Raw genomic sequence first — 60,948 nt, forward strand, 5'->3', positions numbered from 1 at the left:
ATGGAGCGCATTACTTCCAGGTTTCGCTGCTCACGCACACGCAGACACTCGAAATGATGACACGCGCATGCGCGGAAGCGGCGAATCGCGACTCGCGCATACACAGACGTGCAGGCGCGGGTTGCGTTCGCTTCAGGATCCCGTTCACATCCAGAGGTACCACTGTATATTGCCATGAGACAATTATGCAGAAGGCAATTAATAAAAGAATTTTTTCTGGAGACACTCATCTGCTGTCTTTACCTGCTGCTCCCAGGGTGGATCTACACATGGGGGGGGGGACCTCTATAAATAAGTTAGAAATTAAATCGTTATAACAAAAGATGTAGAAAAAACGCTATGTAAAAATCACATAGAAAATTAATTTGCTCTCTGGCACCATCTGGTGTTGCATTTTACAACACATTCAAAGCATTGTGGTGTTTTTTTTATTAAAGTAGCCGAGTCCCCAGTGGCTCCCAGTATCCTAGTTTTGGATATAATGTTTCTATGTATGGTATCATAAGGGGAAATGGCAGCCAGTGCAAGGGGCATTGGAGGGGGAGACAGGAGGAAGGAACTAGTACAGGCAATTCCACCTTCCTACAGGGCTTGTATGAAAAGGCAGGGGATGAGGACTGCCTGGGGGGCAGACAGAACTTTGTGGGGCCCTGCCCGATTTGCTCCAATGGAGTAGACTCCACTGTACTAGATGCAACCTATTGTTTCAATGCTCCATTTCGAAACTCAGTGAGGTGTGGGGCAAAGATTCAGTTTCAAAAAGGCCAAATGGAAATTGCAAGAAAGGGAGGAGAACTGAAAGCCAGGAAGAAGTCGTAACCTGTGCCTGTGTGAAAGAAGTCTAAGAGAAGGATGAGCAGAGGATGGAAGAGAGATGCAGGTCAGGAAGAGATTTTGCCCTCCCCCCCCCCACCCCATCTGTCTTATGTACAGACATTGACTTCTTCCTTGGACACATCAACCAGGCTGGAACAGAAGCAAAGGAAAGATGGTTGCATCCCTGCCAACAAAAGAGGCCCGTAGGCCTCACAGAGACCTGACCATGACCTGGAAAATGGCTGCAACGTGTAATGCTGGAAACCTTGACTCATCTCTGAATTACATTTCATAAAAAGCCCATTAAGGTTTGAACTTTGCAAAGCAGTGCATGTCTATATATGTGTGTGTGATGATGATGTTGGGGAGACTGAAAAGTACCTTTCATAAAGAGCTTATCTGGCCAAGAGATACACGGCTTTAGAACTGTCCGGCAGAAGCCTTGAGAAGCAAAACGGCTGTAATAGGAAACATGCAAACACAATTAGGATCCAAATCTGGGGACGGGGGGGGGGCGCTGCTGCCACTGTTGGCTCTTTGATCAGATAAGGGGAGAAAAGTGCAGGCAGTTGCTTCGGCTCACCCTTTAAATAAAATGATGAATGCTGTCCAACCAAAAAATTATAAGCAATTTCCCATTACATTACAGGCCACTGTGTTAACTTCTTTGCGTAACTGTCAACATTTCTTATCGATGGATTTTGCCCAGTGCTATTACTACTCAGAGGAGACCCAATTAAATCAATTGACAAGTTACTCATGCTTGTTGATTTCAACCCAATCAAGTTTTACTTCAAGCAGATCCATCTGAGTGGGCCGAACTTAGGCTCCATCTCCACTATACATTTAAAGTGCTATGATACTACTTTAAATAGCTGTGACTCCCCAAAGAATTGTTTAGTTTGTTCAGAGTGCAGTTTGTTTAGGAGCTCCTTCCAAACCCTGCTCCATAGCATCCATTTACCTGGAGATGCCAAGGACCTTCTGTATGTAAGAAATGTATTCCTATCCCTGAGCTACAGTCCTTTCATTTTCTGTATGAATTCTGTACATTTTCTATATGTGGTTTTTTTCTGAAACTGAAGGACAACCCCCTCCAAATCTGAAATCACCCCAATGTAAAAATCCCAAACGTAAAGAAGCTCAGTGTCCGTGTAACATATTCCCAACCCCCTTGTCACTGATATCACTAATTTCCCGTTCATTGTATGATTTTTCATCATCGATCCTACATTGGGCAAAATTAGATTTACTGTCTTGGTTTCTTACAGAATTACATGGAAAGTGCTGTTTTCATTCCTCTCCAGGACAGTAAAAAGCAATAAAATTCTTGCAGATTTCGACAGCAGGCAATTCAATAAAAAGCTATGTATATTTTATAAGGAACAATAAAAATAAGTCTATAGCTGTATCATAAAGGGGTTGTGGAGAAGCAGCTCCCCCCCCCCCCCCCGTTGTATTTTTCTACTTGGGTCATCTTTGGCGTTCTTGGCTTGTGAATTTGGCAGGCAAGAGTCAGACCAATATCCAATTCAGGGTCACATTGCTGAGACTGAAAGAAGGGTCTGCCCTCTTCACCAGCAAAATATAGTACAGCATTTATAGTATTTAGATTCAAGGCCTGTCCAATCCAGATCCTGCATACAGAGAGGCTGATGCTCCCTGGACACCCTACCCGAATGCTATAGTTCTTGGTGACCTAACCATCAGCGCAGGTTACTTATCTTTTATACACCCAGTAGATCGCTGCGGTCTGATGGAGAGTTTCTCCTGCAAGTTCCAAAAATCTCAAGAATCTCTCACTACAGAAATTCAGAGCAGGGCTTTCTCTGTGGCTGCCCCTGCTCTGTGGGATAGCATTCTTGTTAAGATACTACAGGAACTCACAACCTGCACTATCCAGGAATAAAATAAATATATTTTTGTTCTGAAAGGCTTTCCCACCCAGTTGGCTAAAATGGGCCTTTACCATGAGTGCCTATTTTGTTCAGGTTCTAGTCTTGTTTTAAATGCATTTGTTGTTTTTAACTCTTTTTTAACATTTCAGTTCTTTATTGCGGTTATTATATTTATTATATGTAAATCGCTTTGAGACAGTGGTTTAAACGGCAATTAATAAATCAATGATGATGATAATCAATAACCATGCTATGCAATGGAGCGCTCTTGTCACATTTCCCCATGGAAGAGTAACATGTAGGCAAGCAGGGAATGTGTTTTACGTGGTCGCCACTGGTCCACCTCGCTCACAATGAGTCTCCACCATTGTTATTTGACCTTGGGTCCCTAAATATACTTGGATTGCAACTCCCTATCACCCCATTAGCCAAACTGCTAATGGGAGTTGCAGCCCGACAATATCTGGGGACCCAAGTCTGAAGATCCTGGCCAGCATCCTGTCCCCAGTGTCCAGGCAGATGCCTTGCTGGGAAGCCACAAAGCGGGACCTGAGTGCAACAGAACTCTCCCCTCTTGTGGTTTCCAGCAACTGGTTTTCAGACAGTGCACAAGCCACCAGGGTAAGGAGCCGTTGACATAGTAAATTCATTGAATCTTTTAAAACCTTGCACAACTCAGAACCTCAAGGACTACCTCTCTCCATACTAACCGACCTGGACTCCTGTGCTTGTCATCTGAAACCTTCCTATGTCTCCCTATCCCAAGAGGTTCAGAGGGTGGCAAAACAAGAATGAGCCTTTTCGGTGGTGGCAGCTCCCCATCAGTGGAATATTCTCCCCAGAGAGGCTTGCTTGGCACCACTATTACATGTCTTTAGGTGCCAGGCAAACCAGGTGGTGGTTTCACTTGTGATATACCGCCGAGTGAAGCGGCCATCGCAGTCTGCCCTCATGCCAGTCCTGGGCGATGTATCAATACATCACCCAGGCCTATTTAGTTGTGGGAAGCTATGTGGGTGGGAGAAAAAGATGTGCGGCAGAATCCTAATTAATTAAAACGTTGGTTGTTCCTATTGGGTAATCAGCAAGAATAAAAACCTCACTCCAAATCAGTACTGTATATAAGTAATTACCATGTACCATATCAGATTAGAAGTAAGGAATAGCATGTTTGAATATTCTCTCATATAAAAAGTCTTCTGCATATAGAGCAATTGCAAGTTAGCTACACAATTACTTTTCTTTCTTTCTTTAGTTGTAGTGGAGCAATGGAGACAAGTTTTTCCTACAGTCTGGGGATAGGCAATTTGTGATAATATCACAAATTTTATGGTCTGGTGTGTGTGTTTTTTAGTATACCCAAAATCCTTTGCTTATTAGGGGCTACCTGACATTTTCTTCAAAAAATTGCTTTGCACAGGTAACAACCATAGAGTTATCAAAATTTTCAAAAGTAGGGGGTCCGTGGCTTGGCTGGGGGTCCTCAGTAATTAGCTAATTGGGAACCACTGCTTTATACCATGTTTTTATTATTATGCTTTGTAAAATACATTCTTAATGTTGTGCACTGCCCTAGGATCTCTTGATAAAGAGTGGTATATAAATTAAATAAATAAATATTACAGCCACCTACTTTGATAATAATAATAAAGTCTACCATGTCTGGTAGTAGCTCCCCAGAATTTCAGACAAAGGCTCTCTACAAGCCTTAACTGGAAAAGCCAGAGATTGAACATGGGACTTTCTGCATGCAAAACTAGGCCTAACCCTTGACTGAAATGGATCTAGAAAATCAGTTTTTCTGATGTATGGTGTGAATGTGGCCCTAGTGTTGCCCTGAAACAAAGAGGAAGATGCTCAGAAAAAGGCTTAGGTTGGTATTTCTTCTGATTCCCACTTGCCCCATAGTGACAGCTCCATCCTATTGGTACTTTAGGGCAGATATCGAGTTCCTTATTCAGCAAAGTGAGCAGGAGGAGCCCCCCCCCCCCGCCCGACACCCTTTGAACTACTGTGTGTTATTGCAACCTTAAGTAATAAGGGTATGGCTTCCAATATATACAAAATTTTACTTAGTAAAGTATCAGGCTCTTCTCAGGGACTATGATCAGTGTGGGTGAGTGATTTGAGCCTCTGGATAGATGAAGAAATATGGGAAGAAATATGGTCTAAACCTCCACTTAAAGCTACCTCTGTAAGAATACAGGAAGCCACATTGAAAACAATGGCTTCCTCTATTTTGAAGTTTGCAAAGTCATACACATTATGCCAGCTAAAGAAGAGGGAGGGAATAAGACCATTAAATCCAGTTTTTACATTGCTTAACAGAACCAAGACAAATCTATCCATTTCAGTTTTCCTCTGTTTCTTTTTTCCTGGTGTTAAGCTCAATTATTCTATATTTCTGCATCGTTTTGCAAATTTCAGTAGTGCTATAGTGCAAATTTTCTCTTAAGATGCACATTGTTGAATGTGATACTGCCTAATATGCACAATTCTGCAAAAAATTCTACCAGCAATTTAGTGCAGAAATTTCTCCTAAAGTATCTTTGTATGCAATTGTACCTGATATACACAGCTTTTTAAGCAATTTCTCCAATATAATGCATTTTACATGTTATTTTCACTAAGACATGCATTTTATACATATGTTCACCTAATAAGCACATTTTCTTGAGTTGCCCTGGTATCAGAAATCTCAACAAAAAAGTGGGTGGCCATGAACAGATACAGCTCCAAGTAGCTCTCATGCTGACATTCTAGCTCATGATCAGTAAGATTTCTGGTTCAAGTTCTGGAATCCCTCAGTTAAACAGACTTCAAATTCTATCTGTACAATATTAAGTATAAGTTTAGCCCAAGAGATTTGGTGCACTTAGATTTGCCTTCAATATTTAAAGGGATTGTACTGTCAATCGTGTGTGTGTGTGTGTGTGTGTGTGTGTGAACTTGGTTGAATAATAAAATGTTTCTATCGGATCATGTAGTTATACCCTTCTTTTACGAGGCTGAGAATAAATTTTTGCTATGTAGATAATCTGATAGGAGGCACTATATCAACCCCAGGTTCCAAGTTGACTCTTTTATATATTCTCCCCATATAATACACTTATTTTATTCCATATGATTAGTCAGTGTTTTTATATAATAATAAAAAAATACAATGTATGAGTGGCATTAAGCGGGTGCTGGATGCAGAAGGTGGACCATTACGGGCAATGATTGAGTTGAAACCACCAAATTCCATGTATAATTCTGTTTAATATGGATTCCTCCTAGGAACATAGGAAGCTGCCTTATACTGAGTCAGACCATTAGTCCATCCAGTTCAGTGTACTTTATGCAACTGGTGCTGCCTACACTAACCAGAAATGGCCAATGGCTCTCCAGGCTTTCAGACAGAGATCTCTCCCAGGCCTACCTGAACCTGGCACTTCCTGTGTGTCAGGCAGATACTCCGAGCCTTGACTCAGTGAGATAAACAACAAGTGGTGCCCTCCAATTCCTCATGCAGAAGCCAACTAGACCAGCCATTGAATCTCACTGGTGACAGGATGTCTTCCAGAGCACATGAGGACAGCAGGCTAGTTGATGTGGTATGGGGTAGCCCATGTACCACACACATTTTTGTCTACGAAGAGAGAGGAATGCTGCCCTCCAGCATCTGCCACCTGAAGCACTGGCCTCAATTTGCCATATGGTAGGGCCAGGCCTGCTCAGGATCCTGTTCCTCCCTGGAACCTATTGCTAGCCTTACACAGACACAGACACAGACACAGACAGACACACACACACACACACACACACACACACACACACACACCAGGAGGTGCCTCCACCCACAGTTTGAGAACTGCACAGACATAGCAACGAAGCTGCATGAGCCTGAGAAGTGCAGGCCTAGCTATAAGCTCTGCATTCAAGCATCTGGAGCTCATGGACTCCCCGCTCCCCCCCCCCCGCCCATGGGTACCACATTCTTGACCTGCTTTGTCCCTGGGGATTTGGGATGTTTACACATCTCACGGTCAAACATTGCAACCAGAAGCGCCTCGAGTCAACCGGCATCCTGCTTTAGCCTTTTGTCATCTGGGTTCAAGAAGCTCCACCGTGCCCCACCCGGGATGTAAGCAGGATGCGGCGTCTGTTTCCTATTGGGAGAATCTCTCTCTCTCTCTTTAATGCCCTCCTTTGATATCTTCTTTAAAGTTTGTTCCCCTTTTTGTCAGTGGGTGGCTGTTATGAGGTGTTAACATGCATCGAGCAGAGGCGGCGGCGGCAGCAGCACAGATCCCACCAGCCTTTTCCCTTTTCCGGCTATTTATCTTAATTGTGTTGGCTCGTCCTTGAGTATCGTCCTGCTCTTTTTCTCTGCGGTTTTTATTTTCCGCCCAGCCACCCCGCCCCTTACCCCGCCCTACTCATCTCCCTGACCCACCCCAACCCCCAGCTTCTTCTGTGTTTTCTTCTAGGAGTGGGAAGCTTTTAGGGATCCTTTGATGTATGAGTTAACAGCCACACTCAGCTTGCTTTGCACCATCCTCTGCTTCTTACAAAAAGAGCAAAGGTGCGGAATGAGATGGGCACAACTGCACAAAAGCCTCGTTTGTCAAGGCAGAGTCTAGGTAGAGTCACAGGGCAAAGGGTGGCAAGACAAGGCTCAAAGCTTCCATCCTCTCTTCCATCCAAGTTTGGAACAAATGGAGCAAGGCTGCCTTTTTAAGCCTCAGAAGGATCTCTGGCTAAGTGTCTGATTCAGTTACTGAGCATGAGAATAATAATACATCCAGCAAATATATTGTGGTATGAACCACACTCAACTTGAGCAATACATTGCTTGAGAAAGGGGTGGAAAATAGACCTGGGCTGGATCTAGACACATAAAAAAAGCAATTCAGTTAAACGCGTTGTAACCTTCATACAGGGAAATCCCGTTGGTGAAAAACGGGACTCAACAGTGCCATCTGGTGTCACTGTATAAAGTGCTTTATCTTCATGAATGTAGCTGAGTCCCTGGTCTACACAGGAGACAAAATGAAGATGTAGACCAAGGATGCAGGGATGCTTTTGCGCTCCCCCCACACTCCTCTTCCTCCGCCAGTGCTGTGGACTAGGCTCATTTAAAATGAAAACAGCATAGAATCCCTGAGTTGTTTAATCTCACAATGGATATGCTTGTATTCAGTACAAAATTGCTGCTGCAACTCAAATAGGTTCAGTAGGGATGTAAGAAGGCAACCATTTCTATCCTGACTTGTATTAATCAGAATTAGCCCTGCTTCCGTTCTGCTGCAGTTCAGTTCCTGCCAATTGCTATATTATTGGTCTCGTTACATGCCTTATGTAAGTTACATAAATATTTACATAACACAGTCATTCCAACGCAAAGGAAATGTCAAATCAATGTACAAAAGAAGCCATCGATTATGTATTGTTTGTGGACTTAAAAAACAACCCAGCGACAATGTGAACGAATACCAGTCATATTTGCTTGAATGATTTCTATTGCTGATGTCAGACAAACATGCAAACTGCAACAATTTCCACTTCCTTTTAGGCTTTTCACTAAGGTTCAGTAATGTTTATTATTTGGAGGGATAGAAAGAATGCTAGAATGCACCTGTGTGTGTTCAATTAACAAGAACAGAAAATAATGTAAGAGATCCCAAAATTCTGCACAAAGCAAAATAGGAGCATGATACACTAGGGACTTGTGCAAGGAATAGCTAATGATCATAAAATTAATGTATCACATCATGGCTATTTAAGAACATAAGAGCATAAGAAGAACCTCACTGGATCAGGCCAATGGCCAACGAATCCAGTAGTTGTTCCCTCAGGGGCCAACCAGATGCCTGTGGGAAACCAGCATGCAGGACCTGAGCACAACAGCACTCTGCCCTCCTGTGTTTTCCAGCAACTGGTATTCAGAAGCGTTACTGCCTCTGACTGTGGTGGTGGAGCATCGCAATTGTGGCTAGTAGTGATGACAGCCTTATTGTCCACGAATGTGTCCAGCCCGCTTTCAAAGCCATCCAAGCTGGTGGCCATCACTGCCTCCTGTAGGACCAAGTTCCATAGTTTAACAATGTGCTTGCTATGTGAAAAAGTACTTTCTTTTATCTGCCCCAAATCTTTGAACATTCAGCTTCAGAATTTGTGTTTATGTACTACATTTCAAGGGACACGGGTGGCGCTGTGGGTTAAACCACAGAGCCTAGGGCTTGCTGATCAGAAGGTTGGCGGTTCAAATCCCCACGACAGGGTGAGCTCCCGTTGCTCGGTCCCTGCTCCTGCCCACCTAGCAGTTCGAAAGCATGTCAAAGTGCAAGTAGATAAATAGGTACCGCTCTGGTGGGAAGGTAAACGGCGTTTCCGTGCACTGCTCTGGTACGCCAGAAGCGGCTTAGTCATGCTGGCCGCATGACCCGGAAGCTGTATGCTGGCTCGCTCGGCCAATAAAGCAAGATGAGCGCCACAACCCCAGAGTCAGCCACAACTGGACCTAACAGTCAGAGGTCCCTTTACCTTTTACTATATTTAAATCCCTCCCTCCAAGGTGCTTGGGGTGCTGTACATGGTTCTGCTTCTCCCTGATGTCCCCCACTCCCATTTTATCCTCATGACCACCCAATGAGGTTGACAAGATTGAGAAATAGTGTCACCCAATAAGCTTCACAGATGACTTAAACCCGAGTCTCTGCAGTCCTAGCCTAACACTCCAATCTAGAGGCAGACAACATGGTGCCTTTCAGATGTAGACCACAACACCCATCATCTCCCAACATGGCCAGTGATCAGGGTGTAGTGGTCCAGAGTCATGGGGGCATCGAAGACACATTACTAGTTCTGCAGCAGGGTCACTGTCTTCAGCATCCGAGAACCACCCAACCAGCATACAAGGGGAGCCTTTTTTTGCCACTGTACACTCAAAAGCCAAGACTTTAGGAACAACAAAAACACAAGGTGATTCCATTTCAGGAGAATAGTGTGCAAGTTTTGTTCATGGAAAACACGATTCAAGTCACTTCGGAGGAAGATATTGGAGCACTCCAAAACTTTCCCCCCATGTACATACAAATAAAATTGTGGATCTAGCTGAAAGGCCAGGTCTGGACTGATTGTTGCAATGCATTTATTTGTTTGTTTGTTTGTTTGTTTATAATTATATTATTTTATTGTCTTAAAAGGGGCATGGCTGTGAGGGGCACGGCTGTGGCTATCATGAAGGGACCCTGTACTTCTGAATTTGCCACTACACTACTGGCAGCCCCTATTATCTGAAAGGCACTGCATTGGCTACCCCAGATGTCACTTCTACACCACACTGTCAGCAATGTGTGTAGTGAAGGCACCACGTGGCATCCTCATTCAAACCCAGAGAAAACCTTCACAGTCTTCTACATGGATTCCAGTTTTTCAACTTCCTGTCCCAGTCATCCTTCCAGGTGTGTTTACCTTTCTGATTCTTATTTTGCAGCCACTCCACAATGCTCTTAATCCTTCACATTTCTTTCCTACTTTCTTTATATAAAGAGAATCTAACAGAAGTGAAATCGTGGCATCAGCCTGGCCGTAATCATACAGATGCTGAGGGACAGGAGAAATGCCCATTGCTGGGCAGTAAATGTGTACCAAGGTTTACAGAGCAGTATGGGACTCATTCCAGCTCCAAAGTGCCTCTATTTCAAGCAGTCGCCCCTGGATACCAGTCATTTCAGAAGCTGATGGGAAATTGCATCTGTACCATTTCTTAGTATATATAAAAAGCCACCACAATTCTCATCGTGACCACTACCCCCAGGCTCACCCTCATTGCAAGTGACATTCTGTGAACCCTTCTGAAGTTAATAGGGAGGGAGAGAAGAATTCAAAGAACTGCTTTACATGGAGTAGTCAAATTGCTCCTTCCTTCCTTCCTTCCTTCCTTCCTTCCTTCCTTCCTTCCTTCCTTCCTTTCTTTTTCTTTCTTTCTTGTAACATCAAATGAAGCTATTTTGTCAGTGGGTGTTCATCCTCTCCAATAGGGATCAGAGAGATATTTGATTCAGTTCTCATTTGAAAAGAAGATATTACCGAATTTGTACTTTCCGAAACAACACGAAGGCCACCCTTTGAAATTCGCACTTCTCCAAATTTTGCAACTGCTTCGCCAGCCAAGTAATGTATACAAAAAGGTATGCACACAGGGTAAGGTGTGCATATATTCGTGAAAACAGCACACAGAAATGCATTGCTTTGGAAAGATGTGTGTATGAGGCACAATTGCATACAAAAGAGTGCATACTAGAAGAAATTCACATGAAAATGCTGGGGGGGGGGTTCATGAGGACTTAAAAAAAACGCAGACATGGAAATGTGGGAGAACTGTTAAAATGAAAAAAATGAGAGAAAACAAAAACTGACATATCCCCCCTCCCTGCTCTAGTAGTACGCATGCATGTTGGTGCACACGGACGCAAAGGCCCTGTGAAGCAAAAACCCAGAGCCCCTTTAGCATCATGGCTCCAGCTGCAGAGTCCATGGGATTCTGGCCAAATCTATAGTGCCGGAGAGACCGCTAGCATGGGCAGACCCTCTTTTGCTAAAGTGTTTGGAGCACATCATCCTGAGGAATACGCCAGCCATTGGCCTCACTGAATTTTGCTTTTATTCTCATTGCCTCCCTGCAAAGTCATTCCACATAAAACAATGGCCGCACTCCAAACTGGCTGAAATTGACAGAACAGTTCTGCTCCTGCCAGTGACGCAGGCCAATAAAGTGTCTGAAAAGAGTTTTCTCAAAGGTTTCCCTGCTGGGTCGGCTTAAGTGCTGCTTTCATATCCTTCTCACCTAAGTCCTTTTTTCTTCCATTAGTTGTAAGGGATACATCTCAACAACCAGACGGTGTAATGAGCCTACCTGAATGGGAACATTTCCTTGGAAGCACACCCAGCCCAAGGAGGACAAAGGGACAGTAGTTTTAAGTCTATTGACAAAGCGCGTACTTACAGTAGCTCCTAAAGCACACAGAAGACACACACACACGCTTCTGGCGAGTAAGTACTGTATTTTTCACTCTGTAGGATGCACTTTTCCCCCTCCAAAAATTAAGGGGAAATGTGTGTGCATCCTATGGAGCGGATGCAGGCTCCTTGGCTTCAGCGATAGCAACATGAAGTCTCCGAAGCGCAGAGGGAGCACTCCCTCCGTGCTCCAGAGGCTTCGCGTTGCTTTCGCTGAAGCCTGGAGAGCGAGAGGGGTCGGTGCACTGGGTTATCTCCAGGCTTCAGGGATAGCCGCCTGAAGCCTCCGGAGCGTGGCAGGAACTCGCGCTGCGTTCCGAAGGCTTCGGGTTCCTTTTGCTGAAGCAAGACTCTCCTGGCTTCAGCAGAGAGGGAGAGCTGCGCAGCGCCCCTTCAGCCAAGCAGGAGGAGAAATGGAAGGGGCTCCGTTTCTCCTGCCGCTAAACTGAAGGGGCGCTGAGCAGAGAGCGGGAGAAGTTTTTTTTCTTGTTCTCCCCCTCTAAAACAAGGTGTGTCCTATGGTCAGGTGCGTCCTATAGAGCGAAAAATACGGTACCTAGCATCCCCTCTCCAGGCTTCTCCTCCGAGCTGGACAGTTGGAGCAACAGTACAACTGCACCTCCACCCAGACTTAAGTGCCCTCACCTGAAGGGGCACATGCAAGCAATTTCTCCTGCACAGCGACTTCTACACAGAAGCTGCTGCTGTGGCTGCCTTTTCAATCCATCCTGGTCCTTGGGCATAGCAGGGAAAGGGGTGGAAGGGCTTCTACTGACCTGGCTCACTCTTCCTCCATTTCTGATGACCCTGACACCTCCTGCCCTGTCTTCAACTGCTCAGAGTGACTCTTCAGCCCTGGCTCCTGCCTCGCAGGACTGGATCAGCCTCATAGACTAGATCAGCCTCTGCCACATGCACCTTGGAGCCCTGCCAGTCCCTGGCATTGCCACACCGCAAGAAAACAGAATGCACTGAGCATTTTTGGCTGCAGATATTGTGGGGCTCATCCTTCAAAACCATTTCCTCCGCTGCTGTTTCCCAGCAGTTTAAAAATTAAATAAAAATCAACATTGTACACACCTCCTCTCCTGTCCATTGATTAAAACTCAAGGCAATGAAAAAGGGAAATCCTCCAGCATTTTAATTCTATAGGCTTGGGGTGGTGCATTGAAAGGACAACTTAGCCAGGAGTTCAAACTTTACTTGGTCTTGAATCAGAACAGAACTTGAACCATCATTAGAAAGTCCCTGCTAAATGTGATACAAGAACAGAGTTGTTTTATGTTGTTTATGCAAATGTCCAGAGATGAGAAGGACCAGTTTGAAAGGCTAACAATCCAATCCACTGAAATTAAAGAGATTTCAGGAGAAGTTTGATTGGCTTCATAATGCAGCAACCGGACGGTTTCCTAGAAGGAGACATTCTGAACATATCACCCCAGTGTTATTCCAGTAACTAGTTAGGCCCATGGGGCAGAGATTGCCAACCACTGTCTGAGTCACACAGGTTGCCAATTTGCTTCTTGCGACTCTTAAGTTAAACTTAAAAGAAAGGGGTATCTGTAATTGGGAGACTGATAGGGTGGTGCTTTTGGAGAAGCCATGTGAACTCTCAGGCACGACTGCAAAGTGGGATGATGAGGAACGGAGAGACTCCTTCGTGGGGATGGCTGAACCTGTTGATTTCATTTCTCCATTTCTCACTTTTTTGCTCTTAGGTTCAGTTCAAGACATTTCCAGATGAGCTTCCAATTTTTTATGTCCTTACAAAAATTCAGCAGCAAATTTCCCCTGATATATACATGTCTACATGCAATTCTGCCCAGTACACAAAGCAATTTTTGTAAAGCAAATTCCCCTGATAACAATGCATTTTTGTATGGTATTTTTGAAATTACAGTCGTACCTCAGGTTAAGAACTTAATTTGTTCTGGAGGTCCGTTCTTAACCTGAAACTGTTCTTAACCTGAGGTACCACTTTAGCTAATGGGGCCTCCCACTGCTGCTGCACCGCCGTTGCCCGATTTCTGTTCTCATCCTGAAGCAAACTTCTTAACCCGAGGTACTATTTCTGGGTTAGCGGAGTCTGTGACCTGAAGTGTCTGTAACCTGAAGCATCTGTAACCTGAGGCACCACTGTATATGCATTTTTATGCACACTTTACCCTAGTGTGTGCATTATTGTATGGCTTGGGATGCCAACAACTAACTTCTACTCAAAGCAGATCCAAGGAAATGAATGGGCCTAAGTTGATCATGCTCATCAATTTCAATGCGCCTACTCTGACTGGGACTAAAATTGAATGCAACCCATGACACAGCTGGATAACTGCACTGTGAAATTCACAGAGCTGCCAGTTTCAAAGGATGGGTGTGTTTTGGTCCATGTATTGTTTTGGAAAGTGAAGGGTAAGTTCATTCCTGCATTGCACAAGGTTGGACTAGATTGCCCTTGGACTCCCTTCCAACCCTACAATTTTATAATTTTATAGGCAAACAGAATTTATTTTCTCCACCACCCCTAGTCCTGGGGTAAACTGATGAAGTTAAGCAGGTCTTAGTGCTGTTGGTGGCTGGATGGGAAACTGCCTAAGACATGTAGGCCAGCTTAGGTTCCCTAATGGAAGGAAAGTGGGGTATTAATGCAATAAATTAAGTAAAAACAATGAGAACACTGCAGTTGCTCATGCAAACTCAGTGACAGAGCATCTGGCTTGCCTGCAGAAGGTCCAAAATTCAACCCCTGGCGTCTCCAGATTACAACAGGATCTAGTTTAAGGAAAAGGGTACAGTCATACTTCATGTTGCGTTTCTCTCTTCTTACGGACTTTCAGCTTACGAACGCGGCAAACCTGGAAGTGTTTACTTCCGGGTTCACCGCCCATGCATGTGCAGAAGCGATCTGCGCACTTCACTCATGCGCAGAAGCACTCAATCGTGCCATGCATATGCGCAGAAGAGGCGCTCTAGTTGCGGACTTTTCGGGGTGCAAACGGCACCCCGAAACAGATTAAATCCGCAACTAGAGGTACCACTGTATCTTGACTTGAAACTCTTGAAGAGCAGCTGCCAATCAGTGGCCCATGCTGAGCGGATGCACAAGCAGCATTAAGCAGCTTTCTGCATTTCCCAGGGCAAATATATAACCGAATTTTCTACCCAGCAGGTTAAATTGGAGAGATACAACCTTGCAATAACAATAATGATGATGTTGATAATAAAATCAAAGGACTGATACATGTTTGAATGAACAAATAACCTCTGTTTTGGAACATTTCACTATCAAGATCATTTTGTGGGGAGGGGTCTTTGCAGGTGGTTGAGCAAAGCTCTCGGGACCCAAAGGGGAAACTGTCAGCACCTCTGAAGCTCCGTCTTTTCCCCCCCTTGCTTTCAAATTAAGTCCATTCTTCAAATGACAAAGAGAGATAAGCCCTCTGAACCACCTGCCTGCCTCCTCTGCAGCAGCAGGACCCAAGGCCTAATCATCTCCTAGTCCTAGGCCAGATATTTTATGCTCACGAAAGGCAAGATCCTAGATAAGGGCCGAGGAGAGGCCAGCTGGCTTTCCAGGAAGCGTTTTCTAAGGACACTGCCCATTTCTTTCAGCCTTTGTATCTGCTTTCCGCATGTGACAGAGTCACAAAGAAAATAAATATCCAAAATGACCATCCCCAAATCCTGTGTTTATTTGTTTATGCCCTGCCTTTAAGAACAGAAACGCTTCCAAGGCAATTTACAAAGAAATAAAAGGAACAATATTTTAAGGTAAAAATGCAGCAGCAGAAATGTATATGGACCTAATGTAAGATCAGTCCAGAAACAGCTTTGCCGACAAATCCATGGAGGATACACTTAACAATGACTAACTAATCATAATTCCTGTGTTTCCTCCAGTATGCCCTTCTGAAAACCAGTTGCCGGGAATACCAAGTGGGGAGAGCGCTGTTGTGCTCAGGTCCTGCTTGTGAGCTGAACTGGATAACATAACCCAGCAAAGCTCTTCTCAGGTTCTTATTATCAAAGCATGCTTAATTCCATACCTAAATGCCACATGGCTCGATGTTAAGCTGTTAGGGGAGGGAATTCCACAGCTGTGGAGCCACTACTAATAAGACCCTATCCCCGGTACTGATGAACCTAAATTCTGCTAATGACAGAGCAGAGAAAAGGGACTCTGAAGGCCTGAGTAGGTCCTTATGAGCCCGGACTATCCTCTGAATTATCTGATCTTAGACCATTCAGAGCAGAGGTGGCCAATGTGCTGGACTCTAGATATTTTTGGACTCCAAAGTCCATCATCCTCAACTATTGGCCTGTTGAGCTGGGCACTGGAGTCCAAAATTTGTAGGTCACCACATGGGTTATTTCTGATTTAGAACTCTAAAGGTTCACCAGAAGTTTAAACTGAGCCCAGAAACAAGCTGACTTGCTAGCTTTCTGTGGTAGCTGCATTTTGAATCAATTGACGTTTCCGGCTGTCTTCTCCCGATGCAAGAGTGAAGAGTGCCTCTCATAACACACATCCTGAAAGGCAATAAAAATGAGGCATAAAACAGCACAGAATTTTTTAAAATGAACAAACACAGATTACCAGGGAGCCACCAATTAAAAGACTAAGACAGGATTTTTTTGATTTTTTTATTTTTTAAAAAAGGCTGGGGGGGGGGGAATAAAGCACTACATCTTTGGGGAAGTCATTCTATAATTAGTCTGCTAGCCCAATAGGTTCTTTCCATGGTAGTCACCTATTGCAGCTATCTTTGGAGAGGCACCCAGAGAAGGTTTTCTGGCTTAGTAGGTATGGGAAGAGGCAAACCTTAAGGTAGCCTTGTCCCAAACCACAAGGAGGCTTAAAGGTAGAAAAGCAGTATTATGAACTGCTCTTAGAAACAGACCGGAAATAGGTAGTGGCAATGAAGCACTGGCATAATGATTTGTATCCAATGTTAGTCATACTCAGAGTAGACCCATTGAAATTGATGGACATGACTAACTTGGCACCATTGATTTTAATGGCTCTACTCCAGCTAAATTCTACTAGTAGAAATTAGTTGGAGACAACCCAATATGTTCAAATTGTCCAGTCCCAGTGAATAATCTTGCAACTATATTCCGGATTAACTGAAGGTTTCAAAGACAAATGGTGGATGTTTCAGTTCAAGTTAAGGATGAACCTACTAAAGCTTGAGGGTGGAGCAGCCACATTACCTTCAGAAAAGTCTACGGTTCAGTTTCCAACTACAAGGATCAATTCAGCTAGCAGATGACAAGAAAGACTTGGGAAGCCAATTTATGCTGCGTCAGATCCATTGGTCCATCTAGCACAATATTGTATACATCAGAGGTGGGCAAGGTTTACCTCACCTGGGCTGGTTCACTCCAGCGGAGATCCCTCCGTGGGCCGGATCGCCCGCAATTTCCAGCATCTGCACAGACACAATTTTCGATGCCGCGGAAGCAAGTCCCCGCGCCACACTGCATCGGTTTAGTGCAGCACGCGGGGACTCGTCGAGTGGACGGCTCGGTTCAGGGGCGGCTTGTGGACCAGTTAAATGACCCCCGTGGGCTGCTTGTGGCCCATGGGCCTTAGGTTGCCAACCCCTGGTTTACATTGTATGGCAGGGACTCTCTAGGATTTCAGTCAGAGGAGTCTTTTGCAGCGCAACCTGGAAGTGTCAGGGATTGAATCTGGGATTTCTGTATGCAAGCCAACTGCTCTACCACTGAGCTATGCCCTGCATAGCAACACAGGAAGTTGCCTTACATCCCATCCAATATTTCTGGATGGGCAAATGAGACAAACACACACAGCCCAAACTCCTCGCTCTTTCTCCCAACCCTCGCATCTGAATTTGCATTCTTTCCCGCCTTCCCCCCGCCTGAATTCCTTACTCTTACTACCATCCATCCTGCCTGAAGTTGTGCTCTTTCTTGCCCCCACCTGTCCAATCTTCATGAAGCAACCACCCCTTCCCTGCCGCTTTACCTTCACTGGCTGTCTTGCCACCGCTGTGGCTGCTGTGACTAGGCCTCAGCTGTAGGCCTTCTTTTGGCCTTCTTGTGGCCTATTCTGCCTTGCCACAGCCGGCAGAAGTGGTGCGCCCGCTTCCAGAAGAGTGCTATGCCCGCTTCCGGGTATACTGTGGTGGTAGCAGAGGCCATGGTGACAGTGGAAGAGGTCATGGCAGAGGTTGCTCCGGCCACCCCAGAAGAGGTGGCAGAGGCGAGGAGGGAGAAGTGGGACCCACTGGAATTCAAGCAGAAGCAGGAGCGGCTTCTGTTAATCTGTTACTGTTAAGTTGTGGGTGAACATATCAGATGACACAGCGATTCTTCAAACAGCTCTTGTTTATTCACAGGCCAGAACAGAACTGAACTGAAGGGTTCAGCCAGCCTGCTTATATAGAGCTCCAGTACAACGCAACTGTAACCACTTTCTGTAACTATCCAATCACTGAACGTCACTTTCAATCCCTTATTTGCATAAGTGAACCTGAGTGAAAACTATCTACAGTATCCACCTGCTGGCCCAAGGTGAGAACTTCAGTACATAACAGTTACATCCCACTCAGTTCAGATGGACTGGATACTAGGACCATAGTGTACACTGACCCGCAGCAGCTCTCCAGGATTTTAGACAAGGGATCTTCTCATCCAGTCTAGAGATGCTGGGAACTGAACCTGGGACCTTCTGCATGCAAGTAAGATGCTCCCCCACTATGCTATGGCCCTTCTCCATGGAATGTCTCTCCCTGAGAAGCCACTGGCAGCTGGAGTACCCAATACTGGGTTAGATGCATCTGGTATAAGGCATATTTCCAAGTTCCTGATGCCTTCTAAAATAAAGGGCTGAGGGGTACACCAAAGAATTTCTGTGCTAAGCATTCATTCAACTTACGTAACAGTAATTTATTTCAGAGAGAGAGAGAAGCCACCTATTTCTAAAACAACAACAAATGGAATATGACCTTAATCTGGTGTGACACTAATAGTTTGCAGGTTGCACTCAGCAAGTAGGCTCTAAATATCTCACTGGCTCAATGCAAAATATCTGAATGACTCCTGGGCACACCAGCAGTGGTGTGTGCGCTCCCAGCACCAGCAAATTGCACAGAATGCCTGGAGAAAGAACACAGCCTGCTTTCGGATAGGCCAGCCAGAAAAAGCCGATCTGCTCTGGCCGATGAGCTGCTCCCTTCTCAGCTGAAAATTCCCCTCCTGAAAAATGAGGTGTGGCCCAGTTTTTGCAGGGGGAAATCACATGATACGGGCATGAACCCCTTCGCTAGCCAAAAACAGAGTCTCAGCACAGCTGTTTGCCATTTTGTCTCTCATGTACATGCCGCTCTGCCCTCCATCTGAGCATTTCCCTATGTTCCCTTTAATATTCCTCTCTTGCTTTCAAACACCTCCCTGTGCCAACTTCCTTCAAAACCCTTTTATGGAGTCACAATTTTGTATAAATAGCCTTTGCAGCTAGCCGGGTGCTCTACAGCCATCTGAAACCTTGAAGCTGGGAGCCTTGGACTTGGTTATTTTAACACATTTGCAAATACGTGCCTATTTTATAGTTTTGTTTTTCATCTTTGCCTATTGTTATAATTGTTCTCTCCATTTTATAGACATTATAAAATATAATAATAACAACAACAATAGCAATAGCAATAATAATAATAATAACAACTTCACAAAAAAGAATAAGAATAAGCTAGTGTAGTGGAGAAAGCCAAAGCCTCCTAGAGCCGACTGCATGTCACCTAAGCAGGCCTTTGCAATCTGCAGAAACGTTTTGTCCCAAGCCCCGGAAAAGCCCCAGCACATTTTCTATTGGCTGTCCCAAGACAATCAACCGCATTAATTTATCAGAAAGGGACCTGCTTTTTCACTTGTAAAGCCAACAGCCACTCAACAAGCAACAAAGGCCACCTTCAAAAAAAAGTCGCAAGCGACAACAGATAGGCCTTTGATTAGAAAGCTGTTTGAAATATTTCTCAATATCTTGAATCACCTGCCGAAGGTCAAGGGAGCTCTCTGCCACTTCACTCAAACTCTCCTTTCAACCTGGGCACTGCCCTTTTGCAGCAAGTTCTCAATCCAACATCTAGAAGGAGCTGCCAAATGAATCAGACCTGGACATCAGGGAAATGTGAAGGTGAAATCCTGCCTGCCTTTTGGACCCGACTGCCTACCTGTCTTTTCAGGTGAATGCCGATATTCCATACGGCTTGCCAGCTTGTCAGCTGCAAGGCAGGTGACCTTCCAGCCTGTGATGTGACAAGTTAATTAAAAAGACCAACCCTATGAAAAATGAAAGGGACCATAAGAGCACAAGCCTACAAACTAGATTGGGCTGGAAGGATCTGCTCTGCACAGCGATGGGGCTTTTGAAGTCACTTAACTCACCTGTTAATTTGCTTTTACCTTCTTCTAAGAGGGATTGAAGGTTGCTTCAATAGGATAAAGATGGCAAACATCAGTGGAAGCTTTGTTTAACTAAAATAGTGTAAGATGAGCCCTGCTGGATCTGGCCAAATTGTTTTACTTGCTTTATTCATAAAAATGTCTCAAAGCAACTTACCAACACAATAGAAATACAGTGGTGCCTTGGGTTACAGACGCTTCAGGTTACAGACGTTTCAGGTTACAGACTCCGCTAACCCAGAAATAGTACCTCGGGTTAAGAACTTTGCTTCAGGATGAGAACAGAAATCGTGCGGCGGCACAGCAGCAGCGGGAGGCCCCATTAGCTAAAGTGGTACCTCAGGTTAAGAACAGTTTCAGGTTAAGAATGGACCTCCAGAACGAATTAAGTTCTTAACCCGATGTACCACTGTACTCTAATCAATCACATAAACACAAAAACATAAAAACAACTCTTGGCACCTTAACATACTGCAGCTCCCATAATTCTTTGGGGCATTCAATGTTGGGCAGGGAGGATGCGGTACTCCAGAGCAAATCTCTGTCTCAAATAAGGTAGAAGCACCCCATATGTAATCAGAGTTTATCATTTTTCTATAAGCCACTTTCTTGATGGATGGGATAGAAATTAAGTAAGCAAAGGAACCAACAAACATAGGACATACCCAGCCAGACTATTATCGTTGGGGATCTGCTGCAAACAAGCAAATGTTGTGCCCCAAAAAAGAAAAAGTCAATTTCCAAAGGAATCCATCATTGGCCCAGCCTCTGTGCCCATAAACACTGCTCTACAAAGTCTGAGCACACTAATTTTTACAGTCATTTAAGGCGAAAAAACATCCAAGTGGCAGTATTCCACAGCATGCTTTTGACTTAATTTGCAGGAAATGAAACAATATCACTCAAGGGAGCCGCATCTCGACAGCACCCTGCGCAAGGTAACCAAATTCTCTTGAATTGTATTCTTGTATTGTCACTGATGATCCCATAGGGTAATAGGAAAATCAAACACAGCCAGTCGCCAGAGTGACACAGTGGAGATTAATGTCAACTTTTATCTGTCAGTTTGACGAGCTCTCCCGCACTGGCATGAAATTTTAAAGGTGCGGTGTCAAAACAAAATGAAAAAGCCGTAATGTTCTCAATCTACTGTTCTCAGAGGGATAGGAGCAAAGGAGAGGAATAGAGAGAAATCAATTTAACGATCAAGAGCACGGATACTTGACTTTCTCTATTGCCTTGCTAGCTTGCTAGCTTTCCCCCTCCCACTCCCAGCCTGGAAATGGTTGTGCGTTTTATTTCTTGAAGCTAAATCACGAAACGATGCAAGGAAGAAAGGACAAATAATGTGGAAAAAGAAGTACACTCCGGATTTCAAATGCAACAGTTCGATTGTATTTTCCTTCATGTCTTTTTAAGGACAGGGGCACACAACTACTGCCATGTCATTCTCCTCCACTCTATCCCACCACCCCTGTGACAAAACCAAATGCACTCCATTAAACTGGCCACTGCTTCTAAAGATGGAGAAGGATGGAGAGCAATCATATCTCATCACCCTTTGTTGCTGTTTTAACATTCCGAGGAGAGGAGAAGAGAGGAGCTCACGACTGACATGCTTCACTCAGAGAAGGGCAAATCTGTCAATTTTGTTTTCCCTCAGTTTTTCATTGTTCCAATCTGAAGTTTCTTGTTGTTTCCAATTTTCCACATTTCCACATCAGTTTGCAATGTTTGTAAAACTCCTCATGAAAATTAGAACCAGCATTTTAGTGCAAATTTCTCTTAATATGCACATTCTGAATGCAGTTTTGACGTGCATGCACATTTTTGCACATTTTGCATTTTTTGCAATTATTCTTCCAGTTTTGTATGTTATTTTGCATTTTTGTATGTTATCCATGCATTCATATGCACACTTTCCCCTAGTATATGTATTTTTTTCCACATTACTTGGCAAGAGAACTGCATTGCAAAATTCAGAGAAGCGTGCATTTCAATGATTTGCATATTTTTTAAGGAAGTATGAATCAGTTATGTTCACCTTGAAATGCAAAGTGAATTTCTTCCCCCAGCTCTAATCACTCATATAGTTTAATACAGCCCTTCCGCTTTGAATGAATGAATGAATTTTTATTTGCGTCAGACATTGGCTTCCGTCCGCTTCCAATAGCAGTACATGCCACTATCTACCTGTCCCCATTCTCACAGTGGTCACCTAGATGCTTCTACGGGAAGCCCACAAGGAGAACTTGAGCACAATAGCTCTCTCACCATCTGCAGTTTCCAGAAACTGGTATTCAGAAGCAATACTTCCTTTGACTGTGGAGGCGGAGCATAGCTATCATGGCTGATATCTAGTAGCCATTGATAGTTCTGGAGATCTTAAAAGAAACACACACTATTTTCGTTGGACTAATAAAGGTATTGTCCCACCATGGATTTGGGGTTTTCTTCTTCTTTATGAGTCAACACAGCTATCTCTACTTTTGATTACGTTGGCCAGAACACTGGAAATAGAAAGAAAACTGGTGGTTTTCATGAGTCCCCTGGAGAAGTTATGGAGAGGATGGTCAGGTTCTGAGTGGGAATGGAAAGAGCTCAGGGAGTGGGAGGACCTTGGAGAGGGTTCTAGAGGGATGGAGAAGTGACTGCTGGACCCTAAGAAGGGTCTGAGCATACGGAGGGGGCCAGAGATTCAGGAAATGAAGATCTGAATCCATGGGAGGAACCAGGTACAGTGGCAGAGGAGTGCTCTGCCCTTCTGACATTGGGTAGCCCTAGTCAGACACCTCCTGTGGTGGAGCTACCTCCAGCACCTCCTTCTTCAGGGGAGATGACTGAGACTAAATCAAACACTGAGCCTACATTGACATCACATCCATCTCCAAGGACATGAAGATGCCAGTGCTGACAGAATTCACAAACCCAACCCACTCAGAGGAGTGCCTGTTTGCTTGCCCAGTTACAGTACATTGGCTGTTTGCCATGCTAAGGGCTCTGCCACCTCATTCTTCCAAAGGAAGGTGCAGGGGGCATGCTGCTTGTTGCATCAACATCTTAGCTTGACTTAGCCACCACTTATGCACCTATTACACCTTGTAACCTTGCCTATGTACTGATCTGATTGATGCATTAAGGACTTTAGTGGAAACAGAACTGGGAATCTATGTTCTTCATCTGGCAGTGAGGACCAGGACAGTGGTGGTGGTGATGACAGTGGTGGATTTAGGGCAGCATGGCCAGTTTCACTACACTGGATGCCAAGCCAACGGGGTGCTGCAAGGTATTGCAACTATGAAGTAGCGAATTGAGCAGAATGGAAGACGAGAGGTGGGGGGCACCGAATTTTGTCCTCACACAGGGTGACTCTGAAATGTGAAAGACCAAAGTCAGCCCCTGGTGATGATGATGAAAGCAGGAGTTGTTAGCTTAAGAAAATGTGAGCAAATGAAACTTATGGTGGGGTGGGGAGAAGAGCACACACAACAGCATCTGACCTTTGAAGTTCCCTTGAAAAATGCCTCATTGAAGGGAGTAATGAATGCAGGATTGAAACAATTTGATAAGCACCTACAGGTTATGCCTTTGGATAATTACAGGTTGTCACAGGGATGAGATGGAGATCTTGGACATGCTTATTACTTTAATTCACCGGTGGGAAGGTCATAACAGACCATCAAGGAGTTGTTTTTGATGGAAGGGCAACAGAGAAAAAACTTGGCAATTAAGAAGCACAATCCACATTTTTTTGAAATGAAGGAACCAGCCCTGTTCTCACAACCATACATAACGTATTCACTCCGGGACAAAGGAATCTACCCCAAACTCAGCATAAGGCAGAGATGATGCCAAATAGATGTGCTGACTTTGAAATGGTAGCTCAAGTTGTTTGTGACTGCTGTTATTTTAAACAGCATGATTTTGCAGTTCCCAGGATCTCCATTTTGGGAAGGGCAAAATGGACGTCTGTTTCTCTCTTTCTCCCCCTCCCCCCTCCAGCAGTTACATATTGGTCCACCTATGAATTCCTTGGGAATGGAATGACTGTTGAACCACTCTGGAAGTAATAGGTCTTTGAAGGGACTAGGGGTCTTCTAAGGCAGAGGTTTTAAACCTTTTGGAGTCTATGGCTCCCTTAACCAACTACATTATTTCTGTGGCACCCCTGTGGGGCTCAAGAGCCCAGTTATGTCACCCCTTGCCTGCAGGGCTGGCAGTCTCTCACCCTTTTTCGAACACCCTCCCTTGTGGAGTGTTCCCTCAGCCTCCTCTCCTCTCCCCTCTACTTGGGAGTCTTCTGAACAGCTGCTGCTGCCGTCCCTGGTCTCCAAGCTACCCCCCTGCCCCGCCCCAAAGAGAGGTGCCTCCCAGAGGCACCATTCGCCTGCAGAGCTTATAGCCAGGGCTGCTGCAATAAACAGCTGTGCAAGCCTTTGGGAGGCAGAGATGCGAGAGGGCATCAGAGAAGGGAGGGAAGGAAAGAGGGACAGAGTCCAGTGCTGCCCACAGCACCCCTGGCCATCATTCAAGGCACCCTAGGGTGCCACGACATACTGGTTGAAAACCACTGTCCTAAAGTAAAGGACCCCAGACGGTTCAGTCCAGTCAAAGGCGACTATGGGGTGTGGCACTCATCTCGTTTTTCAGGCAGAGGGAGCCGGCGTTTGCCCACAGACAGCTTTCTGGGTGGCTAGCATGACTAAATCACTACTGGCGCATGGAGGACCATGATGAGTGCCAGAGTGCATGCAACTGCTGTTTACCTTCCTACCACAGTGGTACCTATATATTTACTTGCACTGGTGTGTTTACGAACTGGTAGGTTGGCAGGAGCTGGGACAGAGCAACGGGAACTCACCCCATCTTGCAGATTCGAACTGCCAACCTTCCTATCGGCAATCCCAAGACTCAGTGGTTTAGACCACAGTGCCACCTGCATCCTTGTAGGGTCTCCTAATACCACTCAGCACCCTTAACAAACTACAGTCCCCAGGATGCATTGGGAGAAGCCATGACTGTTTAAACCAATATGATACTGCTTTAAATGTATAATGCAGATGGGGCCAAAGTTCATCTTTGGGCAGTTAACGCTTTGTCACATCCTTGTAAATACCCATAAACTGCTCCTTCTGCTAGTTACTGAAGTAAGGCAGATTCATAAATAAATCTTCACTGTATAGTAGTTACATTAAGAAAACTATCTCCTGTGGAGAAGTTGCCACTGATACCAGGTGTAAGAAAGGAGCAAAGCACCTTTGTGTTCATTCATCTCCTTTTTAGTGTGGGAAGTCAAATGGGGAAATTTTGCAGCTGGAAAATCTGCTTTAAATATACACACATACTACCCACCTGGTGTATGAGTGTCCAGAGCTTTTCCAGGAAAAGTGATGTTTTGGATGGGGAAAGAACTTTCTGAAATACAAACAAAAACAAAAACCAGGTCACCATCTTCAGAATTTTTTTTGCACAGCAGTATTCAAAATGCAAATAGCCGAGGCACATTAAATATTAAACAAAAAAGACGCACTTCCTGTTTTGTAATTAAAACTCTTATTTCATATTTCACACTGTGCTATGGAGAGGTCACAATGTAATTCTGCAAGGTTTCACAGCTTCCTTGTTTGCAAATAAAGTGTGTGGGAACAAGTAGAAAAGGAGGGGGTGGGGTGAAGCATCCATCAAAATTCATATGTCAGTGAAAATAACATACAAAAATACATTATTTGGTGGAAAATTGTTTTGCAAAAAAAAAGTGTGTATTAGCCTAAATTGCATACCATTGTGTATATTTGTATAGTTCATTGCTTTAAAATGCTGGTGAATTTTCATGAGGACCAGTGCTTCTGTATATAAAAAAAACAAACAAAATGATGTGGAATTGCAGAGAACCTAACTTAAGTTTCAGCAGGTGAGAAACAGAGGCACCAAAATTGAACAATTTGCCCATCTGTAATCTCCATAGGCAGTGGTCTGACTTTTTACATATATATAATACTGGAAAATGTTAGGTTTGTAGATGATGCTGTAGAAATAACTGCAGTGGCAATAACAGAAATGTTATTGTCGTTGCAGGAGGAGGGGCTCAGTGGCAAAGCACATACACAAGGTCTCTAGTTAAATCTTTGGTGTCTCCTGTACAAAGAATCAAGGCATAGGTAATGTGAAAATTTGCCTCTGCCTGAAACCCTAGGGAGCCCCTGCAAAGAAAAGCAGTCAGTGATGGGATAGATGGACAAAACATGTGACATGTTATAAGGCAGCTTTCTATGTCCTGTCACAGGATGGGAATCCCTTAGGGAGGAAAGTCATCATTACACAATGATGCAGAGCATGCTTTGCAAGCAGAAGGGCTCAGGTTCAGCCCTCAGTATTTTCACCAAAAGCAGCCTTTGCAAACCCGGTGACCTCCAGATGTTTTGAATGACAGCTCCTGCCATTTGCAGCCAGCATTGGGAACGTTGTGCTGGCAGGGACTGATGATGGGAGTTGTGATCCAGATCTCTGAAGAGCACCACGTTGACGAAGGTTAAGTTAAAGGACTTCCATGAAGTGGTGAACCTGGATCCTTTTTTTGCCCCAGACCCTGGACTTAATGGTCATATGTGAGCCCCCCACTCTTTAAAGCAGAGATGGGGGAACCTGTAGTCTTCCAGATGCTGCTGGACTCCCATTATCCTTGATGGCCATGTTGGCTGGGGGCAATGGGAGTCAGAGTCCAGCATCTAGAGTCTCAACCACTGCTTTAGATTCCCTCTCTTTAGATTCTAAAGTTTAGATGGAAAAGTATATTACTTTCCTTACTTCAAAACGTGGTATGTTGGTCCTGCTGTGTTAGGGGGCTCTCCTGCTTATTCTGCTGCAATTGTGCCCCAAAGTCTTGCCCTGATCTTCAAGGGTACCATTGTGGTGAAGGACCACAATGGAAGAGCATCTGCTTTGCATGCAGAACATCCCAAGTTCAATTCCCAATTGCATCTCCAGGTAGGACTGGGGAAGAACCCTATCTGAAAGCTGCTGCCAGTCACTACTGACAATGCTGAGGTAAATGAACCAGTGGTCTGACTCATTGTGGGGCAGTTTCCTATGTTCTGAAGATCATAGGAAGCTTCCATCTACTCAGTCAGACCATTGGTCCATCTAGCGCAGTATCATCTACACTGACTGGCAGCATCCCTCCAGGGTTTCAGGCAGGGAGCATCCACCAGCCCATCTTGAAGATGCCGGAGATTGAACCTGATTGCAAATCAGATACTGTACCACAGAGTTTTTGGCTATAATGAATCTGACCACAGCTCTCCGGCATCCCGGAGGAGGTCTTTCCCAGCTCTGCCTGGAGATACTGGGGACCTTCCACATGCAAGGCAGATCATTTACCGCTAAGTTACAGTCCTTCCCCTGTGTAAGGGTAGCAAAGCCGGGGAGGCCGCCAACCTGAGAGCCAACTACCAGTCGAGGAGACAAAACATGACTAGGACTGAACCAATAATCACAGAATCATAGAATCAGTAAGGAAAAACCTTTGACAATGCACAGTTGAGCCACTGCAGCACCAGAAGCCAGTAGACGCAATCCTCATTTCCCACCACTTTCTTTCCTCTTTGCCTGTTTCAAGCTTCCAAATTCTACAGGGCAAACTGGGCACTGGTGCAGGTTTCAGAGCATCCTCATCCCATCAATTGATGGGTCTCTCTCTCTCTCTCTCTCTCTCTCTCTCATGGGTAATCACATCCTCAGGGGATACGGGTTCACATATGTCCTGGGGATGGGCAAATCTGTCCATTTCAGATTCAGTTTCTCAGTTTCCCCCACCTCTTAAGTTCAGTTCTCCGCATTTACACATCTGGCTGCATTAAAAAAATGATAATTCATCAGCCTTTCCATAGGAATTTCTCCTCATATACAAGTTTTTGCATGCAATTTGGCTAGTAAACACACTTGCAAAGCAACTTCCCTGAATTGTAATGCATTTGTGTGTGTCTTATTTTCCCCAATGTATGCATTTTATGCACACTTTACCCTAGTATTTGCATTTTTCTACTCATTGCTCAGCTGGAAAACTGCACAGCAAAATTTGAAAGACAACTGTGTTTTGGTTTGTGTATTGTTTTGGAAAGTGCAAGTTAGGTACGGTTCACCTTTAAAATGTGAACTGATTTCTCCCCTCATTCCGAAACCTTTTGTGCCTGTTGAGCTGGCATATGCAGGTTATAGGAGACTGACATGAGGTTCTGCATAACAACATAACATAACATAAAACATAACATAACATAACATAACATAACATAACATAACATAACATAACATAACATAAAACATAACATAACAACATAACATAACATAACATAACAACAGAACATAAAACATAACATAACATAACATAACATAACATAACATAACATAACATAACATAACATAACATAACATAACATCATCATCATCATCATCATCATCATTTGAAGCAGAATTTCAATGTCTCCTGTTTTATCCAATGATTCTTCATTCATTAAATAAACTCTGTGCTCTTTTTGCACCAAATGCTGGGGAGGTGAGTAGTGGTTTGGCAGCCTTAGGCTTCAGCGCCATCTGCTGTTCAGACAACATATGTAGCTTCTTTTATATCAAGGTGAGCTTTTCTTCTGCCTCTATTTCTTTTGCCTGCAAAATACTTGCCCGCCTGCGTGTCTTATCTATTTATTTCACATATATCCTACCTTTTTCCCCATAGAGCTCAATATGTGGAGCCCAGAATTCTCCCCACTCCTCAGTCCCTGCAGCAACCCTGTGAGACAGGTTAGGCTGAGAGGCAGCGACTGGCCCAAGGTCACCCAGTGAGCTTCACAGCCGAGTGGGGATTTGAACCCTGATCTTCCCAGCTCCTGGTCCAACACATCACTGTCTGTTCCCCAAATGGCAATTGGAGACACACAGAGCACATTGAATATTTTTGTTTTTTCCCTTTGGCAAAGTCGGTGTGATGTAGAGTGGTTAGAGCATTGGTGCGGAGCCTCAGACACAGCAGCCAAATGCAGCCCTCCAAGTTACTCTATTCAGCCTTTGGGACTCTCTCCAGGCCACAACCCCTATCCAGACACTCCCTCTCTTCTCAAGTCACACCCCTCAGCAGCCCCCCTCCACACCCTCCTTGAGTGTTTTTGTCTGGCTGGAATGGGTCCTTGAACATCCTGTTCTCACAGGGGCGAACCATATGCCTGTGATTTAAGCACTAGGACACTCTCCTCTCTTGGGGTTTACAGCAATTGGTATTCCAGAAGCATTCTGCCTCTGACAATGGATTGAGAGCATAGCCACCGTAACTAGCAGCCATTGGCCATTGTTAGTTCTGGAGAGCTTAAAACAACACACATTATTTTGGGACATTTTTGTTGGACTAATAGTTTATGCCCTAACTGTGGATTTACCTTTTTCATATAGATCAACAGTCATCTTTACTTCTTGCATAAATAGTTTGTGTGCTTTACCTCTCACTTCTTTTTGTTCATCACTTTGTGAGAGCCAAGCTTTGGAAATCTGGTGATAGTCCAGATGTTGCTGGGCGACAAATCACATCATCTCTGACCACTGGCCATCCTGGCTGGGGCTGATGGGATCCAACAACATCTGGAAGGCCACGGGTCCCCCTGCCAGCTTGAAAGAAATTGAAGCTGACCTCAGCTGGAAAGAAAATGCTAAGCCAGAGAGAGGCTTTGGTTTACGCCAGCAAGGCAGTTCTTAGGCTATTATGATTAATCAACTATTTTTTTAAAAAAAAATTCTCTCTAATGAGTTGACAGGCCTAATTTACAGCATGTGTAGATATGCACAATGCATGTTGTGTCAAGAACAGGCCACACGGGAGCCCCTAGCTTGCCTGGGGTGGAAAGGAAAGAGATGTGTCTGGATGGTGTTCTTTTCTTCATGCACATGATAAAGAAATGTGCTGTCACAACGAAGCAGTAGATTCAGCCTCACAGCATGCGAGCACAAGAGAGAGAGAGCTCCCAAGTATGTGCAGGATTCCACAGGAGCAATTTATGGGCTGAAAATAGATCAAAGGCTCGCTTTGAATTCATTCTCTCTCTCTCTCTCTCTCTCTCTCTCTCTCTCTCTCTCTCGTCAGAAAACAAGCCTGTGGCATTCCTTGAGCACCTTCATGTGCCAGGATCTTGAAGTGTGCTCTCTTCGCTTGTTGTAATGAGTCAAGCTGGATTTCGGCTGAACACAGACTGACTGCTGTTGCCAGCAGCTTTCCATGCTCACCTCCTGAAAAGTTTGCACAGCATCTGCAAATGCAATGGAGTCTCAAAATCGCTTGCAACATTTCCAGCTGGTCCTGTTTTTTGTGCGGGGCAATCTCTAGTAAGCCACTGTACCTATTTTTGGTTTTTTTCTGAACAGCCTTATTAAAACATTTTTAGTAGTGCATTTCATCAAATCATCAATTTTTAGAGCTGGAGGAGAGCTCAAAGGTCATCTAGCGACCTAACCCAATTCAATGTGTGTGTTCTGCAAGGCATGATTCAATTACATTATCCCTTGCATTTCTCCATTTTTCTCCTGTTTTGAGGGAGGGCTCCCTTTCAACTTGGTGGTTCTCTACAGTCAGAAATCACAACAGGAAAATATTGCTGATGCCTCATATTATAAGCACAAGACTGTCAGTATTTTGCAGAAGTTATACAATCACATACCAGGACTTTGCACAACTAAAGTAGGATAAAATGTCCTGTCATCCTAGTGCAACAAATCCAGTTCCTTCCCCAGGGTGTCTTGAAGATAACCATACGAGTCAGGAATCAATGTGCATCCTTAGCTAGCAGCACCGCCCCATGTAAATGTATGTAAATGAACACAAAAGGAAACATCAAGCACCACGTACAGACTTTTGTTTCACACACGGCACCTCCTGAGGTTTATTTCAAACAGAACTGTTGACAACACGCTTTGCAGGATGATTATGCTTTTCTAGTACACTTTTTTTAACCAAAAGAACAATCACCCCCTTGGCTTCTAAATCAACAGAAGGCGGGTTATTGTAGAGTAAATTAATTCAGCAAGCATAATAGAGCCTTCAGCAACATGCAACAGTGAAAGGACCAGAGGTCATGAAGTGATCCTTTGATGGAGGATTCTCTGTAACAGGGGTGGGAAAGCTGTGACCCCCTCCAGATGTTCGAAAGGCATAGAAATTCATAGAATCATAGAGTTGGAAGGAAACATGAGGGTCACCTAGTCCAAACCGCTGCAATGCATGGATCTTTCCCCTGAAAGTGGGGCTTGAATCCACAACTCAGAGACTCTGAGACTGGGAGTCTCATACTCTATAATAATAAACATATTCTTATTTATACCCCACCCATCTGGCTGGGTTGCCCCAGCCACTCTGAGTGGCTTCCAACATATATAAAAATATAACCCAGCATCTTGGCTTAGGTCCCTATTATCTACGGGACCGCCTCTCCTGGTATATCCCACAGAGGACCTTAAGGTCCATGAATAACCATAGTTTAGAGGTCCTGGGCCCTAAGAAAGTCAGACTATCCTCCACCAGGGCCAGGGCCTTCTCAGTGATGGCTCCGACCTGGTGGAATGCTCTGTCCCATGAGACTAGGGCCCTTCAGGATTTAACCTGTCGGGCCTGTAAGACAGAGCTATTCCGCCGGGCCTTTACTTTGAATTCAGCCTGATCTTATATTTCCCTTCTCTTCCCTCCCACCTCCCCTTTTATGAAGATCACCCATTCTGAGACCCCACAGCTAATTCTCCCCTGGCCTCCTCGCTGGCACAAGTAGGACCAATTCAGCCAGCTAGCCCTGGGGATTATCTAATTGATTTTTTATTTTTGAATTTTATTGTTATTCATGCTTTTATACTGTATTTTATGCTGCTTCTATAATTAAGTGTTTTAAATTTGTTGTTAGCCGCCCTGAGCCCAGTTTTTGAACCGGGAAGGGCGGGGTATAAATAAAAATTTGTTGTTGTTGTTGTTGGACTCCCACTCCCACCATCTCTGACTACTGGCTATTCTGGCTGGGGCTGGTGTTCACCAATATTCAGAGGGCACTGGGTTCCCCATACCTGGTCAATTGGCCGCCTGGCTCTCCCATACAGTAAAAAGCTCAGGAAAGGTGGTGGCATTCGCAGGCTGAGTTTCACAGTGAGTAGAGCATACCAGAGACTTACGATGGGAATTTGGTTGTTTAGGAGTGGAGCTGGGTCAGAATAGACTGTGGCAGATCGTAAAACCATAAAAAGAAGCTGCTGGATCAAGCCAATGGCTGATCTAGACCAGCATCCTGTTCTCACAGAGGCCAACCCAGATGCCTACGGGAAGCCCACAAGCAGGATCCAAGCACAAGAGCACTGTCCCCTCCCATATTTTCCAGCAACTGGTATTCAGAAGCAGTACTGCCTCTATGCTCTACTTTCATAGTTTGAGGCAGTAGCCATTGATAGCCTTATCCTCCATGATTTTGTACACTCTTACTTTAAAACCATCCAAGTTGGTGACCATCACTACCATCAACAAACAAATGAACCACAGATCATATAAACAGATCAAATGAACAAAAACATTAAGGGCGTAGTATGAAGGGACGCGGGTGGCGCTGTGGGTTAAACCACAGAGTCTAGGTCTTGCCGATCAGAAGGTCGGCGGTTCAAATCCCCATGACGGGGTGAGCTCCCGTTGCTTGGTCCCTGCTCCTGCCAACCTAGCAGTTCGAAAGCACGAGGTGCAAGTAGATAAATAGGTACCGCTCCGCCGGGAAGGTAAACGGCGTTTCCATGCGCTGCTCTGGTTCGCCAGAAGCTGCTCGGTCTTAGTCATGCTGGCCACATGACCCGGAAGCTGTCTGCAGACAAACGCTGGCTCCCTAGGCCTATAGAGCGAGATGAGCGTGCAACCCCAGAGTCGGCCACGACTGGACCTAATGGTCAGGGGTCCCTTTACCTTTACCTTTATAAAGAAATAGCATATACTGAATACAGTCATACCTCATGTTACGGACACTTCAGGTTACGTGTTTTCGGGTTGTGGACCGCGGGAAACCTGGAAGTACCGGAATGGGTTACTTCCAGGTTTCACCGCTCGCACATGCGCAGAAGCGCCAAATCGCACCAGCGCCAGCACAGACGCAGTCCTTCAGGATGCAAACGCTGCAGGTTGCGGACATGCCTCCATCACGAATTACGTCCGCAACCCGAGGTTCCACTGTATACATATGGAACCAAAATACCTTTCAGTATTCAACAGTAAAGAAAATGGATGAACCTGACAGTATAGCAATGCAGTGTATCAAAGGAATATCAAATGCTCAAACGCCAAAAGACCTTCAGTGGGAAATAAACACACATCACGTGCCAGTTTTTTCTTTTATAAAAGCAACATGACTCTTTCACTGGCTACTTTCCAAATGGCCCACTGTTTCTCTCCAGTAAAACAAAAACAGCAACCCAGAACCAAAACCATTCTCCCTTTGAGATGCATATCCTGGAACAACTGTGCAACCCCATGCATGTCTACTCAGAAGTAAATTCCATTTGAAGGGCCTCAGAAATGGAAATTCCCAGCATCCAGTTATCAGGCAGCTGTTACAAGATGAGCAAGGCCATAGCAGGTAGACAAACAAGGCAACTGTTGCGAGGTGATCAAGGCCATAAGCAGGGAGATAAACAAGAATGAATAAATTAAGAATTTAACCTTCAAAAGGAGATGTTAGAGCCTGATAGGATAAGAAGGTAAAAGTTTCACTCTCTGTTTATTTGTATAGTCTATAAAATGTGGGCGCACACAGATTGGGGTGCAGATTGCAATGTATTGCGCTGCACCATTTGATTTGCATATGTGAACCAAATAAACTCTGCTTAAAACCTGAATTGGTGTTTGCCTCCAGAATATCCAAGTCACTTGAGGTCAAACATTTCACAGGTGCCTTGATGTCGGATAGAAGGACACCAGGACTCCACAAGGACAGGTCTGTGTTTTCGGCTTGGGGCTTTGGGGACACATGACGTTTCAGCGTGCACCAGCCGCTATTGGCTAGGAAACTGAAAGTAAGTTGCCACACTCCCTGTGCTGTGGATTGGAGGGACAGACATCACGAACGGAGCAGAAAAGGTGTGCCAGCTTGGGAACAAGACATCTCAACCCCAAGGACAGGTGAGTAAAGGGACCCTATTACAGATAGAGAGGAGTGTAAGCACAGGATGTAAGATGTGACCGAACATCTTGGAGGGGACCTTGGAGAAAGCAGAGGCTGACCAATAAAAGGAGACCGGCTAGGGTTTTAGGTTAGGCTGGGAGGTATTGGTGAGTGGCTCCAAGAGCAAATGATTGTGTGGATGAAAGGGAGACCGTAGAGGAAACCCAACCTGAGTGTGGGCCAATAGGTATTCCCAATTGGAATACCTAGATGTTTATCAGCGTGCCCTGAAGCACGAGGAACATGAAACATTGAAAGGGAGGGTGAAGTCACAAGATGAAAGCATGACAATAGGGAGTCCCAGGGAAGCCCAGATTATGCCCCACCACCAGCCCCAGTGCAGGGACAACTGCCACAGCCCCGGACCAGTACTTTCCAGTATATACCCCTTTCCACTACTGACTTAATGAACTGGTCAAATACCACCCCACCGTTTGAAAAGGACCCTGGCAAGGGTATCATCTTAATAAATTCCCTGATGAGGACCCACACCCCGACTTGGGATGACTGTCAGCAAATTCTGCAGCATCTCCTGACGGGTGAAGAAATTCAGAGAGTACATGCGGAAGCTCATCGACATCTAGCCGCCAATGGCATAGGGGCAGCCCAGATCCTGCTCCAGTACCCGCTGGGGGATCCCAATTGGAATTATGATCAGGCTGACCATAGGGCCTTAGTAGAGATGAACAGGCAAGCCCTGATACAAGGTCTAACACGTGCAGCCAGAAAACCTACCAATATGGCAAAAATTTCTGTAGTACAGAAGCCAGATGAAAGTCCAGCAGCATATTTGGAACGTCTGAAGGAGGCATTTAGGATCTGGACACCGCTAAACCCAGAGAACCCAAACAAGAGCACAGAGCACAGCAGTCCTTGTGAGGCTTCAGGCCCCGCCCTGGGCCAGGTGGTAAGTGGCAGGAAGGAGCAGGGCCCTCAGGCACTCACACAGGGGAGTCCTCCTGGGCAGCAGAGCACAGCAGTCCTTGTGAGGCTTCAGGCCCCGCTCTGAGCCAGGTGGTAAGTGGCAGGAGCAGGGCCCTCAGGCACTCACACAGGGGAGTCCTCCTGGGCAGCAGAGCACAGCAGTCCTTGTGAGGCTTCAGACCCCGCCCTGGGCCAGATGGTGAGTGGCAAGAGCAGGGCCCTCAGGCACTCACACAGGGGAGAAGAGGCAAGAGAAATATAGGGAAAAGAAGTTGAATATGTTGGCAATGGCAATTGGAGAGAAGGAAAAGGGGAAGCATATCTCCTTAGAGGGAAAGGAAAGGGAAGAGGACGTGGAACCAGAGAAAGAGGTAGAGGACGAGGGACGAGACTAGGGAGGAATCAGTGCGCGATATGCAGGCAAGAAGGACATTGGAAAGGCGAGTGCCCAAATAAGGGAGCCCCAGGCCAATGGGGACGGAATCGCAGAATGAGGCCCGGACGAGGAAGAGGAGAAGGAGGTTACGGGCTTCCTGATTGGCAGCACCGGGAAAACCCAACCAATCTGATTGGGTTGGCTAATTATGAATCGCAATAGGACAGCCTGGGTTCACGGCAGGGTTCATTACAAGTGGGGAACCGCCTTGTGAATTTTATGATTGAGTCTGGAGCTGCACTATTTTCAGCTAAATGAAATGTTTAAAAAAGAGTTTTCAGAGAGGGGTTATTCTGAAAAAGAATCTAGATTTCAACAAGAAATTTTGAATAATGAAGTGGAAATTTTATCTAAAATGTATAAAATATTGTTGGAATGGAATACAATAGACGAAGAGGTTAAATCTGTAATGATTAGCTGGGCTAAAGATTTTGGATATAATATTGAATTTGAGAAGTGGATTGAATTATGGAAGGATGGGTTAAAATTTACAGCATGTATTACGATAAAAGAAAATGTTATGAAGATGTTATACAGATGGTACATAACACCAGTAAAATTGGGTAAAATGTATAAAGTTTGCAATAAATGTTGGAAGTGTCGGGAGCAAGAAGGAACATTTTACCATATGTGGTGGGAATGTAAGAAGGTAAAAAGCTTCTGGGAGATGATCTATAATGAGCTAAAGAAAATGTTGAAATACACTTTTGTTAAAAAACCAGAAGCTTTTTTAACTGGGAATACTGGGAAATGAAATTAGTAAAAAAGATGTGAAATTAGTTTTGTATGCAGTAACAGCAGCCAGAATTTTGCTGGCACAGAAATGGAAACAGGAAGAAATGCCCACGAAAGAAGAATGGAGGATGAAACTGATGGAATACGCAGAAATGGACAAATTGACGGGGAGAATTAGGAACCAACATGACCAGAGATTCTCCGAGGACTGGAAGAAATTTACAGAGTATATCAAAGGTGTTTGTGATGAACAAATAACACTTGTTGGTTTTCAAGAAGCTCTGTGAAATTAATGTTAGAAATTAATGTTAGAAATATTAAAAAACATGATGTGATTAAGAGTGTTTGAGTGCAATATAATATTGAGAAATGTGAAATGAAGATATAATATGGAAAATTATCAGACAAGCTGAGGGAAGTTCTGGAAAAAAGGGATTAAGTGAAGATTGGATGTTTGATTTTGTATAAATTTTTGATGGGAAAACTACCGTATTTTTCGTTCTATAGGACGCACATTTTCCCCTCCAAAAATTAAGGGGAAATGTGTGTGCGTCCTATAGAGCGAATGCAGGCTGCGCCGCTAAGCCCAAAGCCAGAACAGGAAGACGGAGCACTGCGGAACGCTCCATCTCGCTGCTCTAGCTGGGGATGGCTGCGCGCACAGCCTCTCCAGGGCAGTGGGGTGCCTTCACCCCGCTGTCCTGCAGAAGCTAGCAAGGCTGTTCCCAAGCCAGAACAGCGAGACGGAGGGCTCCGTCTTGCTGCTCTAGCTTGGGGATGGCTGCACGCACAGCCTCTCCAGGGCAGCGGGGTGCCTTCACCCCGCTGTCCTGCAGAAGCTAGCAAGGCTGTTCCCAAGCCAGAACAGCGAGACGGAGGGCTCCGTCTTGCTGCTCTAGCTTGGGGACGGCTGCGCGCACAGCCTCTCCAGGGCAGCGGGGTGCCTTCACCCCGCTGTCCTGCAGAAGCTAGCAAGGCTGTTCCCAAGCCAGAACAGCGAGACAGAGGGCTCCGCCTTGCTGCTCTAGCTTGGGGACGGCTGCGCGCACAGCCTCTCCAGGGCAGCGGGGTGCCTTCACCCCGCTGTCCTGCAGAAGCTAACAAGACTGTTCCCAAGCCAGAACAGCGAGACGGGGGGCTCCGTCTCGCTGCTCTAGCTTGGGGATGGCTGCGCGCACAGCCTCTCCAGGGCAGCGGGGTGCCTTCACCCCGCTGTCCTGCAAAACTAGCAAGGCTTTTCCCAAGCCAGAACAGCGAGACGGAGGGCTCCGTCTTGCTGCTCTAGCTTGGGGATGGCTGCGCGCACAGCCTCTCCAGGGCAGCGGGGTGCCTACACCCCGCTGTCCTGCAGAAGCTAGCAAGGCTGTTCCCAAGCCAGAACAGCGAGATGGAGGGCTCCGTCTCGCTGCTCTAGCTTGGGGACGGCTGCGCACAAAGCCTCTGCAGGGCAGTGGGGCACTGCGCTCCAAAGGCTTCAGGGATCTTTGAGGCTGGCGGTGGGGGAAAGCAGCGCTTCCCCCCACTGCCAGCCCCACAAGCTCTGGTGAATGTACCTTGAACGCACCTTGTTTTAGAGGGGGAGAACAAGAAAAAAAAATTGCCCCTGTTCTCCCCCTCCTATGGTCCGGTGCGTCCTATGGTCCGGTGCATCCAATGGAGCGAAAAATACGGTAATAAAAATAATTTAAAAAGAGAGAGAGACTGGAGCTGAATATTCTGTGCTCCCCTTACCCCTAGGAAACCCCAGCAAGCCAACCATTAAGATCACCGGGGCCACAGGGGACTCTCAGGTGAAACCCTTCTTACAACCAATGGACTGTGTTATAGGGGAAAGGGCAGTAATACACAAGTTCCTGTATATTCCAGAATGTCCAATGCCATTGATAGGAGAGATTTGTTGTTCAAGCTCCATGCCCAGATCATTTTCACCCCCTCCAGATGTAATATGGCCCTGCCTTCAGCTGGTACAGGCACAGGAATTATGTCTCTCATGGTGCCCAGAGAAAATGCCTGGAGATTGGTGGCAGCCTTAATGGGGGACAATAGAGAAGAGGAGGGCCAGGATTCAAAGCTTATAAGAATGATCAGTGCACCTCCAACGGTATGGGCAGAAGGCCCATCTCCAAGAATGGCAAGGAATAATCATACCAAGGTTCGGGCTGCCAAGAGCAATAGGGAGCGACAACGGACCAGCATTCATACACCACATTGTACAAGGAGTCAGTCAGGTTCTGAACATCCCATGGAAACTGCATACGGCCTGGAGGCTGCAGAGCTCGGGAAAAGTATAACGGATGAATAGAACATTGAAAAATCAACTTGCCAAACTCACTCAGGAGACAGGAGCCTCCTGGCTCGATATGCTCCCTATAGCCCTTTTCAGGGTTCACTGTATTCCTAATAAGCATACCCAATTGTCTCCATTTGAATTACTATATGGGCGTCCACCCCCATTTGAGCTTCCCCTGTGTACTCAACTCTTGGGAGACACTACGACCCAAGACCAAATTTAATCTCTCTTATGTGTCTTCTCATCTCTTAACAGGTGGTCCCTCCAGCGGATGCCGTGCAGCATGGCTGAGGCAATCCACCCCTTTAAGCCCGGTGACTCTGTATGGATAAAAGAGCGGAACGCAACGGCCCTAAATCCTAAATGGCAGGGCCCTTACGTAGTCCTGCTAGTTTCCCCAGTTGCAGTTAAGGTAGATGGGTTGACCCCCTGGATCCATCACACGCGAGTAAAACAAGCCCATGGAGAGTGGACTTGCGAACTCTTACCCAATTCTCTGAAGCTCAGAATCCGGAGAGGTCCTGCTCCTGATCCCACTGGGAGTTGATCAGGACACAGCCCATCGCCAGCCCAGAGGCCTGCTACCATCACACCGGAAGCTGATAGTTCTACGCATGCCTGAAGATCTGGGTGGGAGGTTCCGAAGATATACAACCTACCTGTGTAGATAAGTTACCAGATAACGTTCTGAGCAAATTAGTCACAGTAGTCTCAAGCCGTAACGCGCGTGAGAAAGGGCACTTGACTGAGCCGGTGGCCATTGTGTCCCCCGTAGTTACTGAAGAACGACCATTTGGCCAGTCAGAGTGTTATGGGATTGGGTTTTACACGTGTGGTTGTATGCACTTGGGCAAATCGTTCGGTTCTAGGATAATCCCATTTGCTCTGATTGGTGTGCAGATTGCAATGTATTGTGCTGCACCATTTGCTTTGCATATGTGAACCAAATAAACTCTGCTTAAAACCTGAATTGGCGTTTGCCTCCCTGTGCCCAGTCCATGCTCCAGAATATCCAAGTCACTTGCGGTCCAACACATTGAATCCAATGTTTACTTCCAGATACATGGCTATAGAAATTGCAACTCTTAAGACTGCTGCTTGTCGTCTCTGGCTGAAAACATAACTAGAGAGAGATCAAATCCTAACCCTGCTGACTTTAAATCTGCTACTGCAATGGGCAGCCTGTGGAAACTGCAATGAGTTCATTTTTAAAATAAAATGTGGCATAAATGTACTAGTCCCGGGGGGGGGGGGTTACCGTGAGGCGTGGTCAAAGTCCGGTCCTGGGCCGAGGGTCTGCAGCCTATCCACCAAGGGGGAAGCGGGGTCCAAAGCAAGACACCGGGCGTGGTCGGGAACTCCGGAGAAACAGGTCTGGGTGCTGGCAGAAACAGGTCTCCAACGTCGTTGCTCCCGCAACCTGGGACTGGGCTGACTGGCCTTTATCTCCTCTGAGGCCAGGGGCGGTCCCGCCCCACAGGTGACCCGCCTCTCCTGGCCTTAAGGCGAGCACTCCTCCTGAGAGAACCCAGTTCCCTCCGCCTCTCTGCCCTGAGCCTTTGCAGCTCAGGAGAGGCTGGAGTGTTACTGGACCCAGGGGCAGCTTCACCTTCCCCTGACAGGGCTGGGAGAGGCGCACCTGCAGGCAATGGGTCCTCAATCACCTCCAGAGCCAGAGTGGATGCATCTGGTGTCTGCTCCTGAGGATCCGGCACAGGTGCAGGCCCTTCAGATTCAAGGCCCTGCCCCAGCTCAGCCGGCCCTGGAGGCGGGGACTCCTGTGAAGGCTGGGACTCCTCAGATCCAGCTTCTGAATCAGATTCCCAGGCCATCACAGTAAATAAACTAAAAATGTTTCACCTTTTTAACAAAGTCCCTCCGTCTACCAGTTAGTTCTATCTGTCCTAGTTCACGTATTTTAGGATGAAGGGAGGAAGAAGAACAGACTAACGAGTGGCTGGAATGCGATCAGAGTGAAGAGAAATTCCAGCTGTTGAAAGTAAGGATCACTGGAACTCATAAGCATGTGTAAAGTGCCTTCCATTCAGTACTTATTATTATTGTTGTTAATTGAATTTATATACCGCCCTATACTCGGAGGTCTCAGGGTGGTTCACAAAACAAGAGCAACATAAAACACCACAATATATATTATCAAAAGAAAAACAACCCTTCCTCCGAAGTAAACCCCCAACAACTAGGAACTCTTATAAGTTACTAAAAATGCTAAAAAACAGGGGTCTCTATGACATTTGGGGTGAGCAAAACCCAGGAGACACCAGCCATACATTCCAATCCGGACGCCATGGTACAGTGTCCAGACTGGACAGCATTCTGCTCACACAGCGTCTGATCCCCTAAGTGGAATCAACATTAAAATCACAGATCACGCCCCAGTAGAAGTCACCGTTAAAATAGGAGAAGAAACACAACCCACCCCATCATGGTCCTTCAGTCCCATCCTAACTACAAACAAACAAATTAGAGAGAGTCTCACAAAAACTCTCCAAAACTACTTCAAATAAAACGATGTAGACAATATAACAACCCCCCTCCTATGGGACACAATGAAAGCGGTCACCAGAGGAACTTGCATAAAAGAGAAAGCATTCCTTAAAAACCAAACCTCCTCAAAAATTAGCAAAAACTCCTCAAACGTATAGAACAAAAAAGGAGAGACTCCCTAGAAATCAACAAAACAATGATCAGCATTCTATACTCTAAACAACGTTTCTATGAATATGGAGGGGGAAACTCCAGATTACTAGCAAATAGATGTAGGAAAAAAGCACTCAAAACAAGAATACACTGCATAACCAAAAAAGATGGCAACATAACATTCTCCCCTCAATAAATTGTACCTCCACAACTACAAGCCGCTGTGGCAACAAATTAACAAAGACCTAAAGAGCTGGGACGCGGGTGGTGCTGTGGGTTAAACCACAGAGCCTAGGACTTGCCGATCAGAAGGTGGGCAGTTCGAATCCCTGCCATGGGGTGAGCTCCCGTTGCTTGGTCCCTGCTCCTGCCAACCTAGCAGTTCAAAAGCACGTCCAAGTTCAAGTAGATAAATAGGTACCGCTCCGGTGGGAAGGTAAATGGCGTTTCCGTGCGCTGCTCTGGTTTGCCAGAAGTGGCTTAGTCATGCTGGCCACATGACCCGGAAGCTGTACGCCGGCTCCCTCGGCCAATAAAGCGAGATGAGCGCCGCAACCCCAGAGTCGGTCACAACTGGACCTAATGGTCAGGAGTCCCTTTACCTTAAAGAGATGGAACAACATGAATTTCACTCTCTCAGACAAAATAGCCATGATCAAAATGATCACCCTCCCAAAACTAACCTACCTATTCCAAACCCTCCCAATCCGGATTCCCCCCAACCCAACTCTGCAGATGGCAGAGAAAACTACACTCTTTTATCTTCTCACATAAAAAACCAAGAATAAGCCCCAAATACCTGCACCTCCTCACCTCAGAAGGAGGATGGGGAATCCCCAACATAGAAGCATATTAGATTGCCAACCAAATACGCCATATAATCCCATATAAACTAGAAGATGAGACAAAACAATGGGTATACCTAGAGAGGGACACAATTGAAAATACCTGCACCACAGCGTACCCACTCCTCCCAAACAAACTAAAGAAAATTCCCACAACACTTAACAGGTACACACAGACCATGCTCAAAGCATGGAAAACAGAAATAGGCAAACTATCCCCAACCCCATCTCCACTAATCCCCCTGGTGTCCCACCCATTATTCCACCATGCAGCACAAAACCTCCAGATAAAAACCTGGCAAACCAAAGGCTTATATTGCCTAATAGACTTATAAAAATAACAAACCTTTGTCAACACAAGAAATACAAGACAAACTAGAAGACACCCAAATGCCCTGGTTAACACAACACCAACTACATGCCCTCTTAAACAACCCAACAGTAAAATCAGCAGCAACTTGGCCCTTGACAACCTTCAAAAACCTCCTCCTAACAACAAAGGGAAACGGTAAAGGGATGCTATCCGCAATATACAAAATACTGCTCCAAAATCCCACAAACCCCCTAGATGCAATCAAAAAACAATGGGAGAATGACATAGGCTATGAGATTAATCCCACTCAATGGACCAGAGTGTGGTCTAAACCCCCCTTTAAATCCATATCAGTGAAAAGAAAAGAACTCCCTCTGAAACTCACCTACAGGTGGTACCTAACACCAAGAAAACTAGCACTAATATGCCCAGGAACCCCACCAAAATGCTGGAGAGGGTCACCTCCACAGGCACATACCTCCACATGTGGTGGGAATGCCCCAAAATCCAACTATTCTGGACAACAGCTATACGAGAAATATGTAAAATAACTAAGCAAGTATTAGACATCACCCCAGAATTGGCCCTACTAAACATCTTCAAAGACAACAATACCCATTTATACCACAAAGAACTCATAACCCACCTCCTTTCAGCAGCCAGAAACACCATAACCAGACACTGAAGAGACCTGTCAGGAGTAAGCATGGACCAATGGTACCAAATAGTATGGGAAACAGCCCTACTAGAAAAATTAACCAATAAACTGAAACTGACATGGAGACAACCAGAAGAAGACGCCTTTACCCCGGTATGGCTCCCCTTTATCACATACACAGCCCAACAAGACAATGACAATAATTCACCAACAGCATACAAATCAATATGGCTAACCTGATCCAAAACACCCACCCACCCAACTCACACACGAAAACAAAGATCACCACAGCCAATCACAAACAAACAACCACACCCTAGGCCAACCCCAACCTCTTTCACCACCAAAGGAGCAAAAGTGAACAGCACAAGCAACGCTGACACCAAACCCTACATACATTAAGCAAAATAGAAACATTGCCACCCGATCCCACCCCCACCCATCTTCCCCCCCCCTCCACCGCTTTTCTTCCTAATGTCTCATCAAATGAAACTGATCTGTAAAAATGTTACATGGAAAAAATACGAGAGACATTACACATACTTCTGTAAAACAAGAAAATCTTTAATAATAATAAAAAAAACATTTTCCAAACTTGAAAAAAAAGAAAAACAACCCAATAACAATCTCCCCCCCCCCCAAAAAAGAACCACATATTAAAAGGGCGTAGGATGTCAATCAGATCAACCAAAGACCTGGTTAAAAATAAGCGTTTTTGCCTGGCGCCTAAAGGTGTGTAATGACGCAGCCAGATGAGCTTCCCTGGGGAGAGCATTCCACAGACGGGGAGCCACTGCAGAGAAGGCCTGTTCTTGTGTTGCCACCCTCCGGACCTCACAAGGAAGAGGCACACAAAGAAGGGCCTCAGAATATAATCTTGGTATCACTGGCGGAGGAACGGGGGGCGGGGGGAGCGTAGCGCCCCCGGCACCATCGGAGAGGGCGGTACCATCAGCATGCCATGCCCCCAGGACGCATGCCATGCCCCCCACGGGTGACATACTACTTCCCCGGGACGCGCGGCATGCCCCCCAGGACACACGCCAGCCACGCCCCTGCCTGCTCTCCGCCGGAGCATTCAGCTTCCCCACTACTTGGTATCTGAGTAGGTTCATATAGAAAGCGGCAGTCCTTGAGGTATTACCAGTACTTTTTTTCTTTAAAAATGTTTAGGAGTACTCTAATTTTCCTACTCATATTAAAATACTGCCCCTCAATGAGGCCAAACGTAGATTCACAAAATGTTTAGGTATGTGTACCCCTGCATCCCCCCAGAAAAAAGTCCTAGGTATTACGGTATTATTATTATTATTATTATTATTATTATTATTATTATTATTATTATTATTGCTTTAAAGGTCCAAAGCAGCACTTTGAATTGGGCCTGGAAACTAATTTTTTTTAAATGTATTTTTTATTAAAGATTTCTTGGTTTACAAAATTATGTGCAATGTCTCTTTTTTCAAGTTACATTTTCTACAATCAGTTTCATTTGCTGCGACATCAGTGTTACATTAGGAAGAAAAGGGGGGGAGAGGTGGAGGGGGGCCATGGTAGGTGGAGGTGGGGTCGGGTGGCGATGTTTCTATTTTACTTAATGTATGTGTGGGGTTTTGTGTCAGTGTGGCTTGTGCAGGTTCTCTTTGCTATTCGCTGGTCTTCTTTTGGTGGTGTGAGAGATTCAGGTTGGCCTAGGGTGTGGTTGTTTGTTTGTGATTGGCTGTGGTGAATTTTGTTTTCGTGTGAGTGGGGTGGGTGGGTGTTTTTGGATCAGGTTAACCATATTGATCTGTATGCTGTTGGTAGATTCTTGTCATTGTCTTGTTGGGCTGTGTATGTGATAAAAGGGAGCCATACCGGGGTGAAGGCATCTTCTTCTATTTGCCCCTGTGTCAGTTTCAGTTTAGGCCCGGAAACTAATTGCATTGCAGCTGGACCAGGAACGGTGTATTATGCTCAAACCATCTTGCCCCAGTGAGCAACCTGGCCTCTGAATTCTGCACTAGCTGGCTTCAGAACTGTCTTCAGAGGCAGTCCTACATATAATCTAACCTAGATGCGACGTGGGTGGCGCTGTGGTCTAAGCCACTGAGCCTTGGGCTTACTGATCAGAAGGTCTACGGTTCGAATCCCTGCGACAGGGTGAACTCCCGTTGCTCGGTCCTTGCTCCTGCCCACCTAGCAGTTCGAAAGCATGTCAAAGTGCAAGTAGATAAATAGGTACTGCTCTGGCGGGAAGGTAAACGGCATTTCCGTACGCTGCTCTAGTTCGCCAGAAGCGGCTTAGTCATGCTGGACACATGACCCGGAAGCTGTCTGTGGACAAACACCGGCTCCCTTGGCCTATAGAGCATGATGAGCATGCAACCCGAGTCGTCTGCAACTGGACCTAACCGTCAGGGGTACCTTTACCTTAACCTTTAATCTAACCTAGAGGTTACCAGAGCATAGACCACAGTAGTTAGGGGCGTAGCTGGGCCACCAGTCAAAGCTGATGGAAGGCACTCCTGAGCCTCAAATGACAGCAAAGATTCCAGGAGGACCCCCAAACTAAACTTCAGAGGAAGTGTAACCCCATCAAGAGCAGGAGACCTTGATGGGCAGGCCTATCTGGTTTACGTATGCAGTCCATTGCTGTCAACTTTCAGATTTGAAAATAAGGGACCAGCAGCCTCACCTGTCCCGGGGACAGTCTACGGGATATCTAACAATCCGGGATAGCAGCGGGAAACGGTGCTGAAATACGGGAATTTCCCGCCAAAAAAAGGGAAGGTTGACAGCTATGATGTAGTCTTCTTGAGAAGCTGAAACAAAGGGCCGGAATACAGCTCTTTCTAACTCTTATTTCATGCGATTTATTTGTGTGCGCGGTGGGAGGGGGCAGAAATTAAACTGGCAAGTTACTTAACTTTTATTTTTTCGCTTTCCATTTAGACAACATCGGACCGCCTTGCAAAATATCGGACCTGACGAAATCGCATCGCTGATAGGGAACTTGCGCGCTCCTCCTTACCCCGCCCCGCCTCATTGCCAGAGGCTGCTGAACTACAACTCCCATCACCCCCCGCCGCTGCCCATACTGGCTGGGGCAATGGGAGTTGCAGTCCAGCAACACCTGCAAGGATGCAGCCACACCCCTTCCACACACACACACACACACACACACCGAAGTTTGACTGAGTTCCTTGGAGGGAAGGCGGGATAAACATGCCGAATGACTTAAGGAGCGACATAGCCCCTTTCTTGCTTTCCCTTGGAATGGCCCGACTCTGTGGTCGAACACTCTCTACCTCCTCCCACCTCTATGGTTACCGGCGGGCCGGGGGGAGATAACCCTTTTCCGCCACGTGACCTGGAAGCGGATGTACGATAGAGGAAGAGAAAGAAAGCAGGCACTCACACTTCCGGGTCTGGTTTGCTTGCTGCTGGAGGAGAGGATGCGGAGCTGCGAGAGCAGCGAGAGCAGGAGAAGCGCGGATATCTCGTCCACCATGTGAAAGAGGAGCGCCCGACGCCCCACTCCGAGGCTCCTTCCCCCCTGGTCAGGTGAGGGGTTCTCCTGTCCATCAGGCCAGTGTTTATTTATTTTTGTTGGGGTGAGGATTCCTGAGAAGCGTAGGTAACGATGCTGTGGAAACAACAATAATTCGGGGGTGGGGGGGAGAGAGAGATGTCATGAGCATCTTTTTTTTTAATGGAGCCCTCTTGTTCAGAAGTAGTCTACCTCTGAAAAGCAATGTTGCTCGGGTGGGGTGCGAAGCAGTGGTGCAGAGTTTTCTCCTTGATGTCATTTTTATTAGTATTATCATTTCTGTGGTGCGTGCGTGTGTGTGTTTAGTCTGGCTAACGAGAAAGGGGTGTATCTATCAGCCCCCAGAGTTTAATGGATGCTCCCTGCCCAGAAGCAGTCTATCTCGAATGCCACAGTTCAGCAGCAGAACATGTGCCTGTGCATGTGGTAGAGCTCAGGTTCAATATTTGTTTTGCCTAGGTAAGGTGGTGGTAAGAACCTCCTGCCTGCCTGAGAACCTTGGACAGCTGCTGCCACATCAGAATAGACAATACTTTAGCTTACACAGAAGACTAAGAATTTGACTTGTATCATGTTACGCATTTAGGAGGTGGGGAAAACCAACAGGGAAGAGTGTCCTCCTTCATTTCCTTCATTTGCAAGAGGTGTGTAATAATTATTTTTAGTGGTCATGCACTTTGAATCAAGAGACTCATCCTTGAGACAGCAAAACTAGCTTCTGCAAAGGAGCTGCTTAAACAGTGTTGCATGATATCTGATAAATTAACCTTTATCATGTAGCAATGAACTTTTTATCATGTGGTATGCAAGGCTGCTTAAGCAGTTCCTCTGAAGCAACTGGTTTTGTTGTGTCTAAAAACACAGTGAGTCCTTGTGAAATCTGATTCCTATGCTTTTTTGAGGTTTTCTCCTTGAGAACTAATGCCTCTTCTCCCTCCCCCCCTCTCTTTTCTTTTTGCTTACTCTGGAAGCAGAAGCTGGACTAGATGAACCCCTTATCCAATCCTCTGAGGCTTCTATTTCATATTAAGCTGCTCCCCAGAAAGTGTTGAGTATTAGTAATGCTGTGGCTGCAAACCAACTTTCTTAGAAGTCCCAGCTAAGTTATTCTGAGTAATCATGTATGCATGAGATATCTCAGTTAAAAGGTGGACCTTAATGACCCTCTAAGGTAGGTCAGTATTATCTCCATATTGCAAACAAGGGTTTGACTGAACTTGGGAGAGCAGTGAAATATTTATAGCTGTCTGGCTTTTGGTAAGATTTGAACTGGAAAGCTTCAAGTTCACAGCTCAGTCTCTTACTCACTCTGCTGCTTTGTGTCAGCAGCAGATGGGAAGTTGTAGTTGAAAACATCTGGAGGAAACAAGGTTGGCAAAGGCTGCTTTATATTAATTGGGGAGGTGATGAGAACTACATTTCCCTTCCCTGAGGAGGAGGAGGAGAGCAAAGCTCATGTGGATCCATGGTCCCATTTGATGTGTACGTTTGGGAGGCAAGTGCTGGGTTTGTTTGGATTGCTAGTTTTTGATCCCCTTGCCTTTCTTACTCTTACATACACATCAAGTCTTCCTGGAATGCATCCATTTTACTTTTCAAGAAATCATACAGTTTCAATTTGTTTGCCCAGATTTCTCAACTAGTCTCTAGCATTGTTATGTGGCCTGCAATTCTTTCAAAAAGTCCAATGAAATGTTTCCAGTAAAACTCCTCTTTTTTGGCTGAAAGTATCATTTTACTAGTTCTTTTAAAAAATCACAGATCTATCCCATAAGAAAAGCCCTGCCAGATCCCAAAAGGTCAAGCTAATTCACTGTTCTTCAACCCTGGGTCCCCAGATGAGGTTGGACTACAACTCCCATCATCCCCAGCTATTTTAGCCAGTGGGAATTGTAGGATGATGGGAGTTGTTGTCCAACATATGGGGACCCGAAGCTGAAAAGCATTGGCTGTAATCCACCATCTTGCTTCCTGCAGTGGCCAACCAGATACTTCTGGAAGCCCTTAACCAGAGCATAAGATCAACAGCTCTACCCCAGCCTCTGTTCTTTAGAGACATACTGGCTTTGAATACGGAGTTTCTAAATAGTCATCCTGGCTTAGAGGGATTGATAGGCCTCTGCTTTCCCATGCTTTCAGCTAATCCCTTTTTAAAGCCATTTAATGTCGTGACCAACAGCATGTCTTGTGACAGTGGGAAGAGTTCTGCTGTTAGGTGTCTTTTAATTTTACCAAAGCAAAACTCTAGAATTTGAGTTATTTATCTTGTTTTACTGTGCTGCCTTTTCTCTTGGCACTTTTATTTAATTTATTTATTTTTATTTATTTTTGCTTTAGAAAAGCCATAAGCACTTTCTCATGATTTAGCAAGTTGCTGTTGCTATGGCAACAGGTGTTTTCTCAACAGAGCCAAGTTCCTTTCTACCTCAGAGATGCTCTTAATGCATTCAGAGCTGCTTAGAGTTTGTCTGCCTGTGACATTAGAGTAGTCATTACTTGCTCTACCTCTGTTCCTTAAATCCCCTGTTTCTCATACATGTCTGCAATCTGAGACCTAGGTGTAGCATCACCATAAACAATGCCTTCTGTTGTGTGGCTGATGCTTATAGCAGTGAGTAATTTTAAAAATAGACCACATGGAAAAGAAATAGAGGAATGAAGCCTGATTACTTCTGATTACTAGTGGTTTTACTATTTATACCTGGGTTACCTGTTCGTGCTGTCTTCGAATTATGTTGGATAATGTTAGGAAAGTTTTTAATGTTTGAAGTTTTATTCTGTTTAATACTCTGTTGGGAGCCGCCCAGAGTGGCTGGGGAAACCCAGCCAGATGGGTGGACTATAAATAATAATTAATAATAATGTAATTATTATTATTATTATCAAGCACCAACAATGTTATAAAATAAATAAAAAAGAAGAGTTTTGTAGTTTCTATTTTTTATTTATACTATATCTGTATACTATTTTATCTTGTATTTATTAAGGGATTGTTAGTTTAACTTCATAATAAAGTTCCATTTTGTTATATAAGCCAATGTGATATTGACAGATAAAGCAGGGACAGGGAGCTGAAGCCAAACCCAGCTTCCAAAGGCTTCTCAGCACAGGTCCTGAATCTAAGCCCTGTTTCCTTTTATATAATTTATTGCTTCAGTGGGACAAATCTATTTCAGAACTCATTGGCTTGGATTCTTTTTTTCCTTGCAAGTTTTTGTATTTGTTTCTGATTTAACACTTGGCAGATTTCTCTTGAGCTTGATAGACCTCAATTTAAAACTTATGCACCCCAAATCAAAAAGGTGCTAAACTGATATACCGTTGTTGTTGTTGTTGTTTTCCTTTTTTTAGTACTTACTCCTAAGATGTGAACTTTAGGTGTCATGACAAGTAATTGTCTTGCAGCTTCATGCCACCAGCACCTGCCTTTTCTGTTTAGAAAATCCTGGAGGAAGTGCTGGCTGGCTGGAAACCTGAACAGGAACACTCATGGGAAGGGGCAGAAGATACTCTTAAACATTTTGTTGCAATGCCCATTTGTTACTTAACACTGATTTACAAAAACTACTAGGCTTATAAAACATGAACAGCATATTTATGTTCTCATAGAAACAGAGCTGAAAGGGATCTCAGAGGTCATCCAGTGCAACCCTCCTTCTCATGTTGAAAATCCCATTACACATCACTAATTAAAAAAAAGGCTACCATGCAGTCCGTTAGAAGATGGAGGCAGATCCCAGGCAGTCTGTTAGATTGCCAAGTAGCTTATAAAGTCAGGACATTTTTACTAACATTTAGTCAAAGTCCCCTTCCTTGTTATTTGAACCTGTTGAGTCCCTATCCTCTAGAGCAACAGCAAACAAACCTGCTCTGTCAACTGTGTCTGGAGACACTTGCAGTGACATATCAGGTGTCAAATGGGAGAAGCTGCTCCAACTGCTCTTTGCTTCAGACAGCTACAGGGCTAGGGGACAAAGGTGCCCCTCACTCCTTCTCTTGCTAACAAGAACAAATAAGATAAGCTGTTTATAGTGTCATTCTTGGAAATGTGACAATAATTGACCAGTCAGTTGACTAGCAGGCTTTACCCTAATCCAACAATAGTGAGCGGGGTGCCTCTCCATTTTTTCTGGGCTATAGCACCCAACAGTGACAGGCAGCAAGGCCTATTGAAAGGAAAAATGGGCACAGTAGTCTGTAACATTTGAAAGGCAATACACTGGGTACCCCTGTACTACTCTTGTCCTGTGTGCCACTCTGACAGCACAGGGCCACTGCAGGGCTTAGATCTTAGATTCTCAAAATCAGAGAATATCTTTACTTGTTCTAAGATGTTAAACCAACCTTTAATCCTTATCTTAATTAGCCTCAGCTACTTGTATTCTGTGCAGATACCATGCATTATACTGACTTTCTTAAAGGTTGGAGGGTTTAATATGGATGGAAACAAGAATTGGTATCTGATTTTTTCTGCTATATATACTTAGAATGTTTCTAGTACCAGATTGTACAGCACCTGTAATTTGAGAGAGATGCAGATCAGGGCTGAGAAAACCCCAGCTCCCAAGTTCCCTTGGAGTGCCAATAAAATGTGATGTAGACATTTAGAAATAGTGGCTTTTCTCCCCATGCCCTAACTCCAAGCTGTCACCTGAGATCAGCCTTTCAAAGCCCAGTGCCCTCAAGATATTTTGGACTACAACTTCTATCACCTCTGACCTTTGGCTATGCCTAGCTATTGGAAGCAGATTGTAGTTCAAAACATCTGGACGGGCAGTAGGTTGGCAAAGTCTGCCCTAGACCCTTCTGAGCATTTGTGTTACTATTGCTACCACTAAAGCTTCCATTTTATAGTCCTTTCATGGGTGCATTTTTGTGAGAATCTTTGGTGCATATTTATGCATTTATTTGGGTTTCTAGCCTGCCCCATCCCAAAGTACTCAGAGCTCATAATATTTAAGTGGATCTGCCCTCTCCTAATGTTTGACTGCTAAAAGACAGTTGGAATGAAAATATTTTATGTGTACAAAAGCTTGCAGTACAGTGGTACTTCTGGTTATGAACTTAATTCGTTCCGGAGGTCCGTTCTTAAGTTGAAACCATTCTTATCCTGAGGCGCACTTTCGCTAATGGCGCCTCCCACTGCGCAACTTCCGCTCGCATCCTGGGGCAAAGTTTGCAACCGGGAGCAACTACTACTTCTGGTTTAGCAGAGCTTGTAACCAAAAGCATGCATAACCAGAAGCGTTCGTAAACCAGAGTTCCCACTGTACTGAAAAGTGGAGATGGAGAAAGTCTGCTTCAAGTTTGCGAATAGCTGCAAACTTGCAAATAGCCATTCATCTGTGGCAGGTCGCAATTGGATCCAAATTTTGAAAACTCATAGAGAAAGTTGGTTCTTTCAGGTTTTCAGAATGGCAGAAATGGACATGAAAGGCTTGTAAAAAAGTGTGTGGGTGCGTGCGCGTGCACGCGCATGCACACATGTGCTAATACATTTGGAGGGATTTATTTATTTGCAAAGTTGGGTCCACTTTCATAGTCTTGAAAACCAATGTTCATCTTTTGCAGCACACTGATGAAATGGAGCCTGGAACAAATTCTTTCAGAGTGGAGTTCCCTGACTTCTGTAGCACCGTTTTGCAGAAGCTGAACCAGCAACGCCAGCAAGGGCAGCTCTGTGATGTTTCTATTGTTGTTCAGGGACATTTGTTCCGAGCCCACAAAGCTGTCTTGGCAGCCAGCTCCCCTTACTTCTGCGACCAAGTGCTCTTGAAAAACAGTCGACGGATTGTTCTGCCTGACGTCATGAACCCCAGAGTGTTTGAGAACATCCTTCTGTCAACTTACACTGGGCGTCTGGTGATGCCTGCGCCAGAGATTGTCAGCTACCTCACAGCGGCAAGTTTTCTTCAGATGTGGCACGTGGTAGACAAATGCACTGAGGTGCTGGAAGGAAACCCTTCCGTTCTTTGTCAAAAGTTGAATCGTGCCAGTGACCACCAGTCCCCCAGCAGCAGTAACTACAATGGCCTGGTGGAGAGCTTTGAGATAGGGTCTGTGGGGCAGGCAGACTTCCACAAAGTGCAGGATGGTGAAAATGAAGAGGAAAGCTCGAAAGATGAACTGCTGTCTCAACTCACAGAACATGAGTATCTCCCCAGCAATTCTTCAACGGAACATGACCGTCTGAGCACAGGGATGACAAGCCAGGATGGAGAGGAAGGAGCAAGCGACAGTGCTGAGTATCAGTACGCCAGGCCCCTTTACAGCAAACCGAGCATCATGTCTCACAAGCGGTGGATCCATGTGAAGACAGAGAGGTTTGTGCAGGACTGCGAAGGGGTGGAGGTGCATGGCCCTTACGATGAGCAGCAGGTGTCTGAATCCATGAATGCCATTCAGGTGAGCCACTCTGTCCCGACGTCTGGCCCCGAAGACCTTCGTGTCAATGAAAAAAAGATGGAGACAGAGTTTGGTGAGCAAGCCAATGAAAGCAATTACGATGAGCAAGTGGACTTCTACGGCTCTTCCATGGAAGAGTTTTCTGGGGAAAGGGCCGATGGGACACTCAGCCTTCAGAGACAGGACGCTGGGGTTGCTGCAGGTTATGGAGATAGCATGGACGTTCCCTCAGGGATCAAGGAAGAAAATGCCCTGTCTGGGTTCTCCACAGCTGACAAACTTTACCCCTGCCAGTGTGGCAAAAGCTTTACCCACAAAAGCCAGAGAGACCGCCACATGGGCATGCACCTCGGCCTGCGGCCTTACGGTTGTGGCGTGTGTGGTAAGAAGTTCAAAATGAAGCACCACCTTGTTGGCCACATGAAAATTCACACGGGCATCAAGCCTTATGAGTGCAACATTTGCGGGAAAAGGTTCATGTGGAGGGACAGTTTTCATCGGCATGTAACGTCTTGTACAAAGTCATACCAAGCCTGTAAGGTGGAGCAGAACACTACTGAGATGAATTGAAAACAGGTGCCAGGCAGTGGGGTGGGGAGAGTGTATGGGAAGGGAAAAGGCAGAGAGAACCAGATTACATAACTGCATCATAGAGTAACAGAGGAATGTATATGTTGCACAGAGTGTGCCATGTACTACGCTGCTGAGATTCTGGATGGTGGTTTTTTTAAAAAAAAAAATCCTATAGCACAAGTGGGATCACCTGTGGAGGCAAGCAGGGAATTCTGCCCAGGCTACAAGTAAGGAGGCAAGTTTGAGTGGCGGTACTTTAGTGTAATTATAATTATTGCTATTTATTATTCTTTGTGTTTTGGTAGCACTTGAGGAGAGGGGTTCCCTCTCGTCTCATTAGTGTTCTCTGCTCTCAGTGAGTCTGCATATAGATAGCTGCACATCCTGAGCGCCTTGGTTGGATGACTGTAGTCCCATGTTCAGAAGTCCTTGTGATTTTGTTCAGCCAAATAGATATATGAGCAGTTACCTTTTTTGAACCAAAGGGGCAATTATAGATACTTTAACGCAAGTTGCTAGACAACTTTCAGGGGCCGACAGCTTTAACAAGCGGCTGCTTTTTTAATCAGTCAAGCTTTGAGTTCCATTGACTGGCTCTGTTTATCTTGGCAGAGTGATTCTGCGTCATGCTTATTTTTTAATTCTTTTGTAAAGCAGTTGGCTATTTTGTGATGGACACTTTATATAGAGACAGATTAAACTATAACCTCATCTCTCTCCAACTCCTCAACCCCTCTCCCTCTTGTGCCTCATATAGCTAGCCAGTCTGCACTTTTGGCTGCCACAATAGTGAGTATCATGTTTGCTCCCCAGTTGGAGATTAAAATGCTCTTTTTCTGGCACTTGAGATTCCAGGCAGACATTTGTCCAGTTTTCATTTTTTTCTGTTTTGGGGTATTTGCTTTGGGAAGTGTTGGTTAGGTACCAGGACTTCAGAGAACAAAATCCAATGTACTGAATTCTGTGTCGCGGTTTGCAATGAACACTTTTGGTACTGATCTCCTCACTTAACTCAGGTGGGGAGCCATGAGGGACTGAGGCTGGGGAAACAGCTCTAAAGGAACTTACTCTGCATCACTCTCTAAGGAAGCTGCTTGATGATTAAGAATCAAAGAATGGCTACTGCTGGATGCTCCCCAACGGTGCTGTGCAGACATCTCCAAACCTGGAAGCAGCTTGTGGATTTCTGAACATGATTCTTATCCTCTGTGAAGGAAGAATTTTTAAACACTGGATACCTTTTTTTGTAACCACAAGTAGTTTTAAATTTTTAAAACTAGAACTGCTGTTATATTCCTTCCTTCTCACTCCTTTCGTCACCCCAACTACAGGGTGAATGCACAAAATGGAAGAAACTTGGAACGGTCAAAGCATTTGTGCTGCTGTTTGATAGTAATTGGGGTGCAGAAATCCCCCATATTTGCTGTGGACAGAGGTTGTCATATATGTTGATTGGCAAATGAGGTGTTTCCTTAACAGAATACTCTGCCAGTGCCAAGGAGGCTTGCTAGTGCCAAGGCATGTCATTCCGCCCCCACCCCACCCCCAAACTTCAGCCTGAATAGAAAAAGAGGTCGGGAGATTGGTGGACCTTGTGCATATTCACATAGGCAAACATTTCTGGGGTTATTACCCTCTTCCCTTAACTACAGAGTTTAAACAAACTTTTCATGTGATAAGCTGGGCCTGGAATATGAGTGTCTGGCACAAATATGGGTTTGGTTGTTTGGTAAGGTTGTAGTGCTGCAACTTCTCCTTTGGTGGAACTATTTAATGGCTTTTACTTACAAAAAACATGTTAAAAGCTTTTCTAAATCAACACAAGATCAATTTTTGATATATCTTTCCCCCCCTCAGTCATCGGCAATCCATTTATGATATTGTTGTTGTTGGCACATGCAACAAGAAATAATCTGCTGTTTTCCCTGCTTAGATGAGCTCAGCAGCACACCAGGGTGGAAATGGCTGTCACTAACTTGAACCCTACCAAACAAGTTAGCCCAACAGGGATCTTCTTGCTAACACTGTAACCTGCTAAATGTATAGAAGCACTTTGTATTTAAAAACAAAACAAAAACCATTTATAAATGTTTTTTTCAGAACTTCCAAGATAGATATATATATTCCCTCTGGTTTGTTTTCTTATTCATGTTGTCCGTTCAATTTTTTCCTTGTCTTCAATCTTGAAATTTTATATTGATAAGAAGCTTTTGGTTTATATGAGCACAGGGTCTGGGGTTTGTGTAAGAAGAACTGATCCTAAGGGTCTGCTTTTAGTTTTGTCTTCTTTTTTTAAAAAAAAAATCCTTATTGCCTTAGAATCTCCAGGAAGCCATTTTATTTGCAGGTGTGGGGAAACTTGGACTGCCCGGTTGCTGCTGAACTACAGTTCCCATCATCCCTGACCATTGGCCATGGCTGCTGGCTGATTGGAGTTGTAGCTCAAATATTCCCTGCTCCTGTTCTTTGGGCTCTGTTAGGGAAAAGAGGGCCTGTACTTCTTATGGCTCCCCACAGCATTTCTCAGCTTTCCTTGCGCTGTGACCTCACTCAAACGTTTCCTCTGTGCTGCCAATCTAGCCATAGCGAATGGAAGGAAGGCTCAACCTGCCCCATTCTGACTGCCAACATTTTCTACCTGCCCTGCTATTGTGCTCTTAACTGCTTCTTGATGTGACACATTTAAGCAGGCAAAGCTTTTCCTGCAATGGAGAACTGGGAGTGGGGAAACCTCGCCTGTTTAAATGTTGCATGTTAATCAGCTACAAGAGTCACTGGAGCAGAGGTCTGACAACCCTACTCCAAACCAGAGTTCCTTCAGGCCTGCCACAAAAGCTGTTTTGCTTAATCCACTGGGGAGTTCTTCTGTACAGGCACCATAGATGGGAAGCAAATGGTTTTCCTTTTGCTTCATAAGGACTTGTGCATATAGACTTCTTGGCTGGATTATCTCCCTCTATTAGCTTGATGCCTTCTCTGGACAGGACATACAGAGGTCAATTGAGTTTAGGAACAGTTTTTGAATAACCTATGACTACAGAGCTTTGAAATGTAGGTAAGATGGTAAGGGGTTTCCTACTGGAGTGTAAGATATAAAAGAACCTTTCACTGTCCCAGTTCTCATGTCATGGTAACCCAATGGCACCTGCTTCGCTTCTCCCCTTGGCTTAGTGGTATGTCAACCTGTCTTGATTTGCTCCAACCAAGACTGTGATTGGTAAACCAACAACAAACCTTAGTTTCACTTTGTGGTTTGCTTTGGAGCAAAACAAATCACATTCCGCTGTTCAGTCATAATGTTAAGCCCAGAGATTGTGGTTTCTTGCTCTTGACTTGTGCTAATGGAGAAGGAGTAAATCAGGAGCTATAGGTTAATTATGGTTCACCATGATGTGTGAATACTGCCATTTTCACTTTCAGTGTTAAATACATGGGGGGGGGGTATTCTCTCCAGGAACTTGGACTGCAATCCTGGGCCAGTTCAGAAAATGGGCGTGATGGTGTTAAGTTCCTGATGGCAGCAGTTCCAAACTGACTGGCTTACACATAGTTGACTGGTCATTATTCTTTGGCCCTTTCTATTGGGTTGTGTGGGAAATTCCACCACAAGTAGCTACTGGGAAAGGTTAGGCCCAAAGCTTGGAATTTGTACCCCTCCCAACAGTTCTGTTCATGGGCCCATAATTTTGTGCATAAGAGAGATGAAAGAGCAATATAATTTACCACCATGCTATGCTAAGTTCCCTTTATTAATAAGGGAAGTGCTAACTAATGATGCCTTGCCAACAAATCTGTAAAAATTTTATGCTACTACCAGCCTTGTCATATTTTGGGTGCTTTATGTGACTTACATTCAAAAATGAAACACGACTTTGAAATTGTATAGAATGCTTTGGTATCAGGGACATGCTTCACTTTTAGAGCAACCTTCCTCAACCTGGTGCTCTCAAAATGTATTGGACTACAACTCTAGTCAGCGCCAGACAACATGGAAGTGCACCAGGGTAAGGATGGGAAATGGGGAGAAAAAGCCCTTGCATACATTTGAAGTAAAGCCCCATCTGCACTATAGATTTAAAACAGCATCATGCCACTTTAAACAGTTATGGCTTCCTCCAAAGAATCCTGGGAACTGTAGTTGATTGCAGGTGCTGAGAGTTATTAGAAGACCCCTTATTCCCTTCATAAAACTACATTTCCTGGAATTCTATGGGAAGAGGTATTGATTGTTAACCTAGAATTCTTTAGGGGAAGCAAGGACTGTTTAAAGTGGTATGATACTGGTTTTGCTTTATAGTGCAGATGGGAGTTGAGTCTTGAAAAGGGCAACTAGGATAGTATATCACTTTATTTCATTATAGCTTTTGGTGGTCCGAAAGCACACAGTGCAAGTAGATAAATAGGTACCACTCTGGCTGGAAGGTAAACGGCGTTTCCCTGCACTGCTCTGGTTTCGCAAAAAGCGGCTTAGTCATGCTGGCCACATGACCTGGAAAAACTGTCTGTGGACAAACGTCGACTTCCTCGGCCGAGATGAGCGCCACAACCCCAGAGTCCTCTGCGACTGAACTTAACTGTCAGGGGTCTCTTTACCTTTACTATATTCATGCTGATTTGTGAAGCTAAAACTGCTGGGTTTGGGAACTCTGTTTTTCCTGATCCTTAAAGGATTTTAAGAGGTATTAACCACAGACCCTGAGTGCTTAACGGGTGATTTGTCAACACTTTGCTAACACAGCATGCTTCACAAGTTGAAAAGAGTGTAGATTTACTGTAAAGACTGCTTCTGGCATTCCCCACCCCTTCAAAGTGGCAAATCTTATGTGTTGAATGTTTTAGGGCAGATGCTATTTCTAAATATAAGAGTCTATTTTAAAAAAATATATTTGTTTTTATCTGGTAGTGGAATGTTCATACATTCTGTAAGCATACACATTTTAATTCAAATATTTCTATTTAATTTGGATAGTTAAAATCATTAGGACTAGCAGCTGGAGCCCTGAAGGCAAAGAGCTGAAAAATGAATTGCATATTAACATTTCTTTTTAAAGCAGGGTCATTGTCATACTTCTTTGCTTGAAAGCTGCTTCCTGCATCAGCCACTGCTGCTTTTCTTCAACTTTCCCTTCTGGGCTCCACTATATTTCTTAAATAAATGTAACTGTTCATATGCGAGTGAGGTGAACCTTTCTTGTTCCTCTAAAAAAATTCCCCCTCAAAAGCATTGTCACTTGTAATATTACAGTTCATATCCTGTTGATCTTCTGTGAGTTGTTACACCTATATTGCAAAGGATGGATAATTTGATATCTCTTTTAATATTGCTGTCCTAATAATGTACAGCATGGTTTTATGTGACATTACTGTTTCATTGTTTTCTTCTTATAGAAGAGTCTGTTGGTCTTTTGTATAACATGTTTTAATAAATGTTAACTGTCTTTTCCCCCCCTGGATTTCTACATTTATTTATCAAAAATATCATTGCACTTGATAATACACATTATAGGTCTTGAAAACTTTATTGTGGCTTAATGGACTTGCTGCAGGATGGAAGTCTGTGAAAGCTTATGCTAGACTTGTAAATACGCCAACAAATGTTACTATCCTGCCACCACCTCCCTCCAGAAAAATACCAACCCTGATTTCCATGCTGGATGGAACTGAAGAACTGCATTGCAAAATTAGGAGAAGTGCGAATTTGAAAGGTGACCTGCATTTTCGATTGCTTGTTTCAAAAAATGCAAGTTAGGTAGGTCTGTCTTTAAGGGCAGACAGAATTGGGGACTTCCGGAGGTGGCGCCAACGGCAATGGCGGTCTCCTTCTAGCTCGGAGGGAGAAGCTCCGCGGAAATCGGGTCTGTCCGCTACGGCGAAGCGGAGACCCTTGTGAAAATCACAGGCAGGAGAAGCCTGTGACCGTGGGACTCGCCGGGCACCTGCAGCGCCCCCCGGATTAGCGAAGGAACCCCGTAAGGGGCTCCGGAGCGCAACGGGAGTTTGGCGCGGTGCTGAGAGTCGATCACTTTTTCCGTGGGGTGAAGCCGCACAGCTGTTGCCGGAGAGCGCTGACCTTTTTCCTGTGACAATTCGGCTGCTAAACAACTACCCGTGAGTAGGTGAAGTTTAAGAATTGGGACTTAAAGGAGAAAAAAAGGATTAATTCGGCACTGAAGCGGGAAGGTGTAAACAGGAAGTCCGCCTTTCCGTTTTCTGTACACAGTTCAAAGCAAAGACTCTTTAAGCTAAAGACCTAGAGAGCGGTGTTTTAAAAGCTCCAAATCCGAACCTCAAAGTAAAAGAACTCCCCCCCCCCCAGGCTATTGGAGGGGGGGAGAGGGAAAAGTGACTTTTTTACTTCTGGAAAAAATAGAGACAATTATCTAACTCCTGGGAACGGACTGCCAGGTTCACTAGAATTGTTGCACTGAGAGTCGCACTATTTATAGACAATGTAACTTTTTAATGGTTAACTCTGCAAAGGAGATACTTGTTGAAGGTCTTCTCTGGACTTGAAACTGTTGCTTGTTCTCTTCAGGGGGACTTAGGAAAGTTGGAAAAGATTCTTTATTGTAACTTTAATGACTGCTACAGTGTCCCCCTAGAGGAACATTGAAACTGCACACCCAGCTGGGGGATTTTTCCATTCTTGACTCTGGGGATTTTCCACGGTAAGACTTGACCGTGGGATCGACCTTGATTCATAGACAAAAGTGTGATGACTGATAGGACAACAAGATCGGGCAAGGCTAGAGTGCAGCAGCCCAGCACAGTTTCCCAGCAATGTAGATCATCTGTTCCCAGCCCTCCTGTGACACAGGGGGAAGATTTTGCACAAGCTGGGTCAAAAGGAATGGCTTCAGAAGGGGATTTTACTTCTGTGTTAAATAAAATTTATGAAAAATTGGAAGGCTTAAGCAAACAAGTTACGGAACAATCAACTAAAATAGACAGGAATACTGCCAGCATTAATAATTTGGGACAGAAGGTGAATTCCAATACAGAATCTATTGAAAAATTGCTGGAAGAATCTGCGTCTAATCGAAAAATAGCTGAGGAAGCAAAAGAAAAAGCAGTGGCTGTAGAGGAAGAAAAAAAACCTATGCGCAAGCAGATTGGGGACCATCAGTCACTTCTGTCTATGATTGAACTGAGGGAGAAACAGACCAATCTGAGGATCAGGGCAGTACCGGAATTTGAAAAAGATAACCTAAGTGACTACCTTACACAGGAA

General features: G+C 45.0%; 2 protein-coding genes across 10 annotated transcripts; one reads left to right on the top strand and one right to left on the bottom strand.

Annotated features, from left to right (window-relative positions):
* Positions 1-14,899: 14,899 nt before the first annotated feature.
* Positions 14,900-46,513, bottom strand: LOC310754779 (uncharacterized protein). 6 transcript variants are annotated; one of them, XM_083597071.1, is made up of 6 exons: positions 46,374-46,513; positions 39,222-39,392; positions 38,592-38,718; positions 35,084-35,243; positions 25,497-25,559; positions 14,900-16,247 (listed from the first exon to the last, which is right to left on the bottom strand). In XM_083597071.1, exons 1-6 carry the CDS (start codon positions 46,438-46,440, stop codon positions 16,182-16,184), a joined length of 654 nt encoding a protein of 217 aa, XP_083453197.1. In that variant the 5' UTR covers positions 46,441-46,513; the 3' UTR covers positions 14,900-16,181. The 6 variants fall into 6 exon arrangements, 1 of the variants encoding a protein (XP_083453197.1); XR_014544005.1 differs by lacking the exons at positions 35,084-35,243; positions 46,374-46,513 and adding an exon at positions 22,581-22,654 and having other exon boundaries at positions 38,592-41,583; XR_014544004.1 differs by lacking the exons at positions 35,084-35,243; positions 46,374-46,513 and having other exon boundaries at positions 38,592-41,583.
* Positions 46,514-46,567: 54 nt separating this feature from the next.
* On the top strand, positions 46,568-59,160 carry ZBTB43 (zinc finger and BTB domain containing 43). Of its 4 annotated transcripts, XR_014543935.1 has the most exons (4): positions 46,614-46,753; positions 47,714-47,910; positions 52,311-57,799; positions 57,988-59,160. XR_014543935.1 is itself a non-coding variant. In XM_083596711.1 (3 exons), exon 3 carries the CDS (start codon positions 52,323-52,325, stop codon positions 53,712-53,714), a length of 1,392 nt encoding a protein of 463 aa, XP_083452837.1. In that variant the 5' UTR covers positions 46,568-46,753; positions 47,714-47,910; positions 52,311-52,322; the 3' UTR covers positions 53,715-59,160. The 4 variants fall into 4 exon arrangements, 2 of the variants coding, with proteins under 2 accessions (XP_083452837.1, XP_083452838.1); XM_083596711.1 differs by having other exon boundaries at positions 46,568-46,753; positions 52,311-59,160; XR_014543934.1 differs by lacking the exon at positions 47,714-47,910 and having other exon boundaries at positions 46,592-46,753.
* Positions 59,161-60,948: the final 1,788 nt, after the last annotated feature.

This window comes from Podarcis filfolensis, assembly GCF_964270895.1.
Source record: "Podarcis filfolensis genome assembly, chromosome: Z".
Lineage (NCBI taxonomy): Eukaryota > Metazoa > Chordata > Lepidosauria > Squamata > Lacertidae > Podarcis > Podarcis filfolensis.

Bases quoted from the DNA above. Each gene is read 5' to 3' on its own strand.
- ZBTB43 (XM_083596711.1), top strand. From the start codon at position 52,323: ATGGAGCCTGGAACAAATTCTTTCAGAGTGGAGTTCCCTGACTTCTGT.
- LOC310754779 (XM_083597071.1), bottom strand. From the start codon at position 46,440: ATGTCGCTCCTTAAGTCATTCGGCATGTTTATCCCGCCTTCCCTCCAA. The intron at 39,393-46,373 runs GTGTGTGTGTGT...TTATCTACACAG, and splicing joins AGGAACTCAGTCAAACTTCG to GTAGGTTGTATATCTTCGGA. The intron at 25,560-35,083 runs GTAGGTTTTCTG...TTTGTATTTCAG, and splicing joins CAGAAATTTTTGCCATATTG to AAAGTTCTTTCCCCATCCAA.